General features: G+C 34.2%; 5 protein-coding genes across 5 annotated transcripts; all 5 read right to left on the bottom strand.

Annotated features, from left to right (window-relative positions):
* Positions 1 to 16,102: 16,102 nt before the first annotated feature.
* LOC130968192 (uncharacterized) lies at positions 16,103 to 18,640 on the bottom strand. Its single transcript, XM_057893347.1, has one exon. The coding sequence runs from the start codon at positions 18,187 to 18,189 to the stop codon at positions 16,288 to 16,290; it is 1,902 nt and encodes a 633-aa protein (XP_057749330.1). The 5' UTR covers positions 18,190 to 18,640; the 3' UTR covers positions 16,103 to 16,287.
* A 12,293-nt stretch (positions 18,641 to 30,933) lies between these two features.
* LOC130970645 (chaperone protein dnaJ 11, chloroplastic-like) lies at positions 30,934 to 31,661 on the bottom strand. Its single transcript, XM_057896790.1, has one exon. The coding sequence runs from the start codon at positions 31,391 to 31,393 to the stop codon at positions 31,064 to 31,066; it is 330 nt and encodes a 109-aa protein (XP_057752773.1). The 5' UTR covers positions 31,394 to 31,661; the 3' UTR covers positions 30,934 to 31,063.
* A 5,646-nt stretch (positions 31,662 to 37,307) lies between these two features.
* Positions 37,308 to 38,796, bottom strand: LOC130967569 (uncharacterized). Its single transcript, XM_057892489.1, has one exon. The coding sequence runs from the start codon at positions 38,453 to 38,455 to the stop codon at positions 37,499 to 37,501; it is 957 nt and encodes a 318-aa protein (XP_057748472.1). The 5' UTR covers positions 38,456 to 38,796; the 3' UTR covers positions 37,308 to 37,498.
* Positions 38,797 to 40,140: 1,344 nt separating this feature from the next.
* Positions 40,141 to 42,254, bottom strand: LOC130968003 (pentatricopeptide repeat-containing protein At2g21090). Its single transcript, XM_057893080.1, is given in 1 exon segment — positions 40,141 to 42,254. A coding segment is annotated over 1 exon segment (1,728 nt). The 5' UTR covers positions 42,058 to 42,254; the 3' UTR covers positions 40,141 to 40,329.
* A 1,265-nt stretch (positions 42,255 to 43,519) lies between these two features.
* Positions 43,520 to 44,264, bottom strand: LOC130969792 (dirigent protein 23). Its single transcript, XM_057895681.1, has one exon. It carries the CDS (start codon positions 44,219 to 44,221, stop codon positions 43,658 to 43,660), a length of 564 nt encoding a protein of 187 aa, XP_057751664.1. The 5' UTR covers positions 44,222 to 44,264; the 3' UTR covers positions 43,520 to 43,657.
* Positions 44,265 to 60,948: the final 16,684 nt, after the last annotated feature.

Consider the following 60,948-nt stretch of genomic DNA (forward strand, 5'->3'; position numbering starts at 1 on the left):
CCTTCTTCTTGGTTTTATTTCTCTCAAAAGAGTAAATCAAGAAGAATTTTGAGATAATGAAATAAGAAGAAAAAGATGAAGAAAAAATAAAAAAGAAGAAGAAAATGAAGCGGAAGATGAGGAAGAGAAATTCAAGTGAAACAAAATCAAATGAACCTAAATTAACTAATAAATGAATCAAAATTTCTGAAAGAATAAAAAATTTGGTCAATACTTAACAGCGACATCAAGTGAACCTCAGTTAATTCACAAATGAACTGAAATTAGTTCATATTTGAACAAGCAGTAAAAAAAATCCAATCATCAATAAAAACACATCAAATTCATTTTTGGATCCAAATGAACCTTAAATAAACTAAAAAATGAACCAAAATTATTTAATAATGGCTCTAGAAAAAATCAGAATCAATAAAGATGTTAGCAAAATATTGGTGTTATTGGTTATGACGATAATGAAAGAGAAAGATAACAAAAGAGGAGAAGAAGAAGCGACGGCAGTAAACGTGTGCGCGTGAGTTTAAAATACTTAGTTGGTCTTAGTTAGGATTATGACTTGAACGTAGAAATTTATCCAAGTTGTTATATTATTTTGTTGAAAAAATTTTTATTTTATTCTATTTTAATTTATATATTAAAAATTTTGTGTATATATTAATTATGTTAAATTTGTGTTTAGATTGTATTTTAAATTGATATATTTAATTAAATTGTATTTAATTTTATTATAATTGTGTTACTTTCAAAAAAATAAATTAAATATTAATATTCATAAATACCTGTAAGTATCTATCTTTTTCAAAAAAAAAAAATGGGAATCCATAATAAATATAGAACAAAATAAGTAACGTTTTACTAACAGGAACAGGATACCAAGTCAGAACCCCAAATTCTATTGCCATTCCTACATCTAATAAAGATTACAAACACAATGGCTATTTCAGTACAATAAAAAATATACCTAAACATAAGATATTTTTGTAGATATACTTTACATTATTAATACACTGATACATACATTCTTTGAATTTATTAGCTTTCTAAAGTGTCAATTAGACTTCATTTTAAAACAGATTTCATGACAAGCAATAACATTCTATGAAAAAAACTAAAAATAAAAAATCATAAATATATATGATAAAAGATATTTTAATTTAAGAACAAAATTTATACATTAAATTCTTCTGTAATGGCATTAAAATTAAAGATAATGAAAACACACAAGTAAAAATATATATATTTAAAAGATTTCTTTTATAGAGTGTAAATAAGAAAAATATTTTTATTAATTTATTATTACACTGACTCTTAATCTTATATAATAACTTTTATCACAACTCTTGAGATTAATACTAACGACCACTAACTGATTCATACCTAACTAACCAAATCTACCAGTTTAATTTACTAGTTTAATTACTATTTATTCTTGACATTCTCCCTCAAATTGAAGAGGATTGTGAAACTAATCTCAGTTTAGACCTGAGGCATACCAATACATTATGAAATAGAGGTTTTGTAAGGATATCTATAACTTGATCAACGGAGAGAATATGCACAACATATTCATACTGTTAAACTAACCTGTTTTGGACAAAATGTAGGTCAATTTCAAAGTATTTTGACCTGCTATAAAGTATTGAATTTCTACTCATTAATACAGTGCTCTAATTATCATAGTACAATGTAGGTGCTAGACCTGAAGAAGGTGCATTTCAAAGAGTAGTTTCTGCGACCACATAGTATCAGTCATAGCATCAGCTAGTGCCCTGAATTTCACTTCAGTGCTGGACCTGGACACTGAAACTTGTTTCCAGCTAGACCAGCAGATAATGTCCAACCCTAGGAACTCACAATAACCCATAGTAGATTTGCGATCAACTAGATTAGGAACCCAATCTGAGTTACAAACCGCTAAAATTCTGAAGTCCTCGCTCTTATAGAACTCAAGCCCAATGTTTGTCGTGCTTGCCAGATAGCGTAGAATGCGCTTCACATATCTCTAATGCCATTCTAAGGAAGAATGCACAAACTGTGAGATTTTGTTCATAACATATGCGATATCTAGCCTCGTTATGGTGGCGTATTACAAGCCACCAACCATCGATCAATACAGAGTTGGCCTATCAAACACTGCTCCTGCCATGTCAATCCGAAGACCACTCATCATAGGTGTAGGCATAGCATGAGCATCAGCCATATCAGCTTTCTCGAGCAAGTCTTTTACAAACTTCATTTCTTTTAGCACTAAGGAACCAGCGGCTGCTCTCTCAGCCTCAATATACCCCCCCCCCCAAAAAGTTCATTTTTCCCAAGTCCTTGAGTGTAAAATCCTCATTCAAATAAGCAATAAGTTTGTTTAGCTCACCTGGCCTGTAGTAGTGCCAGTCACTAAAATATCGACTTACGCCAAAGGATAGATAGTGGAGAGAGAGCTGTATTTGACAAACTAGTAGGGGTTAGAGGTAGTATTGGTGAACCTAAAACTCTCAAGAGTACTCTTTAGTTTGAGGAACCATGCACGTGGAGATGACTGTTCAGTAAATCCTACATTACTCAAGAAAAATTCAGAAGTAGAGTTAGAAATGCAAGTGACAACAATTAATGGACAAGAATTAGTACAAATAGGATTGACAAATAACTTGATTAACGCTGGTGGAGAGGTTGAGGTTGGTTTGAATGGGACTAGAACTGGAGGAGGAGATATAACAGTGGTTGACTTTGGAACTCTTTCTTGATGAGTTGACAAATTAGATTGAAGAGGTGAGGACTTAAGGGAACTTGATGAGGGTACTATTGTGGCTGTGGAATCTGTTGAGCGTATTAGTGTTGTAGGTGTTGGTGTATTAGGGTGTGACTCATGAGGATTTTCTGGAGGTACTAGTGGATGGCTTACATAAATGGAAATAGTGATAGGCTTGATTGTATAAGGAACTGACGCCTTTAGATTTGAGTCTCTGTTAAAAAATAGCAACTTATAAGAAAATTCAAATTCGTCTAAGATACATGCCTTGTAACATAGAAATTTTCAAATGGATAAAGGCACTTGTATTCTTTGTGGTGTAGTGAGTAACCCAAAAATAGACACTTATGAGTCTTAAAGTCTATTTTATTAAAAATTTGATGATCATGTTATTTGTAATTTTATGTTAGATTTCTTTAAGATTTTATTAATTTTAATTTTAATTTTAATTTTCTATTTTATTAATTTGTATGAAATATAAAATGATTGAATTTTATATATGCTTGAAAAATTTTGATTTTTGTGCAAGTAGACTCAAGTCGGATAGGATAGGGTTGAAAACTTTAGAATGCAGATAGGATTAGAGTTGAGAGATTTTCAACTCGGATGTAAGATTAAGTCCAAATCCTATCCTACCTTATCCAGCCTATTACCAATCTTATCCTCAACGACGTTAAACTATAAATATTGTTTAACATATGATTAATTAACAAAAAATATCAAGAAAAAAAATATGATTTGTCTTCTTATTTTAAAATAAAAAATATAAAAAAAGTGTTAGTTGATTCTGATAAAAAAAGAAATATATTTTTGGGATGACATTATTAATATTACTTATATATGAATCTTAAATGTGTGAAAGACATGAAATTTATGCTCATATTTTCAATTTTCTAATAAAAAGGCAAATACTTCTGTAAGTATAGTTTAAATTCCTCTTTTTCTTACATTACTATATAGTTCATGATTAGAAGAGAAAATTAAATCCAGAAAAATTTTATATTAACTAATACATGTACTGCTTTTTTTATGGTATTTTTTCTCTTTAAGATTTTTAGATTTGTTAATTTTTTTGCACTACGATCAGCACCAACAAAAAGAGCCAAAGTTTGTCGAATTCATCTGCAAAAAAATCAAATTGAACTAAAGTTTTGAATCCCCCCAAAAAAAAGTCTTAACTTATCAGGTTGAGCTTATTTTATTCCCTTACATAGCAGTATATACAACTAAATTATACAGTTGATCTTAGACACGATAATTATACGTTACTAATTTATATATAAACATCAATACATTATGCTCAAACTAACTTCTAAATATAATAAATTGATCACAATTTATTATAATATAAAATTCTCTAATAACATGGCACCCTAGATAATTTATATGGATGCCATATATAATATTGGGTTCTTCTATCTGGATGATAAACTCTTACCAAAGAGGGAAAAGTAGTTTTACCACTGTATTACATGATACAAGTGATTTATAATGATTCTTATTTATACTAGTTTGTTAAGTCTGGTAAGTTTTCACTCTTCTCCTCTAGTTAGCTAGTTAGTTTCAATTAGTCATGACAAGTTGAATAGAAGTTAGTTAAAATAGTCTAACTATATATATCAGGCAGTTAGCATTGTAACAAGTGTGATTCATCACTATTGCAAGTTCAATTGCTCATTCTGGAATAGACTAAAGAGAAAAAAAAAAAGTTTAAAATACTAAAAGTATGTGACACTTAAACAGTTAACATATACAAATAAGTGTTTCTTAAAGAACCTACCTAAAGTAGTGATGCAAAAGGAAAACTAAACAAGGCCTTGAAACCATATTTTCAAGGTGATTTTAGTCGCATAACCTATACATATCAGTTACTTTTCCAGTTTTCCACCAAGGGCAACAATCCCAAAAAATGAACCTTACCCTAAAATTCATCACATATAAACAGATTAAAAAGAAGAATGATGAAGCATCTATGTGGTTGCTAAATCCACACGGCAAAGGGGGCAAGTAGATTTTCCACTATGAAGCCAAGAGTAAAGACAAGAAGAATGAAACTGATGAGGACACAATCCAAGAGGTTGAATCAACTCCCCATCCTTAAACACTTCCATGCAAATAGAGCATTCAAGTGGGGAGCATCCACTGCTTTTATCTTCAACAACAAAGCTCTTAACCGGTGGCAACACCCTCAAGGCTTTCCTACCCATAGTTATAACAGCAGAATCACCATTGAATTGCAGCCTTGTTTGATGTTCTCTCTGATGAGCCATTAATCTTACAATATGATCCATCACAATAGTATCTCTTATCTGCCTCCTCTCTTTTGTTTCTGTTTCTGTTGTTGATGCTTCTGGGACTCTGCTTCTCTCATCAATCAGTGTTTTTAACAGTGACCCAACAATGCTAAAGAAAATATATAAGATCAACGTCGTCATGGAAGACAATAATACCATGAGATTTGAATCCTCTGTGAACATGGAAGTCACCACAAGAGAGATGAGTAGGATTGGGAAAATAAAAGAAGGGTGAACAACAAAAAATTTCATTGTTGGAGATGGAAATAGAAAGAATCACAATGCAGGGGTACTAGACAATACACTGATGATCCAAATCTTATGGTTTTATATTTATAGTTTCAGGTTTTAATTTATCTAAATCTTTTTAAACTCAATCTTTTCCTTATTCTATTATCTTTCACCTTAACTTTATTAGGGCTTCTTATATTTTTTATCTTTTACATTATCTTTTATCCAATTATATTCTTTCCTGATGGTTTTAAATATTTGAGTAATCTTGTATAAAAAATAATATTTGAAATTTTCTTAAATTATTTGATATGATATATATTTATTTCTTAACGGTTATATTTTATATGAAATATTTTAATTATTTTTATATAGTAATTACATTATTTAAGTTCTTTTTTTAAATAGACTCTTCTAGACACATATATTACATAATGAAACTCTGTCCATATTTTTGTAAAATTAGCATAGAGATATTCAACATTATTAATTGCTGAATCAAAATGTAAAAATGTCAATAAATAGAGAGAAAAACAAAGAGACTAAGGTCCAGTTTAGGTAAATAACTTAAATAAGTTCTTTTGAAAAAGGAGCTTAAAACATAAGGACTTTTATTAATAGCAACTTATAAATAAGTTATTTTGTGTTTGAATTTTTAGTTATAAAAGTACTTATTTTAAAGTTGTAGCGTTTGGATAAATAACTCAAAAGATAAATTTTTTTTTTTACAAAAGAGAATGAATATTAAAATAACCATGATAACAAATACTTTCTAATATTGAATGTTGATTTTACATAACCTAATCACTAATATTGTGTATGATATGGTAGGTGAAAATAAAAAATAAATATAAAATGTGTGTCAATGTATATTTTATTGCTGTTTTTTATTTTTTATTTTTACTTCTATTAAAACTCTCTTCTCCTTTATTGAGGTCAAGAACTTGTTATAATTAACTATGAAAATAATAATAAGTTATAAAATTACATATAAAAAAAATAAAATTAAAACTGAAATTTCATACCACACTTGAATACAAATTTAATAATAAAAAATAGTGATGAAATGATAAAAAAAATACTTAGAAGGAATATATGCAGTAAGTTGTTCAGATGTAATATTGTCTGAAAATGTGGTGGAGGATCAATACTTCCATCAGATGTTTCATTACGTAAAAATAATGGTGAGACTTGGAACATTGCGTGAGAATGATGGTGGAAGGTCAGTGCTTCTAGCAGACCTTGTGTGAAAATGGTGATGAAGGGTCAGTATTTTTTCATAGAGTCAAGAAGGAAAGTAAATTTTTTTGTTTTAAAATTAATTTTTCTAAGTAAGTGGTAGAATGACTTCTCGAAAAGTAAGAAGTCATATATTTCTACTTCTTTAAAAAGCTGCAAATTAACTTTTCGAAAAGTTAAAAGCTTTTTTTAAAATAATGCCAAATACATAGATTGTGACTTTTCATAATCCAAAAGTTAAAAAAAAATAGCTTCTGCTACTTCCCAAATGGGCTCTAACTCGTTTGGAAAGTTTTAAAAATAACTTTTGTGAGCTTTTAACTCATGAAAAGTAGTAGTATTAATGTCTGATATAATTTTTAAGAGAAATTTTTCACATACAAGCGTTTTTTTATACAAGTCTTTACAAGTCATTTATATTAACGCATACTGCACGTTTTCACTACACCTTCTTCTTCTTCTTGCACGTTCTTCTTCCTCTTCCTCTTCTTCTTCTTTTCTTTCGTTTCTTGCATTCTCTTTCTCCTTCTTCATTTACGTGCTTTTCTCTCTGTTTTCTTTCTTCGTTATTCTCGATTTCCATTATTTTTTGACATCAAGGTCTGAAATCATTTTTGAAGAAAAAAAAGCAGCAGAAGATGAGAAGGAGAAGGAGAAAGAATTCTGAATTATGCATAAGGTGTACTTCAACGAATTTTGGGTGTATTTCTTAAATCCTTTGGGTGTAGTTTTGTAATTCTTTGGGTATATTTCTATAATCATTTGGGTAAATTCATGTAACCGTTTAGGTGTATTTCTGTAATTGTTTAGGTGTATTTCTGTAATCGTTTGGGTGTATTTCTAAAGTTTTATTATTTTCAAATTTGGCAAGAAACTCGTTTTTACGGAGGAAGAAGAAGAAGAGTCGTTCATAATGCATGTGAGTAGCGCGCTTTGAAAACAGGAAGTTGTTGAATAACGTGCGTTTATTTACTCTTAAATGTGGGAGTGTAATGCGTGTGTTTTGTTGGGTTTGTGCCAACTTGTAAGACTTGTAAGCCAAAAAGACTTGTATGTGTAGCAGGCAATTTTTAAAACCAAATTATAATTTTCTAACAAGCTATTTAGAAATTTATAAAAAAGTTAAAAAAATGACTTCTCTCATAATAATACTATTTTTTATCACATTTCTATAAAATAAGTATTTTTAGAACTAAAAATTCAAACACAAAATAACTTATTTTTAGTAAAAGTAATTTTATATTTGAATATCTTATCCAAAAAGATTTTTTTGTTTATTAATTATGTTTTGATATAACTATATATAAATATTTTTTATTTATTACGTAAAAACATCTTTTTGTTTTTAAAAAAATCTTTTTAAAAAATATAAATTATAATTTTTCAAAAAAAATTTTTTTTATTTTTTTAATACTTTTATTTTTATTATTAAAAATTTATCAAATATACTAAAAAATAAAAATTTTTTTATCAATTTAATAGCGCCAAAATAAATACTAAATGAAGTGCTTCATTCGCATAACACTTTAAATTTTTGTTTAAATAACTCTGAGATATAAAAAATAACACTTTATTTAGAAAGATGAAATAGATTAATATATATATATATATATATATATATATATATATATATATATATATATATATATATAGATAATTAAGGGGAAAAAAACACAGTAGGTTGGGGTTGCAAGAAATATATATAGATGATATACAATAACAAACTTAAATTTAAAATTCAAGGATACTTGTGATTGTCTTGTGTTATAAATTTATAAATTTCAAAATAGATTTACTGAAGTTTATATTTATTAGATTTCTATTAGAGATGGAAAATTAGGCATTCAATTTGTATCTGCATAAAAAAATATTTAATTTTTAATCCTAAGATGTATATATTGACGTAGGTAATACTAGTTCATGATCCTCGGCCATTCAAACCGCATTCAGTTTTTGACATAAAATATACAATAACAATTTTAATAAATTAAATCAAACATATTTATAACAATATTGTAGAATAATGTTATGCAACGTATGAATATTTCATATAAAAATAGTTAATCTTTTTCCATATTATACATATGTTCTAGACTAAGCCTAAGATTTTTAAGTAACAAGGTAATAACTAATAAAAGTATAAAACCAAAATTATTTTATTCAAGTCCATAACCAAGTGAGGCCGATAAACCAAATTCCTTAGTTCGTTATTCATAATAAACATCTAAGAATGGTTCCAAAAAATTACTTCTAATTAGGGATGAAAAAAAATTCGCATATGCAGAGATTATCTTATGAAAGAGTTAATGAAAATTCGCAAAATTTTTACGGAAATAAAAAAATGCTCCTGCAAATAAATAAAAACGGAGATAGAAATTGAGGTGTCGGTTTTATAGCAAAATCTTCACAAAGAAAAAAAGTTATTTAAATATCTTTATATAAATATATATTTAATGATTTTTATTTTTTTTAAGTTTTATCAAAAAATAAATTAATGATGTATATAATATTTAAATTTGTGTCACTGGAATAAGAGAATATTATTATCGAACTATAATCGACCACTAAAAATTGTTATATTATTTTGTTAAAAAAAATTTTATTTTATTCTATTTTAATTTGTATGTTAAAAATTTTGTGTGCGTGTTAATTATATTAAATTTGTGTTTAATTGTGTTTTAAATTAATATATCTAGTTGAATTATATTAGATTTTATTATGATTATATTAATTTTTAAAAAAAATAAATTAAACATTAAGAGAGAATGCAAAAAATAAATTAAACAACGTATGCGATGTCTAGCCTCATTATGGTAGCGTATTGCAAGCCACCAACCACCAATCAATACAGAGTTGGCCTAGCAAACACTACTCCTGGTGTGTCAAGGCGAAAACCACTCATTATAGGTGTAGACATAGCGCGAACATCAGCCATATCAGCCTTCATGAGCAAGTCCTTTACATATTTCATTTGTTTCAGCACTAAAGAACCAGCGGCTGCTCTCTTAGTCTCAATACCCAAAAAGAAGCTCATTTTTTCTAAGTCCTTGAATGTAAAGACCACATTCAAATAAGCAATAAGCTTGTGTTAGCTCAGCTGTAGTAGTGCCGGTCACTAGAATATCATCAACATACGCCAAAAGATAAATAATAGAGAGGGAGTTGTGTTTGACAAACTAGCAGTGGTTAGAAGTAGTATTAGTAAACTCAAAACTCTCAAGTGTATTCTTTAACTTGAGGAACCATGCACGTGGAGCTTGCTTAAGGACGTATAACGCTTCTCTAACTTACATACTAAATTAGTGCCAAAACTGTAGTTTTCAGACTGTACCATATTAACGTTTTTAGACAAATTGCCATTAAGAAAGACGTTGTTAAAGTCAAACTGATGAATTCACCACCGTCTCAACAAAGTCATTATCAAAATAGCACGGACTATTGTAGGTTCAGCTATAAGACTGAATACTTCCCCATAATCAAAGCCTTCCTTCTGAAAAGCCTTTCGCCACCAACTGCACCTTGTATTTTTGGATACTTCCATCCAGCTGTCTTTTAATGTGGAACACTCACCGACATCCAATTAGATCTGCTGCTGTTGAGGTATCTACAAATTTTCAAGTTTTGCACTTCATCAAGCAGCATACTCTACATCCATAGCTATCTTCCACTGTGGTAAGGTAAGTGCCTGAGCAATGGAAGAAAGCTCCACTTGCGTGAGATCAGGAGAGAAGGAACAAAGCTAAGAAGAGTATACCAGTTTAAAAATACCCGCTTGACTTCTAGTCACCAAAGGGCTAGTGCGCCCCACCTTTGTTATAGGCTCAGAGATAGCACCATGTGATGATGTTCAGTAAACCCTGTATTACTCAAGGAAAACTCAGAAATAGAATTAAAGATGCAAGTGTCAATAATTAATAGACAAGAATAAGTAGAAATAGGATTGACAAATGGATCGACTAAGATTGGTGGAGAGGTTGAGGTTGGCTTTGATAAGACTAAAACTGGAGGAAGAGATATAACAGTGATTGACTTGAAACTCTTTTTTGATGAGTTGACAAATTAGATTGAAAAGGTGAGAAATCAAGGAAACTTGATGAGGGTACTGTTGTGGCTGGAAAATTTGTTGAGCGTATTAGTGTTGTTGGTGTTGGTGTATTAAGGTGTGACTCATGAGAATTTTTTGGAAATACTAGTGGATGGCTTACATAAATGAGAATAGTGATAGGTTTGGTTGTATGAGGAATTGATGCCTTTGAATTTGAGTATCTATTAAAAAATAGCAACTAATAAGAAAATTTAGATTTGTCAAAGACTACATCTCTTGTAATATAGAGTTTTTTGAATGGATAAAGACACTTGTATCCTTTGTGGTGCGGTGAATAACCCAAAATCAGACACTTGTGAGTCTTAAAAGTCAAATTTATGTGTAAAGGTTTTATGGGCCTTAAAAAAGGAAGAGTTTGAATCAAGACATTCTTTTCAAATTTATTCGCGTTATTGATTAGGCAGGAGATTTTTTTAGTTTAGTCTCTTACAACTGCAAAATACAAAAGAGGAAGGAATATAGAAAACGACACCAATATATATCTTTTTTTAACCTCGAGGTGCAATGAAGTTTACGTCCTGTCTTCACCACAATTATGATATAATTTTATTATAATAATCTCAATATTAAAATCATCTATTTCAAGACCAAGATCAAGACAAAAACGAATAAACCAAACTGATTCAATACCAAAACAAACAAAGTACTGTACCATACTTCACAATCTGATCCCCAAACCAAACTAATTCTCCAAAAACAAAACAAAACAAGGTTGGAATAAACTAAAACTATGTTGTGTATTTTTTTTAGTTTATGACTTATTACTCATAGACTTTTTAAAATGAGTTATGCTACGTAAAATCAGCCACTAAAGTCAGACACTAATATAAAATATATGTTATAGAATATAAATACACATTAAAAATAAATTAAACCACATATGTATTTATACATAAATATATTAATGACTGATTTTAATGTACAAATAATATTTTTATTTCAAAATATTCTTTCAAAAAATTATATGTCTTTTTCTTAGTACTAGAAAGAGTTAAAACTGAATATCAAATACAAAATAAAATAAAAAAGAAAGACACTCAATTATGCGGTGTTTGATTTTTGAATTGTTCTTCTTCTTATATAAAAAATAATTCTTTAAATAACGGTTGCAACTGACTGAGTCATCATTAATGACGTAATTGGTTTCCCTTTATAGCCAACAGCTACCTTTCTAAATACTCTTCAAATCTTACTCATAATCTTTGATTATTTCTAAATATGTTCTAATTAATGTAATGAGCTCAACTATCAGTTGCTTGATGATAACTCTGTTCATTGTTGTATCATCATTATTATATGTTTCCTTTTCTATTTTAGAATAAAAATATAAAAAAATTAAAAAGAAGTGTTAGCTGATTCTAAGGAAAAAAATTTTGGGATGACATTATTAATGTTACTTATATACATGAATCTCAAATGTGTAAAAGACATCAAATTTATGCTTGTATTTTCAATTTTCCAATACAAAGGCCAATACTCCTATAAATATAGTTTGAATTCCTCTCTTTCTTATATCACTATACTTCATGATTAGAGGAGGAAATTCAATCCAGAAGAATTTTGTCTCAATTAATACATGAAGTACTTCTTTTATGGTATGTTTTCTCTTTTTAATTTTTAGACTCGTTAATATTTTTTTTGCAATACAATCAGCGCCGACAAAAAGAGCCAAAGTTGCCGAATCCATCTGTAAAAAAATCAAATTGAACTAAAATTTTGAATCTTCCAAACAAAAAATATTCCTAACTTATGAGGTTCAGCCTATTTTATCCTTACTTAGCAGTATAATTATACACTACTAATTCATATATAATACATTATGCTCAAACTAATTTCTAAACATAATAAATTGCATCACATTTTATTATAATATAAAACTCTCTAACAACATGGCACCCTAGATAATCTATGTGGATGCCAATATATAATTGGGTTCTCCTATGTGTTACATGTTACAAGTGGTTTATAGTGATTGTTATTTATACTAATTTGTTAAGTCTGTTATGTTTCCACTTTTCTCCTCTAGCTAGCTAGTTAGCTTCAATTAGTCATGACAAGTTGTATAGGAGTTAGTTAGAATAGTATATATATATATATATATATATAATATATCAGGCAGTTAGCATTGTGATTCATCGTTATTGCAAGTTCAATTGCTCATCATTCTCCTCTCGGTTTCTCTCTGGTTCGGTATTCTCCTCGCCACGATCATGTGCAACTTTTCACACTATGCAACCAAGAGTAAAAGACAAGAAGAATGAAATTCATGTGGACACCTTCCAGGAAACACTTCCATGCTGACCATGCAAATGGGACATTTAATTGCATGGTCTTCTTCACGGTATGCTCTAACCAGTGGCAATACTCTCAAAGCTACCGTAGAATTATTATTATTTCTTAAAGAGGAGTGTTAGTGGCAGCAAGTTTTGAGATTTATAGTTGTTAGATTATTTAACATATTTGAATATTTATTATAGGAGATTACGTCTTTATTATTTCGATTATCTTAGTACATATAAATATTCTTTTATATTGTATCATTCTACATAATTTGAATAGACAGACAAATCCTTTTTATAACATGGTATCAGAGCCATAGTATCTTTTTGAATATGATAAGTTATTTTCCTTGCCCTAAAATCACAGTAATTTTTGTATTTTTTTTATACCACTCTTCTTTTCTTTTTGTCACTCTCTTGATGCTTTTTCACCTCACCAACTAGCCTATTTTGAGTTGAATGATCAAACACTATTGTCATTCGCTGTTTACCTATTCTCATGGAAAAATCATATAGTTTTCGCTCTCTTTGACAGTTCCATCAACATTCTCTCGTGGCAATTCCGTATGCATTCTCTTGTGGCAGTTTCATCCGCGTTCTCTCGTAACAGTTTGTGTTATCTCGTGGCAGTTTCGTCTGCATTTTCTCGTGGAAGTTTCATCTGCGTTTCGTCTGTGTTTCCTTGTGGCAGTTACGTCTGCATTTCTTTCCGGCAGTTTCGCCCGCACTTCTTTCAGATAGCGGCAGTTTACTCTGCGCTTCTTTCAGGTAGTTTCGTTTGCACCCATTTTATTAGTTTATGCAATTTTTTTTCTCTTTATTTCGTTGTTTTAAACAAGTTTCAAACTCAAGTTGTCACTTGAGTTTGAGGAAATGTTAGAATATAATTAGAATCAATTAGCATTATTTAACATATTTAAATATTTATTATAGAAGATTACGTCTTTATTATTCCGATTCTCTTATTACATATAAATATTCCTTTATATTATATCATTCTATATAACTTGTATAGACACACAAATCCTTTCTCCAATTTAATATCTTGTTTCTAACAATAGTCATTACTAATATTTTTAATAGTGTGAGATTATATCCAATAATATAAAATTACTCAATTTTTTTTGTTGATTAAGTGCTGACCATATTTTAATAAAAATTATATCCTCAAGACTTTCTCTTATATATTTGTACATTTGGGAAACTAAACTGTGAACTTTACTCTTGGGATAGAAACAATACGCATAATTCGTAGATCGTTCCCTTGATCTATTTCACATTGATTAGTAATGCATGTGCAGGTATATTTACATTATTAGCTGATAAAAACTTAATTGACATAGTGATACACATCATGTGTAGATATTATATTTTACGATTTGGATTAATTAATATGCACTAACATTATCAATGTGTGTTGGTAAAAGTAATATTTGTTAAGATGAAAACTCCTTTAATTTCTTAATAATTAATGGTTATGGTACTTTAATATGTGTGAAAAAAATATTTTAGGCAAAAAAGACATCAATTGTTCTCTCCTTCACTTTTATATATAGTAGAAATATTAGTAATTAAAAAATTGATATATAATCATATATGAAAGTAAAATTTTGTATTTAATCCTCTTAATTAAAATATGAAAAAAAATTAATTATTGATGTGGAAAAAGATAATTTACATGTCTTATTTTAATTTGGCCACTTTTTTATTATATTGGTACATATAAATTTATCATCATACAGTAGTAAAATATCTTAAAATATAGGTACCACATATAATTTTGATTTATATTCATACATTAAAATTAATTATTAAAATTAGTTATTATATATTTGTGTATAAATATGTATTATTTAATTTATTTTATATTTATAATTAATTTTTATGATTAATTTTAATGTATATTTAATAGAGTTTAATTTTGATGCCATAATAATACAATTACATTTGTCTTCGTAAATGGTTGAATACAGGTATAAAATTTTTTATACTCTATTTAATATAATTGTTAATTTTTTATGGCCAAATACTCCTGAAAATGACTGATCGTCGGATCGGTTTAGAAAAATATCTTTTAAATTCCTCTGATCTTCTCCTAACACTTGGTTCATCGAGTATGGATCAAATTAATTCAGATGAATATTGTACGTCTTACAAAAGTAATAGATGAAAATATTCTCTTAATCAATTTTATGGCATAGTCAGGGACGGACATAAGGGGGAGTGACGGCTTCGGCCCCAACTTTTTTTAATAGTAATAAAGTTATTATGTATAATTTAATTTTTTAAAAAATTATTTATTATTTTGTTTAGTATAAATAAAAATTCAGTCTAATTTAAATATTAATAATTTTTAATATCTACAAAGTAAGTAACAATATTAAAGAAATCTGAAAAAGATATTATTACTAATATTTTTTAATTAAATAAAAATTTTTAAATCTCATAAAGTGAATTCTTTTTCTTCTTGTGGTCGTCTTTTTTTATTCATTTGGTATTAATTTTTTCTGTTTCAACTGCTACAATTAAGAGATCTTTTTCAACTATGAATATTGTGAAAAATAACTTAGAAACAAAATAAAAGATGAATTTCTTACTAATTGTCTTTTAGTTATATTGAAAAGAAAATTACTGAAAAAATTTGACACATTCTATTATTGGTGAATTTTATGATACGAAGATTCGACCACTTCGTTAATAAAAAGTATACACATATTTTTTTACTTTAAAATATATTCTCTTTCGGTATATTTTTGTAATACATTTTATATTATATAATTTTTTTTACATAATTTTTAATATTATATGTGTTTTTGACCCCCATAATATCATTTCTAGATCCATCCCTGGCCATAGTCTCTTTCTTTGCTCTTCAGTTCTCTTGCCTCCTCACTTTTTCTTAGTTGCATAAATGCATGCGGTCTGTGTTTGCTAGTACTGCATATAATATGATTCATATACCCAACTCTATAATATGTCTCCATTAATTTGCTTAGTTAACTCAGTACAGCACTGGCAAAGGCTTGTTATTTTTACAATATTATTCAAAACTTAATAAATGAGTGAAATTTAGAATTATAGCAAAAAAGCAATAAGATAGATAGCATGAGAAAAAGAAATATTTTTATAAAAAAGGCAAAAACAAAAATCTCTGTTATAGTGAACATGTAATCTGTGATCAACAGGGAATGATGAAAGAAAGCAGAAATAGAGAGAAGCTAAGGACAAGATGAATATAACTAGCAAGGTAAGTTTGAACTGGGGATTCATGTTCCAAAATTAATATTTTCCAATGGGTATATATAAGATAACATAACCCCAAATCATGTTGTTCTGCTAATTTAGAAATATCTATATACACTCATGCAACTAAAAGAGGGAGAGTTATCATTTTATTGATTAATTAGAATAGAATGCCCTTGTTGCTCTTGATTGATAGAGTTCCAAGCGGCTCTTTGCTTCTGGCAAGAGGGCTTCGATGTCAGGGTCAGCCATCAAATGCGCCTGCTTGGTGCACCATTCAAGAACAATAGGAACGTCTTCTTGGGCAAGAGCCTCACTCTTGGGCACATGCAACGCCACATAACACAAAAGAATCACCGAAGGAATCTGCACCGACTGCTCGGCGAAATAAACCAGCTGGACCAAGTGCTTTGCGCCACCAGCTTCGATTATGGCGCTGCAATGCGTGTTGTGCAGGAAGTTATCCGTACAAGCGAATTTGTTAAGCGCAATCACAGCTTCCCCTGAAACTTCCGGTTCTCTTTCATCTAGAAGCTTCACCAACGGCTCTATGAACCTTGTCTCCGTGGCTCTGAACGTCCTTGCCAGATTTCCAACGGCTCTGACGCACGGTATGAGCAGATCGCTATCGTCTCCTTTCTTGATGACGTTGAGGAACTGCTCCACCACGGCTTTGGCCGCCGGGGAAGTCGGTTTGAAGGCGGAGCGTCTCAGATCGGGGTGTTCCTCTGCCACGGCAGTTATCTCCATCAAGGCCAGAGCTGAGTATCTACGAAGCTCATCCGTGCCTTTCTCTAAGAGAACCGCAAAACAGAGAAGAGCACGTGATTCTGTTATGTTGTTGCAAATGGAGAGGTTTCCTTTACACAGCTGCCATAAGGCTCTAGCTGCCATTGCCTTCATCTCTGCCTTAGTCTTCGGGTCCTCATACTCCTTCCCGCCGATACTACTCGTCCCTGTTATAGTATTCATATTCATATTCATATTTCCACCGCCATCACTAACCACCTTTGGGTTAGTGTTACTGCTATGATCCGTCATTATTGCTGGAACTGTGGGTTGGTTACCCTTAACGACATTAACCAAATTCTGCATCTGTGTACTTGCTTGGTTGGCTCCCATGGGATGAGAGGGGAAGTGATCCTGATTTGAATTCATCATCTTGTGCTTGTTGACAACGGCGTATTTACTGTGCTCTTGAATGGTTTCGAAAGCCAGATGGCTAACCAGCAACCTTATGCAATTGTTCTGTGAGAAATGATCTTGGCACTTTGGGTGATTCGCTGCTAATTCAGAAATTGCCCAAGCCACCTCAATTTGAACCTTCATGTGACCGTCTTTCAGGATTTTGGCGAACACGGAAGAAACACCGGCGTTAACGATGTGCTCCACGCTCTCTGGATCCTTCCCGAGTAAACCGATGGCTCTTGCTGCGTTCTGTTGCCCTTCTAACTTGCCTTCCTTTAAGAGTTTGAGAAGAGGGGGAACGCCGCCTTCTTCCAGGATGAGTTTACCGTAACGGTCGTTGTCGCGAGCCAGGGAAACAAGGGAGGCTGCGGCGTCGGAGCGTTCCTCCACGGAGCCGTTTGAGAGGAGGTTTGCGATTTGTTCCCAGATGAGGCAGAGGATGGGCTCGTTGGAGGCAATTGGAGGGAGTCCGAGGTACTCGTCGTCGCGCTCGTCTGCGGAGGCGGAGACGCGGAGGAGCCACTGGACGTCGCCGATGGAGTTTTCCAGCTGCATGGATATTTTTTTGAGTGCGGTGGTGGGGATGATGGTGAAGAGGCGTTTGATGAAGGTGTTGGCGCGGCATTTATCGACGAGGATGAGGGCCTTGTCAAGGACCTGCTCGGTGTCCTCGATGATCCGGCGCGTCGGCCTCTCGTACAGGTCGTTGCTGTTCCTGGCGGCTTGGCGGAGGAGGGCGGCCAGCTTATCGGTTTTGGCCTTGATGTCGAGGCAATCGCTGCGGAAATTTTGCGCCTCTTCCGCCATCTTGGAGACCGTGTCAGCCATCTGAATCGGGCTGGCCAGGATCTCCTTCACTATGCTCGTCATGGTTTCGCCAATTTACAGCAAAACCAACAACGTAACTAGAAGATCAGATCACACACCCGTCCCTACAACGATTCATATACGTGATGATTGCGAATATCGAAGGGTTAATGCGTTACGTTTCGTTTATTAATTAAAAGTAAAATGGGAGCGGTTTCTTTTTTTTGCATTGTCAAGGGGGATGGAGATACGAATGCATACTAGAAGGTGAGGGCGGCAGAGAGTGGCGGCGGTGTTGGAGGGCGGGAGGCGAGGGCTTGGGAAAAAATAATGGGATGGCGAAACGGGTTTTTCTGCAAGAAGAATGTCATGTTGTGAGAATTTAGGGCCCAGGAAAAGATGAAAATGATGTCGAGCTATATATAGTGGTTGGCGAATGGAAGGTGGTTCAAGTGTCATGCAGTGGGCAGTGGGGAAAAGTAAAGGTAATGTTGGCATTATTTTCCAATCCTCTCTTACGGTGGTACTTTTCCACTTATATTATTGTGCATGTCTCAGAGATACATACATATAGACATGTTCCTCTTATCTTATTGTCATGCTCTCTCATTTTCTGCATTGCTTGCACCCACTCTAGTAACAGAAATTATATAAGAAAATAAAATGATGATATACATCCATGTCTTTATACAAAAATAATACAATAGGGATGTAAACGTCATGAACATATATTATATTAATTAATTTAGTTAAATATATCAATTTATTTAACAAAATTTAATTATTTTATATAAACACATTAATTATCATCATATATATATTTTGCTTATGTATAATTTTATTATTAAAAGTTAATAAAAAAATCAATCATGTATAAAAAGTGATATAAGTATAATTTATATTATTAATAAAAATGTCTTAGTATGTCTCTTAAAAGTATATCCTAAAGGTATTGACTAAATGATTAAATTCGTATTTGAAAAATTATTGGATTTGTGAATTAGTTATTGAAATTTTTTTAATTAAATTTATCTTTAAAAAATTTTAAGTTAGTCAAATTAGTTTTTATTTATGATATTGTCAGAGTTTATTGATATGACATGTTAAATAACATCTCAAGTACACATTATAATCCTAGTTGATTACTAATATGATATGTTTATAAATTCATGAATTTCAATATGTTTATAAATTCATGAATTTCAATGTCTTAAGGTTCTCTTTAATTTGAAATTGATTTAATCTAATTATAAAAATTTATCATATTAATAATTAATTAGAATTATCAAATATGTGCTATATTCAGTGTGATATCACTTACCGAGCCACATCATCAAATTTTAATTTTAGCAACAAAAGTGATAGAAGAACTAATTCAACTAACTTAAAATTTTTAAAAAACGAATTTAATTAAAAAAAATCTTTCAAAAATTAATTTAAAGAATGAGTTATTTTTTATAAATAATTTTGACCATTTACTTTAATGCTGATTTTTTTTATATGATTTAGTGGTGTGAGTTATGCTGCATTATGATCATTAGGGGAGAATTACACAGTTATGACGGTGTTATTTTTAAAAATTTTGGGGGGGGGGGGAAGAAATCGGTGGGTCCGATTTCAAGGAGAGAGAGGAGGGAACACAAATCGGTCCCACCGATTTGTAGAAGAGAGATGAAGTGAGGAACACAAATCGGTCCCACTGATTTGTGGAAGAAAGATGAAGGAACACAAATCGGTCCCACCGATTTGTGTAAGAAAGAGATATCAAATCGGACCCACCGATTTGTAGGAGTCATGTTTTATAAACAGATAGCATAGTAATCGGACCTACCGATTTCGGGCAGGAAATTTTTTTTTTTTAATACGGGAGTGCACCAATCGGACCGAGCGATTTGTGTGGTACGCGGTCGTGGGTCCGATTTGCCTGTAACTGCTTACATAAAATGAAAAAAAGATCATAGAAGCCTCATTTCTTCATCGCCGGTCTCAGTCTCAGCTGATGTTCTTCCTCCTCTCCTCTTATTCTTTTCCGTCATTCTTGTAGAAAAAATTTCAATGAGTGTGAGAATAGGCAAGTACGTCTACTGATATGGATGATAGAGTTGTGTTGAAGATTTATTGTTACGGGCAGATTTTGTTGCAAACATATGAAGGAGTTCAATTTGTGTGTGAAAATCTAGTAAATGTTGTTATTCCGTTTACATTGTCATTTGAGGAATTGAAAGGTGTGATTTGTGAGAAGATAGATTCACAAAGATCTAGGAGAGTATCATGTATTTTGTACAGGTATCCTTTATCTGTGTTTGGTGGGTTCGTTCAATTTCAGACCAAGTACGTGACGGATGAAGCGAGTATGCATGAAATGTTTTCAATGTATATGGAAAATCGCCACCGAATATCTTATATCGAGTTGTATGTTGAGTTTGAGCAATCTGAAGCGGACCGTAACATTGTGTTGGAAGATTATAATAGTGAAAGCGAGGATGAATTTGAAAGTAACTATGAGATCATTAGTCCAGGTGAAGACGAAGATGAAGCTGGCGGCGCCATGAACGCAGATGTGGCGGCAGTTGCAGATGCACTAGCAAACCCGCATCCATTTCAGGAGCCTTCTTTCATGCGGTTGTTGGAAGTGTTAACCCAAGGTCTCGAATCCAATGACCTCCTAGCTGGAGTAATCCCACCAGAATGTGCTTGATGGTCGGTGGGAATGTCAACATAATTACCTGAATGTGAGTGTTGCGACCCCGATGCCATGAAACCAAGAAGCTGACTGAATGAAGTTTCCTCTCGATACTCAAACTGTGGACCACCCAAATACTGTTGCTGTACCGGGACTGACGCTGAAAAATAATTAGACGGATGCGTCTCAGGAACATATGGTACAAAATACTCAACCCCCTGGTGTGGCGGTTTTGCTGGTGGTGGTGGTGGAGGTACCGGAGCTGGTTCCGGTTCCGGTGCCGGTGGTGGTGGAGGACCTTCTGGATTTTCTTCGAATACAAGGTTCGACAATTGCAAGTGATCACCAAATGCTCCTCGGTACCAATGCATGTAAATTTCCAATGGATAATGTAAATGCACCAAGTCATCAGAGAGAGTGTGACTATACCGATTGGTCCACTGCATCACCCAAGAAGAGTGGGTATTGGCCCAATCTTGATTCTTAAGCCCAGTTAGAACTTCGCCGTGTGATGCACCTAGATTCTCTGGTTGATTAGGAACACCCTGTGTCAATCCAAATTGCCTCCTGACTCTATCAGATGCATGCCACTCGATGCATTCAAAAGATATAAGTGGCATTGTGGCACTCCAGATAACCGAATTATGATGGATGTCTAAAGGAATCACGTCTGGGTCGATGTTTCCAATGCCATAAGCCTGCCAAACAAACTGGACACATCGAACCAGTCAGATGATTACACAACAATTAATTCACTAAACAAGTATATCGGTAGGCATAGTTTTCACGGTAGATTTTACAATTAATTCACTCCAGATTTTACAACATACCTGTCCTTCTTGTAGATCGTCCAACAACCTCCGGTAGTGCGCAAGAGAATTATATCGGTAGGCATAGTTTTCACGATCCCAGCTACGCCACCTGCCATCGGACAATCCATTAGTTAACTAATCTTGTGAAAAACATAAAACAATTTCTATCATTTCCTTCAATGCACATACTTTAATCAAACTTACCTGTTTGCAATTGGAAACACTCGGGAATTGCCGGGAATAGGCGCTAGAAATGGTAGCCGGATCCAAGCCCAAGTGAGCAAGAGTGCCAATGGACCGTCCATCTCCTTGCAGTCGACATGAGTTGCCCTACACAATGATCTATACAAGTGTGCCAAGCATGCCGAACTCCAACTAAACTGTATGATCTGACAAAAGTTACGGAACAAAGGTAAAAATTTCCAATGAACAGCTGAACTCAACTTATCTCCAAACAGAACTGTCCAAAATAACATTATGTGACACTTTACATACATCTGAATATGCACAACATCATTCAACACTATACGATCTCTCAAACCCCTAAACCATGTTAATTTTATAAAGCTCCCTCTACAGTCCGTCTTCCTCGGTGCAACTCCAAATTGGTGCAAGCACTCGGCTTCCAATGCCTCAAAACTACTCATGGTCGGTCCTATTACCAGAAGACCATTTGTCGGCAGACCGAGAATCATCGCCACATCCTCCAAGGTCACGGCACACTCACCAACTGAAAAGTGAAACGTGTGAGTTTCAGGCCGCCATCTCTCAATCAGAGCATTAATCATTGCTGACTGACATGGAATAAATCCAACTTGTGAAACATAATAAAATTCAGTCTCGCGTAAGTGTGACTCAACAATTTGGTTGTATGAATCCGGCGGCTTTAAATGATCACACAGCAACATCCGTAAATCCTACAATATCACATTTCCACTATAAGTCCCAGTATAATATAACTATATTCTCAAAAACACAATTATCGTTACATATCCATTATAACTAATTCCAGCATAATTGCATTTCACACATACGCAGTAAATCTATTATACAAAAATCTTTCAATCATATTCATTACCTTATAACAAAAATTATTTAACCTTAACTAACTAACCAGAATAATTTCACGACTAATAAACTATTTATTCGTAAAACAGCATACTAATTTTATTATTGTTATTATTATTATTCATAAAACAGCATACTAATTTTATTATTATTATTATTATTATTATTATTATTATTATTATTATTATTATTATTATTCTTCATAACACAGCATAATAATTTCCTAATTTAAGTTTAGTTACTACTAATTTATGGTCTAAATTTTAATGAATTAAAATTCATTTATTAATGATCATAAATAAAATAATTTATTAAATTTTAATTATTAATCATAATAAATTATTAAACTCAATTACTACTGCTAATAATAACTACAATCTACTCTAAGGGAGCATGTACAGGATCTGATTTCATTAGTTCATTAACTAAAAAAAAAACTAATTATTATTTACAGCTTACCATACCATATCATACCATACCATATCATACATACATACATACATACATACATGATTAATTTTTATTTTAATTTCTATTTCTAACCACCTAATAATAAAATTATACACACATATATGAGTTAATTAATCTCTACTTAATGCTATTACAATATATATTGCTAATTAAATTTAATATTTATCACTATTATTATTATTAAATCAAATTATTAAAAAATAAAAACTTACATAATTTGGATCTCCAAAATAATTAACAATATGAAGCTCGATTTCCAAGATAATTAACAATATGAAGCTCTGATTAATTTACTTCTTTAATTTTTGGTCTTCTTGGCATTTTTTTTTGAATTCTGTTTAAAATTTGTTGTGGTCCAACAATGGTGTGCAGCAAGAAAATGGTGGAGTTGAGGGTGTTGAAGAGAGGGAGACGAGAGTGAAAGAGAGTGATAGAGAGTGAAAGGGATACGGATGAGGGGGAATATGGGTCTTTTGTACCAAGGGAGTCACGGGCAACCAAGGGAGGCAACTGCATGCGTGACGCGTGGCCAAGGAACACAAATCGGTGCCTCCGATTTGTGCACCCACCGCGCCCTGAAATCGATGCCTCCGACTTCCTTCCTACCCGTCGGTGCCACCGATTTTTGCTATACTCCGGGTTCATATCAAAATTAAAAAACTCTTTACTTTAAAGGTATTATAAAAAATTAATTTGTTAAAAGTTATTAAAAATTATTTTATTTAAATTTATTAAAAAATATTTTTTATATTTTTGTATAATAAATATATTAACAATTTATCATACTATTAAATGTGTGTTTAGATTACAGTTTACTTGATTTTTGATGAAAAGTAAGTTTGTGTTAAGTGATTTATGTTTGGCAATATTTATATCAAAATGGATTATAGTAAAATAAATGTTGTTTGGATTACACTATTTAAAATTATTTTTAGATACAAAATTACTAAAATAGACATCAACTTAAATTATTTTTGTATATTGTTTTAATTTAGATATTTGAATAGATCTTATTAATTAATTCTATAATAAAATTAATATTTATACACTAAAATAAAAATCATATATAAAAATTGGCAAAATATACTTTTAATTAAAACTAACAAAATATAAATTTTAGAGAGCACTAAGAATAATAAAAAAATTAAATATTTATCTTGGTAGTAATTGAAATAAATCAAAAAAATTTTTATGATATTTTTTATATAGTATATTTTTAGTACTCTTAGTACTTTTTTTTAGTATGTTATAATTTTTTATTATTATTATTTACAATTAATTTTTTGTTTAATTTACTTTCTTAATAGGATCAATATATTATATTATAAAAAAATAAAAATAATACAAAAAAATTATAATTATAAAAGTGTATAATATCAAATAAATAATTAATAAAAAAATAGTAAATAATAGAAAAAGATAATTCATATAAACAAAAATAATATAAATAATACAAGAGTATGCATAAAGAATAAAATTAGTAAAAGATAAATAAAAATTGAGTATTGATGACTAAAAATCCGTTAGTGAATTGTTGCTTCTTGAAAACGTGGTTTTGAATGCAAAATCATTTCTGCGTTCATGAATCAAAAATTTGCCAAATCAAAAATTGCAGCTTTCAAGATATCTAAATGTACTTCTTTTCTTTGAACGTAGTCAGCCAAACACACTCTAAATATATTCTTATTATATAAATCAGCTAAATTCTTAGAGATAAAATAATGGATCGTAACTTTAAATAAAAATAAAACAAAGGAAACTATTAGCCGAGGAAAAGTCACGTGACCTTATCATTCATCTGGCTTTCGTAATGCTTGCGTCATTAATGCTGCAATGGACGGAGTTGAAGCCATTAGGCAAGGGCAACTAGCAAATCACGTACTTATATTTTGCAGAAAAAAATTATATTATTAAAATTAATTAATAGTATAAAATACATGTTAAAATATAAATATATATTAGAAATAAATTAAATTATATATATATATTTGTAATATATTGATAATCTGATTTTAGTATACGAATAATATTTTAATTAATTTATTATTGATGAGTAATTAATTCACTAATTATTTTCTATTTTAATTAGTTAAAAATAAAAAAATTATGTTTGGAGTCAACAGTTACTTATACTAAAAAATTTACAAAATTCTGCACTAACATCTCTGTTATTTTAGGAGTAATGTTCGATAATCAATATTATACTAACTAATTTTAATCGATATTGTCATAAGTTATCAAATAAGATTAATATAAAATTTATTAAAATCAAATTTTTGTCGAATTTAAATTTTAAATAATCTTTTAATTAAATTTTAAATATTTTTTAATATTAAAAATTGCTATAATATTAGATGCATAGTGTTAATTCTCAAGACTTTTTAATTATCATAGTTAGTAATACATTTATCCTGCAATTTTTTTGAGGAAGCAAATAATTTCAATACCGAAAAAAAAAAAAGCTAACAAGCGCAGAATTGGGGTGAAATTAAAGTAAGATTCAAATAATGTTGTTGGTGGACCTCACAGCAAAAAGCTAAATATACCACAAGGCTCAGTAATCTCTAACCATATGTGTACCGTTTTTTCTTTCTAGCGATGTATGTGTGGCTTTACATCTAAAAAGATAAAAGAGTACAATGACAAATAAATTTTTGAAAATTTAAATTTTAGACACAATAAAATTTTATAAGATAATAAATATAGATAAATTAGTTCAAATTAAAATTAACTAATTTAATCATAAAAAATTAATTTAAAAGTAATGAATTCAAATTTAATATCTTAAAAGATTTTATTGGTATTTTTTTTTTACAAATTAATTTATCTAAAATATAAATTTTTAGAAGTTTATTTATTATTTTATTCAAGATAAAATAAAAGAAAGTGTTACGTGGGTAACTTGAGATTGGTGAATTGGGCTTGGAAGATAGGCCTAAACGTTAAGTGGAGGAGGTCTTCGACTTGGCTGCATCTGAGAGTTGCCGTCCGACTTGTATATGTGAAAGAATGGGGGTGGTACTTGCAACGACACTCCGATGCCTAAATTAGGAAGGAGCTTAGCAGGTTTAGAGAGTATTGGAACTTAGAGATACTTGAGGGGTGTCAGTGTATTTATAGTGGTGAACCAATAACTACCGTTAGAGTAGTTTCACCTTTTAAGGTGGGTAACCGTCCCTTTATCTTAGAGAAGTTGAGATATGGCTCCTGGAAGTGGGTTGAGAGATTTTAAGGGCAGTTACTTATTTGAATAAGTGTTATTTGGCTTCCGAGCCCGACTTCTTAGGGTGGAGTCTGTGTTGAATCCGACCTCTTATAAGGAGGTCGCTTGGTAGCGAAAGTCAGTTTTTGAATTGAACCTTTTTGGTTTATTTGTACCTAGACCCTAGTGTTGGGTCAGGATACGAACAGAAAGTAATTAACATTTATACTTATTGTATAATGATATTCGATGTATAAAATAAACCATATACTAAACAAAGGGTTGCTCACCACCTAATCAAATAAATATTCCGTAGGAGTTAAATGTGAAACATGATATAATCTGTTAGTCGAGGGTCATTTCACTCATTTATTTAGATAAGTGTTAAAAATTCAAATTTTACTTCGTACATATAGTAATTTATTAACCAATAACAAATTTTTAAATGAAATTTTGAACAACAAATTAATTTTTAGTTTAGTAGAATAAAAAATACAGCAAAAATTAAAAAAAAATATTAATATAATCTCCTCCAAACTAGAATGAGGTTTACACAATATGTCAACAAGAATTAGACGAGTGGAATATCAATTTTTGTTGTTGTTGTATTAGTCCATATTAGCCTCAATAACTAACTATATTCAACTTAGAGAAGAAAAAATCTTCACGTGGGAGAATTGGTACCATCAATATCAAGGTCTACATCTAGTAAGGTAGAATGTTAGTTTCATCTAGTAGTGTTTAGGATTTAGAATTCGAACGATGTTGGGTATCCGCGAATAGGGTATATATTACCAGCCTTATATATAATCATATATCAATAACTAACTTCAACTTTCATAACCTTTCAATTTCCCATGAGTATCTTTCTATTACATTAAAGACAAATTAGCCTGAGTGTTATGTCATCACATATGGATTGACTAACCCTGATTAATACTATTGTTTTTGCTTTAGATCATGCTAATAATTAAGAAATACTAAGATTATTATTAACTCTAGATATGTTGATTTGGCGGCTTTCTTTAATTTTTCATCTAGCACACAAAAGGAATAGTGTTTTGATTGAATATATACACTGTTAAAATTGTATCTAATACTAATGTTTTACGTGGAAAATGAATTCCTTCTGTATTCTCTATCGTATTCTATAGTGACATATTTAGCTGTTGCTTTTATTTTCACATATGCCATGATTGTCATTTTTTTATTATTATTTTAGGGTTCTGCATTTTTTTTTTGTTGCTTATCATCATATTATTACTTTCATCGGAAGTAAGATTCCTTCTTGTTTGTCTTCACCTTTTGAAAGTGATCTATGAAAAATGCAAAGTAAAGACATGCCAGTTTGAAAAAAAATCATAAATTGTGCATATCTTTTAAATGTAACACAAATAGCTCTATTCTATTTTTAAGTCAAACACAGAGTGCAAGTCCATAACTGTACACCAAAATTTTTTAGTATAATCCTTAGGCTCACTTTTGGAATTTATTAACCATAATATAATATCAAGAACAATAGTCAATTTCAGTTGCAGTTTTTCATGAATATAATCCAAATAACATGAAGGATGCAGAATTTTGTTTGCTCCATTGGGTATGATGAATATAAATAAAGTTTGGATTGATGTAAATTATTCTATATTGCCGATAGTTATTTTTCCGATGTGCTTTCATTAAGAAATTTTTATTTTTATCCTTTATTGATAGGGCTAACTCAATTAAAGAGAATGACCATATATGGTAGGTTCATTAGGTTGCTCTAAGGTAGCGTTTGGTGGAGAGACAGAGACAGAAAGACTGAGACTGAGAGACAAAGACTAAAAGACAGGGATTGAAACAAATTTCAGTATTCTGTTTGGTACAAAATGGGAGACAGGAATTGAAACAAGAATGAAACTCTAATTTAATTTGCACAAAAGGTAAAATTGGAATTAATTAATTGAAATGAAAGTATTTTAGGTATAAAATGTTATTAAAGTTTCAGTCTCCATCTCTAAAAATTTCAGTCCCCTATGTCCTTACTTTTTGAAGGTACTGAAATACTGAAATTTTGGAGACAGAGACAGAAATTTTAGTACCAGTCTCTGAACTAACAAACACAATACTGAGTCTCAGTCTCTCAGTCTCTATCTCAGTTCCTGAAAACAAACGCTACCTAACAGATGTAGGTATATACTTGAATTGGCAAAATTTATTTATTTTTTCATTTTTTTTCTTTTAAATCGATCGAGATAATCATTGATTAAGGTTCTTAGACAAATGCTCTTTAATTTAACCTAACCTGTTCTGCATCACTATACTAAATAAATGACCAATTTAGTATTTATGCATAAGATTGTAACTGATTTGTGATGGAATCAGAATAATGCATTGATTGGTACATTATTCTGAACTATGAAGACAATGGTTCAAGGGGACACCAAGAAATGTTTAGTGTATATATTGATAAATTCACATTACAAGAATAAATTAGATGTAGATGAAAATAATATAAAGTGGCATATAAATGAACCTATAATTTCAATATTTTCCAAGAATCCCAACTAACAGCAGTTAACTCAATTGAATATAATACATTTTAATTGGTTGGTTCATGGATAGGAATGAGACCACAGCTTGAAGACAAGTCATTAGAGATAATGAATAGAGTATCGGCTGCAAAAACATGCAATAGAAGAAACCTAACAAAACCAACTAGTCAATCTTAATTTGAAATTTTGAATTTAGAAAAAAAAATGTGCCATTCACTCTCTGCGGTTGTTTACAGAGACAGAACACTGGGACATGAACACAGAGACACAAAATCGTGTTTGACAGAAAAGACATGGACAGAAACAATGTGTCCAGAGACACTGAATTAGTGTATTTTGTGTCCATCCTGACAGGAAGGACACGGAAACACTAATAAGGGATACAACTTATTTTTTATTTTTTCTTTCATTATTCTTGTTAATTTTTTATAATTATATTTTTTATTATTATATTTTTCATCTCAAATTTTTTGAATGAAAAAAATGAGAATAAATTAAATTTTCATAATTTGTTCTAGTTTATCACTAAACAAAATACAAAAACATAAAATTTTATATCTCTGTCCATCAGTGTCTTATTCTATCTTATTCTCAGTATCTTGTCTTACCTGTTCTAAAAAACAAACGCAGACATTCATTCTAGAAAACACATGATTGATGCAAAAACATGATTTCATATTGTGATAAGGTCAAGTTAGATTTCTAAGTTGGTAAGGTCACCTGTATATCAAGAGTGTAGACAAGTGAGAAAATTGGCCACATATCATATCTTTCTTGAATCTCTTCTTATCCAAAACCTAATTGCCAACCATACACATATAAAGTCAAGTGGTCCACCTCAGGCTTACGTGTCTCCATGTATGTGGTTACCACTTAAATCAAATCCATTCAAGCTCTTGTAGATCATGTATCCTTAAATATGAAATACTTATATATTAATATATGTTTTAAGAACACTTCTAACTATACTGATATTGTAAAGCTATGGAGTATAAGCCTAGATGGGGTCATACTCATACACTCATAACATATAGTAAAAAGACAAAACACAAATCCCCAAGTCAAAAGAAGATCCTATTTGGTTGTCAAACATATTTATTATTTAGACACTGGTATCCTCAGTTAATACGAGAGAGATTTTGTCCTTTGATGCATGTCAATTTGCAATTAGATCTATGCGAAGGTCAGATCTACGTTCCTGGCACATGCTTCACTCTTCCCTTGATCAAAACACTTTGTTATTTTACAACCATGCTAGCCGTTACTATAAACTATACATTGAAAATAAATTAAACAATACATATATTTATACATAAATATAACTGATTTTAGTGTATAAATAATATTTTTGATTATTTTATCCCAAAGTTTCTATTATCTTTATTTTGATTTAAGGAAAATAAAGGGTTAACTCGTGAATCAACTTCCATTAGTAGTGTTGTTTAATTGTGTTCTCTAGGATCATGTATATTGTATACTACGATTAAATACTCATTTTGATCCCTGAAATTCACGCGATTATTCTTGATCCTTGAAATTCAAAATTATCTATACTAGTCCTCCAGATTTAAGTCCGGACACCAATAGTCCAATATAGTCCCTCGACTCTTTCCGGCGATGACTAGGCAAACGGAGTGCTAATATAGCACCATCCCTACTATGCTGGATGATAAGTAAACGACGTTGTTTACCCGTAGTGCTCAAACAAGTCAAAAATGAAGAATAGTATAGGTAGAGAAGAAGAAGAATACTTTATTTTGGGCCTCCATCATTTTTTCTCCCTTCATATACAAAGCGACTGACTTGTTTGGATGTCAAGGGTAAACAACGTTGTTTACTCATCCTCCAATGTGGCAGGAAGAATGTTATCTCAGCATTCCGTATGTTTAGTCATCGCCGGAAAGAGTTGAGGGACCACATTGGTGCCGGGACTTGAATCTGGAGGATTAGTATAGGTAATTTTGAATTTCAAGGACCAAAATGAATAATCGCGTGAATTTCAAGGACCAAAATGAGAATTTAGTCTGTATACTACTATTCATTTCTGGTTTTATATGTAACTTGTAAGATAACAAATGAAAACGGGTACTAGTAAATAATCTTAGAACACGCATTAAATATGATCAGAAGCGTACAAAAAATGGCATTAATACAATGTAATACAAGACTACCAACATTGATCTGTTTCCCACTTCCTCCCTTGTTGAGAAAATGATTGGTATGTTGCTGACATAAAAGCTGAAGTAGCCATGTTTGATGAAGATCTTATCATGACCTTGTGTCCATAAGTTTCTCTATCATACTTAGCTCTCTTATCTGGGTCTGAAAGTGTTGAATAAGCTGAATGGATCTTCATGAACATGTTGGCCGAGCTTTCCTTCTGATTCATGGCCACCACATCAGGGTGGCATGTTCTTGCTAGCTTTCTGTATGCAGCTTTTATCTCATGCCCGCTTGCTCCCATTGAAATCCCAAGCACCTCATATAGTGAAGCCATAACACAAACAGAGTCCTCTGTTTTCAGTTATGCTTTTAATTTCTTGAACAAGAATACAACACTTTGGTAAGAAAATGGAACACTCTTGAGGGTATACAATATAGAGATTGAAAATGGATAAGGTTTGAGGAGTAACATATGCTATGTCTCATTATATAGAGAAGAAGAGAAGTAACATATTTCATTGCCTTTATTCTTTGATATTTTATTTCACTTTTGACTGTAGTAATTTAATAATACTCTCTCTTATTTACTTTTGTGTTGTGTTTTTAATATTAATGTACAGAAAAGAAAACGTATATATTATGAAATATTTAAGAAATTCTCTATTAGATGTCTCAGAATCATAATTGTTGTGAGTTGTGAATGGCTGAGTGTGGATGAGGTTGCATCCATGTCAGTGTATGTTTTGTTTTGTTTATTGATTCTGTTTAGTGCTGAGTCAGCATACTGTCTTCAAATGGATAGGGTTTTAGCTTTTGCATCATTTCAGGTGGACCTATTTTCCTTGTCCCTAAAATCCTATTGAGAAATAGAGGTTACTTTTTCTTATATCTTTTTTTGGTTTAATTTGAAGTTTTCAGCACCTTTTTCCCCTGAAATTTTGGGGGTATGATTTAGCTTAACAAATGTAAAATCGTCCTTACTTGTCACATATTAGTCTTTATCTGAAATTTCTTCAACATTCATATGATCATATGAAAATTCTTTTTCTGCCCAATAAGATAATGTTTATAGACCATTCTTTTTCCTGAAAATGTTTTTTATTGCATTTTTAAATTTTTGTTAGACTTGGATGTAAGACATTTCCATATTTGTAATTATGGCTCAACACTTATATATGATATTGGGCTAAAGATTTAATAATGCAATAACAATAATCAAATGTAATTGAAGGAGAAGATAATAGTGCCAGCACATGCACTTAGCAAGATAATGACTCAACATCAAACACAATTATGATTGATATACCAAACAAAACACAATTATGTCTTCTTCTAATTCTGCCATTAATGACAATTTGACCTTTTTCTTTAAGTATGTTTTTGTCTAACAGATCTTCTTAAAAAAGCAGTGGTCTTCCACAACATCTAATGTTTGGCATTGTTCATCATTTCACTGAATTTTACTTTTATTTTTATTATTGGCACAACAAAAACTATTTCTATTGTTCATCATTTTACTGTATTTTTTCTCCATAAATTCCTCAAGTTATCAACTCTTTCTAAGCTGTTGTCTCATGTTACTTCGTTTGGTTCCCTCCCTCTTTTTTCTGTTCTTGTCAGCCATATATGCATTGATCTTAAATCCGTGACCTTAAAGTCAGATAGAGAGAACTCAACCATTGTTTCAAGGCAAAAGAGCTAATATGCAAACTTATTTATTTATGTTTTACTGAATCACATATTTCATTAACTTTGGTGGACAATGTAAGAAAATCTGATTTCTGAATGACCAGAATTGTGGTAGGCCTCGGGTCTTATCAGTAAGCAATAGGATAGAACAAGTAGGCTGAATATCAAATATCAAACTGTACTCTAATAGTTATGAGTGGTTAAGAGAAAGGGAGTTGAATCTTGATCTCTTTTTAATTTTACTTTCAACTTTAAATTTAGTTGAGATACAATAAGCTGAAATCTTTTGTCTTTAGAAGTTAAAACTTCATTTTCAAAGTGTGAATTTTTTAAAACAGATTCAGATTTTTCATAATACTCCAATCCGACCTTTTTAAAAAGAGGTATGTGGCTAGCTAACAATTTGTTTAAATTTTCAGAATTTTGAGTAAATTTAGCCAAATCTTGTTTTTTATTCTTAATCTTTTTATGCAACATTTCCTTTTCTTCAATATAATTCCAATAAGCAACAACATAATGCTTTCCATCAAGGTTTTTGATTTCAGATTTAAACCGCTTGTTTTCTTCAACAAGATCAACAGTGATTTTGACTTCTCTTAATTTATTTTTGAAAAAAGTATTTTCAGCCTTTAAGATGTCATTTTTAGATTTAAGTTCATGACATTGATTTAGAAAATTTCTTATTTTCTCAGTGAGATTATCAATCATAAGATGGAGTTCTTCATTAGAATGTTCAAGAAAAAATACCTCATTTTGGTAGCTGTGATCTGCCATCAAGCATGCTTAAGAGTTGTGGACAAATTCATCATCCTCATTAGTGTCATTTTCTAAATCTTTCCAAGAAGTCATAAGTCCCTTCTTCTTGTCTTTTCGAGACTTATCTTCTTTCTTCAATTTCAGACATTCATATTTGTAGTGTCCATCTTTTCTGCAATTGTGGCAAATGACTTTGTTTAAGTCATTCTTTGGTTTCTTTGAGTTGCCTCCTCTGCTACTTCCTTTGAGTCTCATCATTCTTCTAAGTTTTCTAGCAAAAAACATAAGCTCGTCATCTGATAAGCAGTCACTGAATTCATCCTCCAATGATTCAGTACAAGATTTAAGAGTCACTCCTTTTTTTTTATCTTTTTTATGTGAGTGATTCATATGTTAGTAACTTTTCTTTCAACTCATCATAGGTCATTTGACTTAGGTTAATGCTTTCAGAGATAACAGTAGCCTTTGTTTTTCACTCGTTTACTAAGCTTCTTAAGACCTTCCTCATCGGCACTTGTTCGAAATGAGTAATTTCCATAGCATCCAAGCTATTAATGATGATTAAAAAATCTCTCAAACATGTCATCAATTGATTCTCCTTTTTTCATAGAAAACATCTCATACTCTTTACTTAGCATGTCAATCCTTGTTTCCTTTACTTGTGTGGTGCCCTCATGTGTGATTTGGAGCTTATCCCAGATTTTTTTTACTGTTTTACATCTTGAAACTTTTCGATATTTCTCGAAACTAATTACACAGTTTAGTATGTTGACTGCCTTGGCATTGAGTTTTGCCTTTTTCTTGTCATCTTCATTTCATTCTACTTCGGTTTTGGGAGTAACAACACCATTAACGCCAGTTTTGGTGGATATTTGAGGATCATTCATGATTATCTTTCAGAGATTGTAATCCACCGATTGAACAAAGATCTTCATTTTTTCTTTCCAGTAGTTGTAGTTTTTTCTATTGAAAAATGAAAGTCTGTTGTTGGATTGTTCTTTTGTTAGTGTGTAAGCTACTATGTTGGAACCAACGTTGTTCGCCATCAGGATCTTTTCTCCAAACTGTGAAACTTGATCTCTTTGAGACCAAGCTTTTATATTAATTGATGGTTATCAGTAGCTAATAGAAGGGGGTTGAATCTTGGCCTCTTTTTAATTTTGCTTTCAACCTTGAATTTAGATGAGATACAATGAGCTAAAAACTAGAGAGATTGTAGTTTTGTCTCTTGATGCGGTAGGAGGCAAAACTGAGTATCTTGCAAGGAGAGTAATAAAGAAGAGTTGCAGGATAGTAGAATCAGGAGATACTTCTGTTTTGTCTTCTTTAATGCAGAACCAGAAATGGAGAAGAGAAAAGATAATAAGTAATAGCACATATATCCTGGTTTAGTTACTCATTTGCAATGTAGTCTACATCTAGTCTCCATCACAACAGTGACGGAATTTCACTATCTTTCAACAAATTATAATCACCAATTCTTCCTAGGAATCTAATCAATCATATCTAGGACAAGTCCAGTTTCTAACCCAAACCAGACTTGACTAGGAACTCACCCTAACTTTTCAACAGCAAAGTGCTAACCCAACTTGAAAGGGAACCTTCAGGATCATGACAACAAAACAGAAATACTCACAAAAGATTTCTGAAATAACTGACTTTTTCTCCAAGTATATCTCTTTGCATTTTTTCACTCAATGACTGTTACTTACAAATCTCATCATTTTGCCTTTTACCATTGAAACACAGAAAGACTAAATTGAGAAAAAAAATTACTCAATGAAAACAATGAAGAATAAGAATAAACAGCTCAATGAGCTATGAGAACCCAAATATTGTGCTTTCACTCCTTACTTCAATCCTTGGTCGTTCATCCCTTTAATAAAGGAATGAAGTTTCCTAGACTTGAAACTTGTTTCAGCAGCTTGTTTGACTTCTTCTTGAAAATCAAATGTAGCGGCAGCATTTACAGAGGAGAGAGAGAGAGGGGGTAGAAGCAATGACCGAATAGACATGCAACCATTCATTCAATCTTCTCTTTCAACCTTTTTCATCTTGCCTCTTGAATCTCGACCGTTTCTTCTTAGTTTGGCCCCAAGTTTAATTTTTGAGTGTTGATTCATAACAGAGCACCATCATATTTACTTTCTTCATTTTTTTAAATTGGTACCTATAAGATGTGATCTTCTCTTTTGTTATAGCCCCTTTGACCTTTTCTTATTTGTTTGGATTAAAAAAATTTTTTTGTTCTTCAATTGTGCCCTAGTTTCAAAGTTTCCTTTTTCTTTCTTTTGCTTCAGAGTTCACGTGGTGCGATGTGAAAGAAAAAGAGAGAGAAGAGGGAGTTTGGTTCGGTGGGTGAGGTGTGGTGTGTTTCAAATGAAATTGAATTACTTAGTTAGTAACTAAGTGGAGTGAATGGATTTGGGTGTTGACCACTGATTGGGTTTGCGATGATCTTGGACCAATTGTTTTCTTTTCTTCTTTGTTTAGATTGTTTGCTTTCATTGCCACTAATCATATGATATGAGTGCTTTGTTTGAATCAATATTGGGTCAGATGCAATATGAACTTGTTTTTCATGCTTCTAGGGCCAAGTTTGATTAATTTATTTTCTGCACAGTAAACACAACAAATCACACAAAATACAGGCCAAGGACTAAACGGATCTGAGCTCCATTTAAAAGTCTGCTGTTGGCCAATTGATTGCTACATGCATAAAACGAGATTCGAACTTCTGACACTTATTTAAGTGGATAAGTGAGTTGGCTACTCTACCCACCCAAATTGGTTATCAATTAAATGTATTAGAAATCACACATTCTTTGGGAATATGTTCATAATAGCCCTCAAAAGTGTTTGATAATACTTACTTCTTGAGCAGTAATTAAGACTAGTTAATGCTATTGCTGAGAATCTGAATTAAAAGATTCACTCATTTGACACTGTACTCAAGCCTAAAGATTCAACACAATCCTCCTTTTTCTTAAATTACCTTATCGAAAGTTATTTGGGCCAACACTTAATAGTGCACCTTTTCTGATTGCAGCAGAATAACAAGTGGTCTAAACATTGGAGGAAGCTTTAATCAGTTTATTCTGTTTAGATAAAGATCAGTGTTGGTTTTCTATTCTGAATTCCTCATCATTTCAGCTCCCAACAGATTCTTGTAAAGTTTGAGTGGATTGAATTATTTCTAGCAGCATTCCAGCATTTTGTTCTGCATAATGCTCCCTGAGTGTGTAGAATGTTTAATTTTATTATTAATAAACAAAAAAGTGTATGAATAGTTAAAGTCTCTATTTAATGCTTTTAGGCCCACAATTCCAGATTTTTGTTCTCAATATTGGACCTGAGATATTTCTCTATGTGGAAGACATTTGAGTACGTTTTGACAATGTCTTCCAATTTGGATAAATTGGTGATAAAATCATGTTGGTATGAAGCTTCCTCGATTGGGAATCAATATGGTCTTTCTTTTATGCTATTTCTAATTTTAAAGTGATTAAACTCTTTTTTTTTCTTGTCATCCAATCATATATGCTATTTCGTCAAAACAAGTTTTATTTCCCTTCAAGTATAGGTACATATTTTTGTTACAACGTGAACGTATCTTCAAGATTGATCTCTTAAAATTTTTAATTGCTTAAGGCTCATCCAAAATTTAATAACCTGAAACTCTTGCAGGTTGCACTCTGAATTTATCCCATTGAAAAGTACACGCCAATTCCATTGTTCTATGATCAATCAACTAAAACTAACTAAACATATTAAACAACAGATTAGTTTTGCAATAAATGATGGGACTTAAAATTATATTCATTCCTCTGATATTTCTGGTTTTCTTCATGGGAATTAAATTACACATCCATTTTTCACCTTACATCATAACTTAAAATCAAATACAAATAAATCTGTACAATTAAAAAAAGCTAGAAGGATAACACACATCATCAATCATCAACACATGAAGAAAAACATAACAGAACTTGTTTCATGCAATACCCTTCACCCTTGCATATGTGAGTCCAACACAAGCACCAACAAAATCCTCATCTATAAAATCTGTAGAGAAAATCTGCAACCTATCACCAATCTGTTTGGTGAAACATTGAGAGATGAATAGCCTTGCAAAAGCATGAATCCTTTCAGTCACTGGTTTCACACACACGATGGGGTTATCCGGCACCGGAGTAACCGTGTTCTCCACCCTATAAAAGTACTTTCTAGTATTCACAGGTTCTTGTTTGCTCAAATAATCCAAGTTGCTTTCAAACTTTGTTTCTGGCAAATCAGTGTTGATCCAATTATCCTTCAAATACCCTTCACTCCACAGCATGCTACCAGCTTCAGGCTTTGGCAATTTTCTTGGCTTCCAAACACAAATAACCCTCTTTGGTAGCACTTCTCCAATGGTTTTATCAAAAACTTTTTCATCATTTGGTATAAGGTAATCCCCTAGTTTTTCCTCTAGATACTTGTCAAACTCTGGAGGATCTTCATGTCCATATTCTGTTCTAACTTCAAGGATTATGATCTCTGACTCGGTTTCAGACAAGAACTTGTTGATATCATTAAGGACAATATCTACACTGTAAGTTGTTAGAATTCCATGGCATACCTTTCCATCCTTCTGCACTCTTATGTCTAAAACGCGTGTCCCCATCAAAAGTTGTTCGTATATGGAGTCAGATTGGCATTGAGCAAAAGGGCGAGTGATGAATGGGATTCCAATCTTGTCGGTTGCAGAATCATGGGTTCCAGGCCAAACTATCTTCTTGATTTGAAGCTTTTCTGGGTTGAGATCATGCATCCATGTTTTCCTGTTTATAAGGAAGTAATCAGAACCTGGATAGTCTTCACCTTCGATTCTCATGAGATCATTAAGAGTTTTCTTTTGTGTTTGAATTGCTCTGCGCCTCTCAATCTGTTTGGAAACCACATCACCCATCTTAATCTGTTTGAGGAAGGACACGCACAAATGGTTGATGATGATGATGCTGATAATGGTGTTGATGTTGATGAAGAAGAGGAAGAACAAGAACAAGATGGCGTTGAAGTTCTTCCACTTCTTCTGTGATCCTGAATTTTGTTGTTTTCTTTTTGTGCAGCTGGAGTTAGCACTTGTTGAAAGAGTGTGTTATGTTGTTGGGAGCTAATATATAAAAACATGGTCACACGTCAAAAATGGACTGTTTTGTTTTATAATCAAATGAGTTCTTAACTATCTTGCTGAACTGGACAAAAGGGTTTGTGTAAATTATGAAATGATTGTTGTTGTGCTTTCTTCACTCAATTTGTTTATCAAGTGTGTTTTGGCTTTGCTTCATGGGAACTTTCGCCCTAATTATTGGTAAGGAGTTATGATGTTGGTTTTTGCTTTTGATTGGTCCACTTGTATGGCTCTACAACCTCTTCTGACTTAGTATTTGTTTTGGTTTCTTGTTGGTTATGGACTTAACATAATCCCTATTTTAAATGATTACGTGCAAAGCCAACAACAAACACAAACGTTTGACGAAAAGGATTTGCTAAACAACAATGCTAGGGAACCAACTATTGATAGGCACACAGATGTTTCTTTTTCTTGTAAATTGGATGTTTTTGGATATGATTTTTATGTTTCATGTGTTACGCATTAATAAAACATAATTAATTATATGAAACCAACTAATGAATGATCAAAGCATCTGTTCCGTGATTCTCTCCTATCACTAGCGTATCTTCTCTCATGTTTTGAACGTGGTCAACAATAATTTAAAAAACAAATTAAATTATAAATTAATAAAACTAATTATAATTAATTATATTGTTCCATTCTTGGCTGATTATTAGTTGGTTCCATATACTTTTCCTTTGCTAAATTTTCCTATACTTGAAAACCAAATAAATTTTCCTATACTTGAAAACCAAATATTCCACCTGTTCCGGAAATTATCTGAGATGGTGGTTTGGACTTGAATGTGAGGTCCAAACTCGAGGCAGCATCTGACTTTTTGCGTGCGTGAGGAGGTGGATGTGATACCTGCAAGAGATTCCGATAACTTAAAGTTAGCAAGAATTTTAAACAGATTTTTAGTAGATTGAGACTTGAATATACCTAAGGGTGTTAGTGTATTTATATTAGAATAGATAACCGACTTTTGAAGTAGTTAGAAGTGACCACCTTTTTGGGTGGATCTTTATTTTTATTAGGCCTAACTTTATGTTTTTGGGTCAGGGTATAAATACAACCCTTTTTATTATTATTATTATTATTTGTCTATCATTAAACCAATATATATTAAATCTAGTTCAATTAGACATCTAGATGGCAATAAATAATAATATCGAGAATCTCTTCTATAATTGCGTTATATTGTAAACTACAACCTCTAACTTCATATAAACAAATTAGAAGCAAAGCTCATAAGGTTTAACCTCTGATGTTTATCATTTTCTTGTTTTATTCCATTTGAGAAGAATACACATTAAAGATACAAGAAAATCTTTCATTAATGACTATATTCTTCTGTTCTTCCTACCAGTCCCTTTCTCATTCCTCCTCAATCTTTTTGGAGGAAAACATCTCATAGGTATACCAATGTGGTATAGTTCAACTCTGCAGAATCCAGAATCAATAAAAAAGATTGAAAAAAAGAAAAAAAAATACTAATAAACAAGTTGTGGAAACTATAATCCTGCGCTCTACAAAAAATGATCTACTGAAAAAAGATGTCTCCAACTTTCACATTTCCAAGTTAGGTAATGCTGTAAAGGGACATTTTCTTCCATCTGATTACTGGAGTGTCCCAAAGCCGGTTATATAGTTTCCCTCAGAGGGTGTCACCCATCTGGTACAGCGAAAGCGTGAACCTTGTTTTCAATTTGAACTCAAGTGACGGCTTGATTGAGCCTCAAACATTGCTCATGCATAATCTGTCTCATTTTCTCAAGAGACCCCCTTTTCACGAGTGCAACATACACACTTGAAAGTAACAAGTAAGCAGCAGTGGATTGAAGCTGCAATCTAATAGGGAATTTATGTACTTCTCTTTCAAGTTTTGTACTTTCAAGCTTTCTCGATAGATCATGCGAACTATTCTCAACATGCTCACCTGGCTTGTGATCCATCACTTGTAGATCATTTCCTGATTCATTAAAGCATCCAGCGCGATGCAACAGATTAACTAAGCATGCATAGTGTTCTTGGTCTGGGACAACACCATGCTCACTAGTCATGGACATGAAAAACTGAAGCCCTTCCTGCACAAGACCTGAGTGACTGCAAGCATTAAGAATTGAAACAAAAGTGGCCTTGTCTGGCTTCACTCCTGATCTTAGCATATCGTTTAGCATCATAATTGCTTCTATACCAGAGCCACAGTAAGTCAGTGCCGATATCATTGAGTTCCACAATACTAAATCTTGCTTATTTCCATTTATATTGAACACTGTCTTGGCAGTTTCCAAACTTCCACATTTTGAATACATGTTAATAATAGCACTAACAACAACAGTATTAGGTCTGATGTTATTTTGCACCAAATATGAATGTAATTGTTTACCATGTTTCAATGAAGCAATAATAGCACAAGCCAAGAAGCAACTATGGAATGTATACTTATCAGGTCTAACTCGATGCTGGATCATCTTTCTAAACACTCGAAGAGCTTCATGACCCATACCGTTTTTAGCATAACCTCCAATCAGCGATGTCCATGAATAAGAATTCTTCTGTGGCATCTCACAAAAAACTTCAGCAGCTGATTCCATGTTCCCACATGCTGCATAACCCGAAACTAGTGTTGTCCAAGCAGGGATATCCCTCACGGGCATCTCATCAAACAATCTCCTCGCCTCCTTCATCTTTCCACACTTTGCATAAGCGTCAACAATCGAGCTGGATACAACTACATTGGTCAAAAATCCAACAACCAAAACCTGCGCATGAACCTGCCTAGAAAGCTCAAAGTCCTTCATCTTCACACAAACAATCAACACACTTGCAAAACTAAACCCATTATACCCAATACACAATCTCCTCAACTCCCCATAAAACCTCAGAGCCTCACCAAACACCCCATTACGCGCATACCCAACAATCATCGTATTCCACGACACGAAATCCCTCTCAGGCATTCTATCAAACACACCCCGAGCCTGCTTCATCATGCCCAATTTCACATACCCAGAAATCATATTGTTCCAAGAGTACAAATTTCTAGCCTCCATTTTGTCGAACACCTTGCGGGCACTAACAAAATCGCCGCAACTAAAGTACATACAGATCAAATGGTTGGCCAAATACGTAGTGGGGCGTTTGAAACCGGTGAGCTTGAGATGCAAATGGACCAATTTACCCTCACGGTAGGATTTGGAGGCGGAGCAATGGCGCAAGAGGATGGCGAGAACACGAGAAGGTAAGCGAATGCCCTTAGGGTGGAAGTGATCGAGAGATGAAACGGCGTCGTAGAGGGAAGGAGCGTTGAGGAGGGACTTTGAAATGCAGAGCTTGAGGGATTTGAAGCGCTTGAGCTTGTTGAGGGGTGAGAAGGAGAGAGGCGATGGCATTGCAGAGGAAGAAGAACATGTGAGTTGCTGTTACGGTTCGTCGTCATCTATGTGTACGTGCGGTGGTGGAGAAGCTCCGGCCACCATGGACGGGGGATCTAGGAGAATGAAGGTGGTGGCGGCGGATAATAATGAAAATGGTGGTGGGTGAACCACATACAGAACCCGAAAGCAAAGTGGGTCAAAAGTCGGCATCTTCCTGGCGGAAACAACATCCTACGTAGTACGCGTCAAAATCATGGGCCTCTTCATCTTGCCGAAAATTCAAGTACTATTCAACAACAAAAACTTAACTCACACCAAAAACATTAAATCATCTGACCAAAAATCGTAAATTTTAAAATTAATCCAGATTTATATATATATATATATATGTATATATATATATACATATATATATATTATAAATATTTTTTATGAGTTCAATTTTAATGTGATAGTGATTAGATAATCTTTTAAGTATTAAATTTAAAAATTAATTTTTTTTATTGATGTGATAATATATAATTAGTTACTAATTTAAAAAAAAAGAAAAACTAAGAAATTAATTATAGCATAAATCAATTCAGTTAAATCTTTTTTATTTTTAATTTTAAAATTCTAGAAAATAAGGGTAGTGGGGAATTATTTTATTTTTTTTATATAACTAGTATGATTTTCAACTAGTTTACTATAATTAGTTATACCCCAAGTTAGTTTTCTACCAAAATCCTTAAAAAAAAAAATCAAATATTTACAATTAAAGCTTATGTTAATGTACACAGTAACTTTTCTAATTTTTTCTCTAAAAATATATACATAAGATATAAGAACAATAATTAATATATATAAAATCATAATCATCAAATTATTATCCTACTTATAATGTTAAAAGTTTAAATTTTATTTTATATATACAATAATAATTTATTGGCTAGTAGCACACCTTAAATGTAGTCCTTATGTTTATATTTTACTTTGAAATTCTTTTCATTTATATTATTTGAAAGAGTAAAAATTAATTTTGATTCCTAAAGTAATATACATAGTTGAACCTTAGACATGTTAAAAATTAAAAGTTAAGTCATATATATATGCATACAAAAGCAAAGAAAAACGGGTAAATAACTCGCCAATTAGTTATATCTCAAATGACATTATTTCTCTATACTCATTACGAAATCACAAATTCGAGTCTCTCTATTTTTGATAAAAAAAAAAACGGGTAAATAACTCAGTATCGTGAAAACCCCAACGTCTACATATCTTGGGGCGTTTTGACATGTTAATACAAAACCATTGAATGAAAGAATAGCATCCAGTAGAAATTCCAGGAAAATGCGCTCTGCCTTTGGAGGATTGATCTTCAATCCGAATAATGCCCATGGGCATTGCTTGTTACGTACCTTGTAGATAATGTCATCCATTTTATGTTATGCATCTAAATTAATTTTAATTAGAAGAGAGTTGTTAAAAAAATACATAAAGAGCAACAGTAAATAAAAGTTTTATTGATGAATCAAACTGAAGCGATATAAGATATCATCAAATGGTGATGCTAAACAAAAAAGTGCACAACGGAATCTAACATCTTACAATACCATATTTTTCAATTTTCATATTAATGGACGAGGGTGACATTGTAGCCAACAATGGCATCGCCATTGGTGGGATTCAACCAGACAGTATGGGCGAGTGCATAGCCACGCGCCATTCGGAAGAGTCCGGTGCCCCCTACAATGGGCATCTCGCGAACCGGGCTCATGGCGGAGTTCTTCCCCATGAGCGCAAACGAGCTCCCATTGTAAGGCCCATCCGTGAATGAGAAACTCAAGGCCATCAATAGGCCTAATTCTTGTTGGCAAGACGATCCATACAGACCTTGCGCCCGGCCCACTAGCTTAGACTTTGGGTTGGACGTTTCGGTCAAGGGATCATCAGCCATCATGATGGAACCAAACATGGTGAGTGTGGACTTGTTCTTGTCAAGTGGCTGAGCCACCTGAATGGCACTTGGATTTTGTCCGCTGAGTGTGTCGTGGAAATAGAATTGAAGGTTTGTCACTGTCTCCTTCTCGGACTTAACACTCACACCCCAATTCCCTGCCTTCAATTGCATGCATTGAATCCCTCGCATTACACTTATTGTAACCATCAATATCATCAACACAATTTGCTTTGACATCTTTAACGCTAATTCTCTTATGTTTCTTTACTATATAATAATAATGTGCCGATGATAATGGGTATGGCTCTAGTTCTTGCTTTATATATAAATAAATCTGTAGGACCGAAAATCTTTTCTTAGTTTCTTCTTTTCTTACTTACCCTCGGTGTCAAGGTTTGGTATTACTCTTTTTCTCTTTCTAGAAGACGTTGTTGCTGGTGGTTATGTGCTTGGACATTTTGTTTTGTTGTCCCCAACAAAATTCAAAGGAGCGTTTAACCATCTCATGTCATACAAAGTACAAAACAGCAAATTCAGTTTATTTTATTTTAGTTTATATAATGTGAAAGGGGTAAGTATGTTATAATGTCATCAAAATTTTCTTTTATATAGAGGTGCATGTGGTTGTTTAGCTACTTTATATGAAGGGGTATGCATGTATAGTTAGTAGCTAATAATAATGATCCATCTGAATAATATTAAGGCATTTTGTGATCTAAGAAAGAGACTAATGTAAGAAAAGGTTTCTTAATTAGCGACTATGACTCAAAAAAGGAGCTTATAATAATAGAAGAATCATCCAACCGAAATTCAAGCACACCAAACTACCTACCTCTAATAGGTAATAGCTAGTCGGTGCCGCAAGCGGTGCTGATCAAGCAAAATAAATTTGAACCTTACATTGATAGTAAGAACTAAGAAGTAGTATAGTTTTAAAAATGTTTTAGTGATTCAATAAAATCACATATCTTTCAAACAAATAATGAATATACTTGAGATAAATATCTTTTTGTATCTGCATGAATAAAATTTCATATTTTGACTTAATTTATGAGATAAACTCACTTTAGCCAAGAAGCTAAGATATATTAAACATAATTTTGTTCAACCAGAACACAGAAAGAGAAGAATGTCGTTCTTTGTCGGTCATTTAAACTGGAGGAGATTTTCTGACTTCAAAACCACCTAAGTTTATGCCAAATGGAACACACTTACTATCATACCCTGCAGGCACATTTATTCCAGGGAATCTTCCATTGGGAAGCAAAGTTGCAACAGTTGAACCAGGTGTTACCAATGCATCATGTTTATAATCACTCACCAGTTTCTCAAAGCCTTCTCTTAATAGTCTTGCTAGATTGGCAGCTCTGCCTTCTCTGTCATGCCATATTCATTGATCTTTCCCTGAATAGTAGTTACTTGAATACAAGAGTTAAACATTTAAGTCCATTTTGATTAAGAAATTGTTTGAATCCACATCGAGGTATATACTTAGACCAAGTTGTAGTTTCTGGATCATTGTTTGAATTACATCAAGAACATAGACAACATATCAGATACTGTCCTATTAATGGCCCTGCCGACAAGTACAACCACAAATTCATAATTGTCAGATAATGGGCCTAAGATTTTGGAAGAAAGAGAAGAATATAATGAATTGTAGCAATCTAATGCTCTGATTGGTTGCTTCAATTCAAGAGATCATAATCTTAATCATCACATGCAACTGAATTGGCTCTTGATGGGCATAAAATTGAGACCACTCGCCCCCCCCCCCCCCCCCCAAAAACAAAAAAAACACATTTCTATTCACCGGATGATTATCTGTTTCCGAGTTAATTTTACTACTACCTTAACCTGATTAAACTGATTAAACATGTTATTTAGTATTTAGCACCTGTTTAGATCTAAATTCAACTAGTCATGTATATAAGTAATATAATGGTATTCTACAAAGAAATTCAGCACATACACAAACTCACCAAGAAGATGCTAATTGCTATGCCTCCATCACTATTTTGATCGGTATTTACAGGAGTCACTATTAAGAATCAACATTCAATGTAATTTTATATTGTATCAAAAAATGACCAAGACATCTAGTAGTAAATAGCATCATAAGAACTCATTGGATCAAATAATTATCCTCGCTAAGTGACTATAGGCGAGATAACATAGTGATGGTTTCAGTGGCTAAGAGAAGGGGGGTTAAATCTTAGTCCCCTTTTCGCTTAATAACACTTGCTGACTTGTCAGACCAATTATGGAAACTTTTAGTCTTTTTATTTCATTATTGCACACAAGACTTTTTCTTTTGTCTCGTCCCTAGCCACGAGACTTTTCTTTTTGTCTCGTTACTTGGCACGAGATAATTTTAGTTTTTGCTCCTGTGTAGTAGAAACAGAAATGGAGTAGAGAAGAGAGGAAGATTGCACCCAGATATATCCTGGTTCGGCTGCTAAGTGCAGTGCAGCCTACATCCAGTCTCCATCACAAACATGATGGAATTTCACTATGATCAATCTGATTACAACTTGTAAAGTGCTAACCCAACTTACAAGGGGATTCCCACAGAATCATGAAACACAACATAGATGAACAAAGGAACTCTAAGACATCTATGGCTTTTTCTTTTAATTTTGCACTCTCTGCCTTTTTCCGCTCTATGGCTTTTTTATACAAACCTCACTGTTTGCCTTTTTCCATGAGACTCAAGACATGACAAAATTAAACAGAAAAATACTAAACAGAATACATTGAAGGAGAAGAGAAAACTGTTAGCTCAGGTAGCTCTGAGAACACTGTGCCTTGCACTCTCAAATTTTCTCCTTGCTTCAAACAGTGGCTGTTCTCTCCTTTTAAAGAAGAGGGAAGCCTCCACACTTGAAGCCAACACCCAAACCAACTTCTTCCTCCTTCAAAAATCAGAACAGGTTCGGCCACATAGAGAGAGAAGAGATAACCATGCAAAACCCAACATGCAATTGCCTCTAGTCCTTTCTTGATCATCACTCTTCATCAATCCGAGCGCTCCATCCTTGGCTTCCTCTCCAAGATGGATTTTTGGCCCTTGATGCTTCATGATGATGATGACTTCATCTGCTTCAATCTCTGCCTCAACCATTACTTCGCCACTCTAGCTACTTCCTGTGGTGGTTGAGCAGAATCAAAGACAAGCCATGCTTCAAGAATCTCACCTTGCTGGCCGAATCTTCTTCCTTCTTTTTGAGTATGAAGGATCCGAGATTAGCTCACCAAATCTAACCACATTTGGTGAAAATCTCAGCCACTACATACTTTTCTTTTTCTTTTTCGTGCCATCAACTCGATGGTCTTTATGCACGCAACTTCTTCTTTTTCTTTGTTGATGAGCATAGCGTCCATAGCTTCATGGACAAGGACCGAAGAAGAAACAAGAAAGAGATGAGAGAGAATAAACAACTTAGAAGAAAAGCAATTCAATGTGATAAACCACTTTATTGGTAAAAGTTGCTTTTACTTCCCTAGCTTAGAGTGGCGTGTAGTCATTATGGCCATCAATCAATTCAGCTGAACTTTTCTCTCTCGTATTTCCCATGCATTAATTAACAATGTAATAGATTTTGAAATCCATCACATAGTTAAAAGCTTGGATCCGTTGGAAGCATTTTGCTTTCATTTTATCTTGGTTTCGGACCAAGTTTGGAAGCATTCATCAACAATAAGATTTGGGCTTTGTAACATTAAAATTAAAACTGGCCCAACTAGTTAACATTTGCTTTCCTGATGAATTTTGTTTCGGATCAAGCAGGAAACTTTCATCAAAATTAACCATAGGCTTGGTTGTAACAATATTGAGCTTGGCCCATCAATATAAAAATTCAGCCACTCAATATAAAACATGCAGCAAGGCTGATTATTGGGTTTAAACCAGAAACTCATTTTTTGGCCTAATATAAAATCTGCACAACAAAATTATTAATTAAGTAAATATGAATTAAGATCAAATTAATAATTTTGTAATTAAATATTTTAATAATGTTTTTTCATCATCAAAATTAAGTAAGAGTTTTCCAAACTCATCAATCTCCCTCTTGATGACAAACATTATTAAAATTGAAATGGAAAGAAATTTAGAGATTGAGTAAAGAATACTCCCTTTGATTTTGAATTTCTCCCCCTTTCTAAATGTCACATGGCTCCCCCTTAATGTATGCTATTTTACCAAGAGAAGTACTAACCTGTAACATTTGAATCAAGCTTTAAGTAACAATGTTATTTAGCATATATATTCATGATGCTAAATGCTTGATTTATGAGCAGTTTTAAATTGATAATCAAAACTCATTTGATATCATAAATTGATTTTCTGCTCAAACTTACCACATCAACACAAGACAGAGTTGTTCAAAGAATTTCAAATATTTTCCGTCAAGTAATCAGAGTAAACAAAATTATTGTGATGAGAAAAATATTTGAAGCACACATGATCAAAACATGGCAGTTTTTATACTTTACACAATTTAAAGGAACTGCCAAACTTAAATCATTTTATCAAGGTAAGTGTTACGGTGGGTAACCGGAGATGGATGGGTTGGATGGCGTTGGTTGGCCCAAACGTATGAAGGAGGAGGCTTTCAGGTGGGTCTGTAACTCGGGGGCCTCCGTCCGACTTGTGCTCGTGAAAGAATGAGGGGTGGTACCTGCAAAGACACTCCGATGCCTAAGTTAGCGAGAGTGTGAGCAGGTCTAGAGAGTATTGGACTTAGAGATACCTGAGGGGTGTCAGTGTATTTATAGTGGTGAACCAATAACCACCGTTGGAGTAGTGCCACCTTTTTAGGGTGTTAACCGTCCCATTATCTTAGGGCGGTTAGGATATGGCTCTGGGAAGTGGTTAGAGAGATTCTAGGGGCAGTTACTCATTTGAATGAGTGTTTATCTGCCAGCTAACCCTCGTGCCCGACTTCTTTAGAGCAAGTCGTGATGAGGACCGACTTCATAGGACGAAGGTTGGTATTGGGTGAGGCTCAATCCGTGGGATTAGGCCTTTTGTTTGGACTTGAGCCTTTACTGTTGGGCCAGGGTATGAACAGTGCCCCTACTCGAGCCCAATTTTCTTTCCAAGATTTGGGTTCGAGTATTCTACTCGGGATCGTAGCCGACTTGTTAGAGGACCAACGTGATGGTCTGAAACCGACGTGACTTTCCGTGTCCTTTTGGTTCTGACAGTTACGTCTAATCAAGCGTCGTGTCCGTTAGGAATGTGCGTAGGGATTGATGGTCTTGGTAACGGTGCATTCTCATTAATGACTGCCCCGCTTTTACCATTATGCCCCTTGCATGTTTATAAATACTTTCCCTCTCCTTCATTTTTTCGTTTCTGCGATTTTTCAAATTTCCTCTTCATTCGTTCGTGCTGCACTCTTGTGTTTCGAAGACTTTCGCTTCTTCCAACCTTCATTTTTAGATAAAGGTTAGCTTTTTCTTCTTCTGTAACATGCCTTATATTTGCATGATTTTATTTTGTAGATAGATAGGTTGGTTTGTAGACTTTAGTTCCGTATTCCCTCCCTTTAGAGACCGTGTTTTTTATTTTTCTTTTCTTTTCCTTTATAGGTTTTTGTCGCCCTTTTTAAGAAAAGAAATGGCTTCCGTAGATGTTCTTTCTTAGTGGGTTGATGTCACGGTCCTAGGGGAGGAACCTTTGGTTGATACCGAGTTTATCACCCATCTTCGTACTCGCCACAGAATTTGTACCTCTGAGGAAGACGAGCCGAAGTATGAATTGGTGGTCCCGGGTCCAGAAGACCGGGTTTGTTTCGGGAGGGCCAATGAGGCGGCCCCTCATTTTTTCTTTATGTATGAATGTATGATCACCCGTTTGGGTGTTTTTCTTCCTTTTTCGAATTTTGAGATGTCTGTTTTGCACCACTGTCGAGTTGCCCCTACCCAGCTTCACCCCAACTCTTGGGATTTTTTGAAAATTTATTAATTTATTAGCCAGGCTTTGGAGTTTCCGACCTCTTTGAAGATTTTTTTTCTATCTTTTTCATATGACCAAACCCTTTAGTGGGCTAAACAATAAGCAACAGTGGGTGTCTTTCCGAGCCATACAAGGTCGGAGAGTTTTCACCCTTTTTGATGAATCTTTCCATGACTTCAAAAATTATTTTTTCAAAGTGCAAGCTGTAGAGGGTCACCACCCCTTTTTCCTGGATGATAATTCTTCTCCTCGCTTTCCTCTATATTGGCTGGAAGCCTCCCCCTGCGAGAAATATGGTCTGGACGACCTGGACGAAGTAGAAGCGGCCATTGTGGGGTTCCTCCGAGAAGTGTGGGGGAGGGCCCCATATTTGGACACTAAAAAGTTTCTCCAGGGGTCTCCGACCTTTGTCCAGGCACAGCTAGGTAGCTTTCATTTGTTTGTTAGATTTCCGACTTGTCTGATTGACTTTTCCGACTTGTCTTAACCTAGTATCTATTGTTTTTTCAGAGATGGCGAAGACAAATGCTCAAGAGTCTTATCAGAGAGTCCAGGAGGCCAGAGCAAGGTCCCGCGCCAGGACTGGTGGCGCCGGGGTGGTTATCTCTCCTCCTCCTCCTCCTCGGAACGTTGGGACTCCTTCCCAGCCCATTGTGATTTCTTATTCGGTTTCCTCTCAGCCACCCCCCTCCGCCCGACCTTCTCCTGAGCCAGAGAAGAAGAAGCGCAAGACCTTAGAGTCTGGCTCTTCCGAGGTTAAGGCGGATGCTCTTGTATTCGTCCGAAAGAACATCTAGCCCCATGTTCGCATAAGCATGGATGATGTTTCTGTTCGAAGCCACCTTACCACTCTGGTTAAGGAGAGTCTCAAGGCGGCGGGGGTTTGCGGCAAACTCTTAGATATTTTTGAGAAGGCTCCCCTCAGCTCTTTGGGAATGACCTCGAGGGTCGAAGAGCTGGAAGGGAGGCTTCTTATGTTTCAAGAGCATGAGAGGGAGTTGAAGGAGGAAGTCGCCAAGTTGTAGGAGGAGAGAGATAACCTCCGGGAAAAGGAGAGGAAGTTGCAAGCCCAATGCAACATAGAGATGGACTTGAGGAAAACAGCGCAGGCCAGCTATCAAAGTTTATTTGAAGATCTTGTGTCTGTGAAGAATGATCTGCTGAATTCTCGGAAGGCCTATACCGAGTTGGAGGACTCTATTGCTGATGGTGCCGAGGAGGCTTGGAGGATTTTTAAGGAGAAGGTCGGAGTCATTGCTCCTGACTTAGACCTTTCTCCTTTAGATCCGGACAAAGTCGTCATTGATGGTGCTATTGTGGATCCTCCTGCCCCCGTAATCGTTTTCGAGTCAGAATTGAAGACTCGGGGGCAGAGGATTATTGAGTCCCCTCCTCGTCCTAAGGACGCTCTGAGCTCTTCTATCGTTCCTCCGACTTCCTCTTCATCTCCTATGGATGCCTCTCTTCTCGGTCCTGGTGGCGCTCTTCCTGACTCTGGTGGTGGTGATCCGTCTACTCCTCTGCAGAAATAACTTTATATGGCTATATGGGGGCCCGGCCTGTGGGTCCCCCTTTTTTAAGCTCTTTATATCTGTTTGTTGGTGGTGACGTTTGTTGAACAATTTCTTTTGGCCTTTTAGGGCCGTAAACAAAATGTTTAAAAATACCCTTTCTTAATAAGGGTTTAAATTAACAAAATAAATACCCTTTTTTGGATAAGGATTTAAGTTACCCTATGCGTGCATGCTTTTCTGATTTTGATTTTTCGAAGTCCCCTTGATCTTTTACTAAAAACCTTTCCTTTGACTTGTCTGTTTTTCTGAGCCTTTTTGTTTTAAGGACTTTAGGACAGCCTTTAAGCTTTTTCCTAGGTTTTCTCAATCTCTTTTTTGTTATTCCTTATACTCAACTTTGTTTTATTGAGTTCTTATGACTTAGGTTATTTTTTGCGATTCGTTTTCTTTTCTACTCGGTTTTTCCTTTCGACTTATGAGTCGAGATGTCTCCGAGTTTCTCACGATCAAATTTTATAACCTCTTTACACCGACTTGTACCTCGTCGTTTTATCCTGACGACCATCTAGGTTGGTTCATGGGATTTTCACGTTTTGTCGAGCTTAAGTCGGCGCGTTTCGTAGAAAGACTTAGAAAATAGAAAGGAGTTTATAAGAGATATTGTAAATGAAAAAAGATCTTTATTGATTGGGGAGGTACCTTCTTGCTACTAAGGGTTTTTAATAGCCTATTTTCCCTTAGCCTCTACTATGATGCCTCGTTAAAAACCCTTCTCCAGAAAAAACCCTTTGATTTTGGGAAAAAATCATGAAGTTGGAAAAAGAGTACATCAGGGAGTAGAGTTCGCTTTTTAACTGTAGTACCTTTTCATATTACAAGCATGCCACGACCTTGGAAACTCGGTGCCGTTCAGGTCGGTCACTTTATAATAACCTTTTCCTAAGACCTCATTGACTTTGTATGGTCCCTTCCAATTAGCAGCGAGTTTTCCTTCCCCTGATTTGTTGACTCCAATGTCGTTTCTGATCAAGACCAAGTCATTCGGGGCGAAGGTTCTTCGAATGACTTTTTTGTTGTACCTTGTAGTCATCCTTTGTTTCAATGCTGCTTCTCTTATCTGGGCTTCTTCTCGGACTTCGGGGAGTAAATTGAGCTCCTCTTTGTGCCCTTGTATGTTTCCGATTTCGTCATGGAGAATCACCCTTGGGCTTTGTTCATTGATCTCTATGGGTATCATTGCCTCTACGCCATAGACTAGTCGGAAGGGCGTTTCTCCAGTGGCGGATTGGGGCGTTGTCCTGTAAGCCCATAGCACTTGTGGGAGCTCCTCAGCCCAGGCTCATTTTGCCTCTTGTAATCTTTTCTTTAGCCCTGCCAGTATGACTTTGTTGGCTACCTCGGCTTGCCCATTGGCTTGCGGGTGCTCCACCGAGGTGAACTGGTGTTTGATTTTCATACTGGCTACTAGGCTTCTGAAGGTAGAATCGGTGAATTGGGTTCCACTGTCTGTGGTAATGGAATAAGGTATCCCATATCTTGTGATGATATTTTTGTAGAGGAACCTCCGAATTCTTTGAGCAGTGATGGTGGCCAATGGTTCTACTTCTATCCACTTTGTGAAGTAATCTATTCCCACGATCAGGTATTCGACTTGTCCTGGTGCTTGGGGAAAAGGACCTAACAAATCCATTCCCCATTTTGCAAAGGGCCATGGAGAAGTGATACTGATGAGCTCCTCTGGGGGAGCCACGTGGAAATTTGCGTGCATCTGACATGATTGGCACTTTTTCACAAATTCTGTGGCATCTTTCTGCAAGGTCGGCCTTTAGAATCCAGCTCGGATCACTTTCCTGGCTAGTGACCTTGCTCCGAGATGATTTCCGCATATTCCACTGTGGACTTCCTCTAACACCTCGGTGGTTCTTGAGGTCGGTACGCACTTTAACAATGGCATTGATATCCCCCTTCTGTAGAGAATATTTCTCACCAAAGTGTAATGTTGTGCTTCCCTCCGGATTTTCCTGGCTTTTTTTTTCCTCTTTTGGAAGGATGTCAAATTTTATGTATTCGACCAAGGGGTTCATCCATCCGAGGTTTAATCCGACCACTTCAAAGACTTCTTGTTTGTCTTCTACTTTTATCACTGAGGGTTCCTGGAGAGTTTCTTGGATCAGGCTTCTGTTATTTCCTCCTGGCTTGGTACTTGCTAACTTGGATAGGGCGTCTGCTCTGCTGTTTAGATCCCGAGTTATGTGTTTAACCTCGGTTTCTGCAAAGCACCCAAGGTGCTCCAGAGTTTTCTCCAAGTACCTCTTCATATTTGGGTCCTTTGCCTGATACTCTCCACTTATCTGGGAGGTCATCACTTGTGAGTTGCTGTATATCATCACCTTTGTAGCACCGACTTCTTCTGCCAGCTTCAATCCAGCAATCAAGGCTTCATACTCTGCCTGATTATTTGAAGCTGGGAATTCAAATTTTAGGGAAACCTCTATCTGGGTTCCTCTTTCATCTACCAATATTATGCCTGCACCACTTCCTGTTTTGTTGGAGGATCCATCTACATAGAGTTCCCATGTAGTTGGTTTTTCCTCCTGATCCCCTGCGTATTCTGCAACGAAGTCGGCGAGGCATTGGGCTTTAATCGCCGTCCGAGTTTCATATCTTAAGTCGAACTCGGAGAGCTCTATTGCCCATTGAACCATTCTCCCTGCAACATCCGTCTTTTGGAGGATTTGCTTCATGGGTTGGTTCGTACGGACTCTTATTGTGTGAGCTTGAAAGTAAGGCCGTAGCCTTCGTGAGGCTACTACTAAGGAGTAGGCAAACTTCTCTAGTTTATGATACCTTAGCTCAGGGCCTTGTAGAACTTTACTGATGAAATATACTGGGTGTTGGCCGACCTCGTCTTCTCTTATCAGGGCTGATGAGACAACCTTGTCTGCTACAGATAAGTATAGGACGAGGTCTTTCCCAGCTACGGGTCGGGTCAGAATAGGAGGTTGGCTTAAGAACTTTTTGAACTTTTGGAACGCCTCCCCGCATTCAGGGATCCATTCAAACTGACATCCCTTTCTTAATAAGGAGAACAGTGGAAGGGATTTTAGTGCTGATCCTGCCAAGAATCTGGAGAGGGCTGCAAGTCGGCCATTCAGCTTTTCGACCTCTCTCAAACAAGTCGGGCTTTTCATTTCCAGGATAGCTCTACACTTATTGGGATTGGCTTCGATCCCCCTTTGTGTTAGCATAAACCCTAGAAATTTCTCTGCTTCCACCGTGAAGGCGCACTTTGCGGGATTTAGTCTCATCCCGTGCAGCCTTATGTGTCAAAGACTTGTGAAAGGTCTGACAAGAGGTCGACTTCCTTCTTGGTTTTTACCAACATGTCGTCGACGTATACTTCCATTAGGCTCCCAAGATGAGAGGCAAATACCTTATTCATCAACCTCTGGTATGTGGCCCCTGCATTTTTCAATCCAAATGGCATGACCACGTAGCAGAAATTAGCTCTGGGTGTGATGAATGATGTCTTTTCCTGGTCTGGCTCGTACATCGGGATTTCGTTATACCCCGAGTAGGCATCCATGAACGACAAGTATTGATACCCCGAGCTGGAGTCTACTAGGGTATCGATGTTTGGTAGCGGATGAGGGTCCTTGGGACAGGCCTTATTTAGATCGGTATAGTCGACACACATTCTCCATTTGTCATTTTGTTTTTTGACTAGCACTACATTGGCTAGCCATGTTGGCTACTTGACTTCTCTGATGAAGCCAGCTTCCAGGAGCGCCTGTACTTGCTCTTCTACTATTAGTGCTCGTTCTGGGCCGAGCTTGCGTCTTCTTTGTTGTATAGGTCGGGATCCCGGATAGACCGAGAGCCTATGGGACATGAGCTCGGGATCTATCCCAGGCATGTCGGAGGCCAGGCGAAGAGATTGGAGTTATCTCTTAGGATCTTAGTCAACCCATGTTTTAGGGTTTCTCCTAGGTTGGCTCCTATGTGAGTATTTTTTCCTTCCTCTTCGCCGACCTGTATCTCCTCGGTTTTTCCTCCCAGCTGAGGTCGCAGCTCTTCTCTAGCCCTTGCACCACCGAGCTCTATTGTGTGAACTGACAAACCCCGTTTTGACGGTTTATCTTATATTGATTTTAGGGGATTTTAATACCTTTTACCCTCATTTATCCATTGAAATAGCATGGTTTTGTGATTGTCTCCTTATTTGTGCTTAGATGTGAAAACGTGCTTTTCAACCCTTAATTTGATGGTTTTAATCTCCCTTTGATTTCACTAGATGCCTTGATATGTTTGTTAGTGATTTTAGATTGAAAAGGCTAGGAATGGATCAAAGGAGTGAAGAGGGAAAGCATGCAAAGTGGAGAAATCATGAAAAGTCAAAGAAGTTGAACTCGCCCATGGACGCGCGCGCGCACCTGGCGCTTGCGCGCACCTGCGAATTACCCCATGGACGCGTACGCGTGATGTGCGCGTACGCGTCGGTGTTGGTTTATGATTTTTTAATGAAAACGTGGCCAACGAATTCTGAAGGGTTGTGGGGCCCAATCCTAACCAACTTTGGCGCCAAAGATGCTATTTAAAGCCAAGGATTGAAGAGCAAAGGGGATCCCATTCATTTTCCACACATTAGGATTAGTTTAGAAGTAGTTTCTAGAGAGAGAAGCTCTCACTTCTCTCTAGAATTAGGATTAGGATTAGGTTTAGTTCTTAGATCTAGATTTTAATCTTTGCTTTCTTCTACTTCTACATTTCAATTCCTTGTTGTTACATTCATCTTCCTCTATTCTTTTCTTGTAATTTCCTTTATGTTGTTCTCATACTTTGTTGTAGATCTACTTTTGTTCCTTCCTTTCTCTTTCAATTCAATTCAAGGTAATTCATAATAATTGTGTTCATTTAATTTGTTGTTGTTTAATTCTTTGCAATTGAGTAGTGTAGATTTACTTTTCTTGCAATCTTACTATACTTTTCTTTTATGCCTCCCAAGTGTTTGATGAAATGCTTGGTTGGATTTTAGAGTAGAATTTTATACTCTTGGCTTGGAAAGGTAACTTAGGAACTCTTGAGTTACTAGTGTCCAAGTGATTGATGATTGGAAGCCATTTACTCTAGTTCTCACTAATTGAATTAGTGGAGAGTTAGCACTTATGGACTAGGATTGATATAGCTCATTTGACTTTCCTTTACTACTAGTTAGAGGATGATTTAATGAGATTAATCCTTGCCAATTCTCATATTGTGGTTAGTGATTAGGATAGAGATCCTTGACCACCAACCCTTGCCAAGACCTTTTTAGGCCTTAGTTTACTTTCTTGCCATTTATCTTTCATGCTTCATATCAAAACCCCAAAATAACTCACAACCAATAACAAGACACTCTATTGTAATTCCTGTAAATCATGTTGCTTGTATGTGAAATTTATATTCATAGGTTTTGATGAATGACAAACCAACAAACGACATGAAAGACAAACCAACAAACAACTTGAATGAACAAGCATGATTGAAAGATCAACCAACATTCAACGTTGAGGAATGAAGAGTTGAAAGCAACACAACAACAACAAGAAACTCAAGTCCACAACATTTGAAGACAAGTATAGTGTCTTAGGACTTAGGTAACTTCTTGTTAAGAACCAATTGCTAAATCTCTCAACACACACTCACAAAATGTTTTGATGCACATCTTGCAATTCGATGCTAGCCAAATGGTTTAAAAACTTGTTTTCAAAGGTACAAAAGCATAGGAATTGACTCCAACAAGTTTGAGATCAATCCTAAGCATTTTGAAGTGATTTTAAGCCATTCTTTAAGGTTTGCATCGATGCACACTCATCTTGCATCGATGCAAAGCATGCAACGACTTGTTGCATCGATGCAAAGATGTTTGCATCGATGCAACCTAGCTGAAAATTCAAATTTCAGCGTCAAAGACACATTTGCATCGATGCAAAGTGTTATGCATCGATGCAAATAATTCAAAAACATAAAAACGGCTAGTTTTGACATAAAGGCTCCATCCCATTAATTCCCCAACGTTTCTAAGGTTTGGGGAATCTATAAATGGATGGATTGAAGCCTTATTTCACATTTTTTGAGTATTTGGAAACTATCTTGTTCATATTCTTTCATTCTACACATTTTTTAAAGTGATATAATACACAATTTGAGAGAGCAATATCAATTGGTTCAATAGTGCTAAACTTGTAATCATACACTCTTCTAGAGAGTACTCATTTCATCTCAACAATTCTTTGAGAATTGTTTTCTTGTACACCTTGTAAATTGGAGTGTGATCTCCAAGGTTGAGTCAAGAGTTATAAACACTATAGTCGGTGAGGATACCAAAGAGGTATACTAAGTACTCAAGGCAAATCTTAGAAAAGGTATCTCTAAGTGGAGTGGGTTAGTATACGAGTGGTGATCATATACCGTGAGGTGTTAGAAACTAAGGACTCGGATTGTAAAAGGTTTTGCGCGAGCACCTTGAAGCTTGGCTATAGTGGAACTTCTCAATTGCGATTGAGAAAGAAAGTGGACGTAGGACAAGGATTGTGCCGAACCACTCTAAATAGCGTTTGCATTTCTCCAAACTCATCTCTTCAATATTATTGTCTTTTACCTTTGAGCAAATAAATTGTGATCGAAAAGTAGCTTCGTAAGTACTTAAGGAGTGGCTTAAGTCCGATTGGTGAAAAGCTTGATCAATTTATTTGAGTTGGTGTCTATTGGAAAGTAAAAGCTCCTTATAAATGCTTAGCAATTGAGTTAAGCTCTTGGAAAAATACTAGTACAATAACACTTTTGTATATTGTCTTTAACTTTCGTAAAAAGATTCATTGTTATTGCAATACTCAATTCACCCCCCTCTTGAGTAATTGTGCATAGGTTCTACAAGTGGTATCAGAGCTTAACCCTTTGAAAGACTTAACCGTTTAAGGGAAAAGATCATGGCAAGCACAGGCTTTAACAACAACAACACTAGCGAAGGTAACTCAACCGTTAGACCTCCTCTTTTCAGCGGAACAAATTACTCTTATTGGAAAAATAAGATGAGAATTTGGATCCGTTCTCAAGATGTGAGAATTTGGAAAGTGATTGAAAATGGAAATCACATTCCAACAAAGACAACAAGCGCTAAAGAAGGAGAAGTCTCCGTCTCAAAGCAAGTACTGAAAGGAGAAGATGAATATAGTGACGATGATTGGAAGAAAGTGGCAATGAATGATAAAGCCATCAACTTCATTCATTGTGCACTTAACGAGCATGATTATATGAAGATCTCTACATGTGAAACCGCTAAAGAGATTTGGGATAAACTCCAAATCACTTACGAAGGAACCGACCACGTTAAAGAATCAAAGGTATTTATGTTGGTTCATGAATGGGAAAATTTTAAAATGAAAGATGAAGAGAGCATTGAAGAAGCTCTTGAAAGACTCTCCAAGATCTTCAACAATCTAAGCATGCTTGGCACAAAATACAATGATAAACAAATTGTGACCAAGGTGCTTACAAGCCTTACACCAAAAATGGAACTCCAAAGTGAACGCCATTGTGGAAGGAAGGCTCTATGATCAACTTACATTTGATCAACTACGAGGTAATCTACTCACCTATGAAATGACTATGCTAAATAGACAAAAAGGTGAAGAAAGCAAGAAGAAAAGTCTCGCCCTTAAAACAACTTCACTGCAAGAAGAGAGTGATGATAATGAAGAAGAAGGAGATGAAGAATTTGCACTCTTATTAAAAAGATTCAATAAGTTTGCAATGAAGAAAAACTTCAAGAGCAAAACAAAGGTACCAAAATGCTATGAGTGTGGAGAAGTTGGACACATCAAACCCAATTGTCCAAAACTTCAAAAGGAGGACAAAAACAAGAAATTTAAGAAGAAGGAGAAAGCATACATATCATGGGAGAACGAGGATGAATCCGACTCCGATGACGACGAGGTTGCAAATCTTTGCTTAATGGCAAGCGAAGAAAAGGTTAGTGATGACAACTCCACTTCTTTTAATTTACAAGATGAATATGATGCCTTACTTGAGGTGTACACAAAACTTACCCAAGATTATTCTCTCCTAAAGAAAAAGAATATGGAACTTTTAAAACAAAATGAGATGTTGAAAAACGAGAATATCAATCTTGGAAAAGATAAGTGTAGCACAAGTAGTGATCCATACAAATCTTGTAAAATGCATGAAAATGAAATTACAAATCTTAAGAACACTTTAGCTAAGTTCAATGAATCTTCAAAGAACTTAGATAAAATGTTGAAAAACCAAAAGCATGTTCATAATAAGGAAGGTTTGGGTTTTGAAAAAGGAAAATTTAAAAATGCTAAAACTCCTATTAGGCAACCGCAAGCCCAAAAGGTAAGCATGCCTAAAAGGAATGAAGCCTTTAAACATCCTCCTCAACATGCTTCATTTAGAAATTATAATCACAATGCATATAGATCAAAAAATGTTGCATTTAGGAAACAACCTAGGCAACCATTTAGAAACATGCATAGGATGCATAATCCAAATGTCATATGTCATTATTGTAATAAAGTAGGTCATATAGCACCCGTATGCTTTACTAGAATTAAACATATAAACTTTCGTAGTCAAGATACGAGATGGGCACCTTATGGGCATTATGCTCATACTAACCATCAAGGACCCAAATTCACTTGGGTACCTAAATCCCAATTTTAATTATTTTGTAGGTACGTGTTGGAGCTAAGGATACAAATTGGTATGTTGATAGTGGATGCTCCAAACACATGACCGGCGATGAATCAAAGTTCACCGCAATAGAGCCTACAAACGGAGGAAACGTGATCTATGGAGACAACAACACCGGCAAAGTAATCGGCGTTGGAAAAGTTGGTAAAAATCCTTCTACCTCCATAGATAATGTTATACTTGTCAAAGGTCTCAAACATAATCTCATTAGTGTTAGCCAACTTTGTGACAAAGGAAACTTAGTCACCTTTGATTCAAAATGTTGTTTGATAAAAAGGCAAGACACTAATGAAATTGTGCTAATTGGGCACCGTGTTGACAATGTATACATGATTAATCTAAATGAAGTTTCCTCAAATGATGTGAAATGCCTTGTTAGTAAAAATGATGAAACTTGGTTATGGCATCGTAGAGTAGCTCATGCTAACATGGACCATCTTAACAAGTTGGTCTCTAAAGAGTTAGTAATTGGCTTACCAAAACTACGTTTTGAAAAAGACGTCCTTTGCGACGCATGTCAAAAGGGAAAACAAGTAAAGGCCTCTTTTAAATCCAAAAACATTGTTTCAACAACAAGGCCATTACAACTTTTGCACATGGATTTATTTGGTCCTTCTAGGACTATGAGTTTTGGTGGCAATTACTATGCTTTAGTTATTGTTGATGATTACTCTCGATTTACATGGACCTTGTTCCTAGCAAACAAGAGTGATGCATTTCGAGCATTCAAA

Source organism: Arachis stenosperma, chromosome 3 (assembly GCF_014773155.1).
Source record: "Arachis stenosperma cultivar V10309 chromosome 3, arast.V10309.gnm1.PFL2, whole genome shotgun sequence".
In the NCBI taxonomy this organism is placed as follows: domain Eukaryota; kingdom Viridiplantae; phylum Streptophyta; class Magnoliopsida; order Fabales; family Fabaceae; genus Arachis; species Arachis stenosperma.

What these genes read in the sequence shown, in the direction of transcription:
- LOC130970645 (XM_057896790.1), bottom strand. Translation starts at nt 31,393, where the DNA reads ATGGCTTCACTATATGAGGTGCTTGGGATTTCAATGGGAGCAAGCGGG.
- LOC130968192 (XM_057893347.1), bottom strand. Translation starts at nt 18,189, where the DNA reads ATGACGAGCATAGTGAAGGAGATCCTGGCCAGCCCGATTCAGATGGCT.
- LOC130969792 (XM_057895681.1), bottom strand. Translation starts at nt 44,221, where the DNA reads ATGTCAAAGCAAATTGTGTTGATGATATTGATGGTTACAATAAGTGTA.
- LOC130967569 (XM_057892489.1), bottom strand. Translation starts at nt 38,455, where the DNA reads ATGGGTGATGTGGTTTCCAAACAGATTGAGAGGCGCAGAGCAATTCAA.